This window comes from Diabrotica virgifera, chromosome 8 (assembly GCF_917563875.1).
Source record: "Diabrotica virgifera virgifera chromosome 8, PGI_DIABVI_V3a".
NCBI classification, from domain to species: Eukaryota; Metazoa; Arthropoda; class Insecta; order Coleoptera; family Chrysomelidae; genus Diabrotica; species Diabrotica virgifera.
In genome coordinates, this window is record NC_065450.1 from 190,204,773 (window position 1) to 190,276,861 (window position 72,089).

Consider the following 72,089-nt stretch of genomic DNA (forward strand, 5'->3'; position numbering starts at 1 on the left):
CCAATAAATTTATGTCTTTGAGATGTGGTGCTGGAGAAGAATGCTACGAATACCTTGGATAGCTCATAGGATAAACGTTTCCATTCTAAACCAACTCAATAATAAAAAAAGGCTGTCCACAATATGTCTGCAACGAATTCTGCAATTCTTTGCCCACGTGGCTCGCAGAGGTGACGACAGTTTAGAGAGATTAATTGTTTCTGGAAACGTTCCGGGGAGAAGATCAAGAGGACAATCACCAACTAGATGGTCTGACCAAATAAAACATTCAGCTGGAAACGCATTCTGCGAAGCTCTTAAAGCACCTGAAAATAGAGACCAGTGGAGAAACATTGATAGGAATATTGGAAGAAATCACGATCCTCAGTAATGAGGAAACGACAAGAGCGAGATAAATTATATGGAGAGTGTATAAGGGCTGCAGCTATGAGATGTTCAGTTGGATCAGGACAAGGTTTTGATAAATGTAGCTGCAACAAAAACTGTTCCACAAACAGATGCAAGAGCAAGAAGGCAATAATAATCCGCAGTTCTAAGTGTCTCCAAACACTCCATGGAAAAATAAATAATGTTAATAATTGAGGTATAATTATTACTGCGTTTATAAAAAACACTGATTATTTTTTATACAGTAGGAAAAATGAAAGAATATCCATGAACGAACATATAAAACACGCTGTATTTTCCTGTCACCGTGTCACACAAAAAATTGACCAGCGCAAGTACATGTAATAATTATTGTTACATGTACTTGCACTAGACAATTTTCTTTGTGACACGGTGACAGGAAAATACAGCGTGTTGTATATGTTCGCTCATGGGTATTCTTTCATTTTTCCGACTGTAATCTGATTTTATTACCAATAATTGTCCATTAATTTTAATGACGAATCATTATCTTTTACTAAAAATTATTATTTTCCAAATACAGAATATTTAATTCAGTTTATCTAATTATTTTGATTTTGTAGATATATTATAAATGGCTTTTATAGTTTATCCTGCAGTGCCCGTATTAATATCAGGATAAACTAGTTTGCCTAGTCCAAAATAGTTTATCCTATCGCGTTTAGGACAAACTAGTTTGGCCTAGGCCAAACTAGTTTATCCTGAAATCGAGTTTGGCCGTTAACATATATAATTATATACACACATACATACATGGTCGATGTTTTTCTTATACCAGAAGGTGTCCAGGTGTCTTCTTTAATCGTTATTCTCTGAGAACTTACGCTTTTTCCTGTCCCTAGCTAATTCTTTGTCTTCGTGTCACGATTTTCCTCTATTCTTTAATATTTTCAACACGCTTATATTCCAGGTTTTCTTTGGTCGACCTCTCCTCTTTTTCACTATCTGCCTCGCTTTCCATGTCATTTTAACTTGTCTGTTGTCATTCATTCTAAATAAGTGTCCAGTCCATTTTAATTTCTTTTCATGAATTTTTTCCTTTAATGTTTTTACTTTTAATTCTCTTCTAATATCATTGCTACGTGTTTTTCTTCAGTTCTCCTAGCTCCCACGACTTTTCTTAAATAACTCATTTCCGCGGCTTGCAATTTCTTTCTTGTTTGATGTTCAGTACCCAATTCTCTGCTCCATATCGCCGGTCCGGAAGAAGAATGACGCAACTGCAAATTTTGTCAATTGCTGTTTATTGCGTCATTAACTTCTAAAATACTGTGTACAGATGATACAAAAGCGACGGAACTGTAACTACATAATGTGCTGAGCCACTAAAGGGTAGTTGCGTCGTTATTGAAATACGCATTTTACACCATTTTTTTTTTTACTTTTTTACAATCTATAAATATGTTTGCTAAGAATATTTTTTTCGATAAAATATGTAGTTACATTTTAATTTATTTGTGGAAAATCGTCCAAAAACATGTTTTTTTTTTTGTTAAAAATGAACATACTCACTCGCAAATCACTCGAAACGTATTGAATTAATGAAAAACTCTATACTCGTAGAACAAAAGTTGCTTAGAATTAATCATTTTATACAATTCCGGGCATATTTTGAAGGTAAATTTTTTCACCCCCTAGAAAATATTTTTCACCCCGTATTTTTAAATTTTTGTAAAATAGAGTGGATTTAAAATTGTAAACTTTTTCTTATATAATAATAGAAAATTTCAACTAACTATTCCCAAACTTTCATCATTCCTTTATTTTTTCGGAGGTTTTCCTTTAAAGGTGTGTGTTCTTTGATCTGGCTAATATTCACTGGCAAATAACTCGAAAAATATTAAAAAACGCTATAGAACAAAAGTTGGGTTTAAATAGTCAGTATATGCAAATTTTATGTCAGTGCAAGCGGTCCTTTAAAATGTAGAGAATTTGCAATTTTAAATATTAATACATACTATATTAACAATTAAATTGTGGCTTATTTCCCATGTAGAATAATAAATTAATAATTAAATATAATAAATATTAAAACTAATGCGATATCAGGTCGATATTACAAGATTATTTGACTTTAAGGGAACATACTGAAACTTCTTCGAAACAAAGACTATATCTACGTTTTATATATTAGGAAAAATACCAGCCAGCCAACTGAAAATCTTTTGTTTTCTATATGTAGATAAAAAACAAAAATAGTAATTTCAACTCAAAAAGTTAATTTTAAATATTTTATTAAGTAGTTTTAAATATATTACAATTTAAGATTTACAGCGTAAAGATCATTTACAATTATATCGTTTAAAAATATTTAAATAACCAATAACTAAAAAGGGAAAATGGTTTTCAAATTATCTATAAAGATGTTCTATTTCTTATGGGTTTTAATCTGGTGCTTCATATTAAAACCTGTTAAAAAAATATCATTGAGCACAAGGTGTAATCTCTTTCTTTTTGAATCTCGTTAACTGAATTTATTCATATTTTTTATTTTATTAAACAAGAATATTTGCTTAGTTACTACGACTAATATGTATTTTCTTTATTTCTCGATTTTCAAATTACGTGGTAAAGAGATTGCACTTTTAGGATATAACGTGATTATCCCTTCGTTTGTTTATATTAAACCGGTAATACAGAAAAAATAAAAGGTTATATATTATCCTGAAAATCACTTGTTACACACTTTAACTAAAATAAGTTACTTTTATTGTATTATTTATACATTCACACTTATTTAACAATATTCATGTTTTATTTCAATAAGTTAATATTTTTGCATACAATTTACACATTCATTTGCCACTCCACAAAATATAAATAAATTTTAGTTACAGTGTAACAAAATTAAAACTAGACAAAATATCATACGTATATATCGCTGGAGAGGAACATAAGATTGGGCCAAAGTTAATGCTAATATAATTTTTACAACTTAGACGGAACTCTACTTCGATAGTTCTTTACTAATGTCTTCAACTCTTTTCTTAAAATTTTGCCACTAGGATTTTTGGGTATGGACGGTACAAAAATAATTCCTCCTCTTAGTTTTTTCTGCGCTGACACTTTTTCTAAAAAAATATTTAGGTAAATCACAAGATAATAATAAAACAGAAATTTTAATAACCCTGGATCTAAAGTACCAAAAAAAAGTTGATTAATAGCAAGCTGAAAATTTGTTAATAGCTGAACGGTGTCTCGTCGGACAAACTTTGATGTATGGGAACACTGGAACAGGGGAATTTTTAATTATTGTGGAACAGGTTAAAAATTTGGACCGTTAGACGAAAACGTCCCTTGTATTTTGGCGGACAGAACTTCCAATTGATTTGTTACCCTTTCATTATACTCTCATGCAAAAATCAGACTGGTATTTATTACCAACTGGGCATTTAATAAGTCCGACCCGTAGAACATGTCAAATGACCGGAATTAGGTTGGAAATTATTGGCAGTCCAATTTTTGCATAAAAGTTTAGTGAAAGGTAGCAAATCAATTATAAGTTCTGTCCGACAAAATACATGGGACGTTTTCGTAGTCTGACGTTCTAAATGTTTAACCTGTTCCACAATTAAAACGTCCCCTGTTCCATAGTAGACACCGTTAAGCTATTAACAAATTTTCAGCTTGCTAGTAATCAACTTTTTTTGGTACACGGGATCCAGGTCTATTAGTTTTATAATAACATTAAAATATTAAAACGAAAATTTGTAGGATCCCTCCTATTCTTTTATTTTTCTTTTTGTAGCCACGATAATACACGAAATTTTTCAAATCATATTCAAATATTATATACCTGGCGGTATCTGTTTTGGGTATGATAAATCATATGATGGTATTTTCGGCTTTAATCGGACACTTCAAAAAGTGGGCCAAATTTTTTATTTGAATGGTGGGCTACAACAATGTTGTAAGCGACAGAATTGAGATTATGCAGGAGATGAAAAAATCATATTGACAAGCTATTTATGAACATACGGATACCAACATTGCGGTAAGAAAAACTCAGGGAAGGCAAAATGTTTTAGCCAGATTGAAAGATGCTCGTATTGGTCTTTGGATATACAATAATATTGTATTAAAACCTCACTTTGACCCAATATGTCGCTTACAACGTTGTTGTGGCCCACCATTCATTTGTCAATTTATCAATTTTCTAATTTGTAAAAAAAATTGAAAAATTCATGTTCTTTTCACTGCTACATTTCGGCAGATATATTTTATAACAATTTCCTATTTATGGAGCTATATGTTTGTATTGAATCTATTGCAAATTAAAAAATAATAATTACTCCAAAATGAACAAAAACCATTAAATAAGGGTTAAAGATTACTTCCATAATTTTTGGAAGGTATTTAAAAGCCACACAGAACTTTCAATATTTACGCGGAACATATTATTTTTAGTTTAAAAAAGCACTGCAAAAAATGTCAGCACAATCGATCTAGTAGTATTTACAAAATCATTTTGCAGCCTAAATAAAAAACTTATTAATTTTCAAAATCATGCATAGCCAATAAAAAAGTTGGAACAAAAACATTTTTTACATAATATATAAAAGAAGGACGTTCAAGCTGCTTTCAAATAAAATATAAGCTAATAAAATTCGTTGAATTGGAAAGCCTAATGAATTATTCCCAACTGTGAAATTTTTAAGGTAATAAGCCTGTAGGATGACGTTTGTTTAGCCCATTTTTTTTGTTAGCTTAAAAATTGTACAGCTGGGAAAGAATTCCCTATGCTCTTCTATTCAACAGCCATTAATAATTAAAATTTTATTTGAAAACTTTAATGCCCTTTTTCATGAAAAGCTTTCAAGTGCTTAAAGCTTTTTTGTTGGCTCTGCATAATTTGCAAAATTATTTATTTTTTTTTCAAAAATTTAGGTTACAAAAGTATTCTGCAAAATCTACTCGATCAATTCTACTGAAATCTTGTGAGTATTTTTTTATATCTTAAAGATTTTCTGGGTAAATTTTGAAGACTTAATGTGGCTTTTAAGTAACTGAAAAAGATTATTAAAAGAAAATTGATTTTTTCCATCTTTTTAATTTTTTTTTTAATTTTGCAAAAATAATAATCATTTTTTCATAATTTCCTAATAATAAGTTTAATTTTAAATGTAGTTTTAAGTGTAGTAATATTAGACTTAACTAGCTATTTACAAAAATATCCTTACCTGCTACATAGTCTTGAAGTTCTTTTTCTGATACAATTTGACCTTCTTTCTTTACAACAAATGCTAGTGGTAATTCACCAGCTCTTTCGTCTGGAAGACCTACCACACCAGCTTCAAATACTTTCGGATGATTAACTAGGATAGCTTCCAATTCTGCTGGAGCTACCTGAAATATTAAATTATTGTGGTTAATATTGTTGACTTCGGTATGTCTTCATATTATAGCATTATTTTTAGTTGAAAATACTACAATATTATAATAAAATACCACCCGTGTTGAGCTGCCCCCCCCCCACTTGCAAAAATCAAAAAACAAATAGCCCTGATTTATGAGCTATTTATGAGCTCTCATATTCCGCAAACTAAAAATTTTGAGCTCGTTCCACTGAGCAAGAATTTGATACTTTAGTGGGGGGCTGACTCAGCCCCCCTCCACTTAAAAATAGGAATATTGAATCGGTTTTTGCGGCAGAATTACGAGCTATTTATGAGCTCTTGAAATTATATGGTTTCGATTTTTGAGCTCATCTCCTTCACCCCCAAACAACCCTTTAATTGATTTAACTTAAGAGAAAAATGCTGAGAAAACCTAAAATATATAGTATTGCGGATATAATTCCTATAACCTATATACTCTAAGAATAAACTATTAAATCACGTGCATTTCGATTATTGAGCTACAAACCCTTCGCAAGAAAACCACCCTATCTTCCCGGTTTAAGAGAAAGTTGTAATTAAAATGCATTAAACTAATTATTTGGCGACTACATATTATTGAATTATTTATAAGCTTCCAAACTACGCGCATTTAGATCAGTAAATTTCAATTTATTTTGTATAGTGCAGTCACTGAAGGTAAAAACAATTACTTTCAATTTCGGTGAACCTTCATCGATTTTCACGAAAATTGGTCAGTGGTTAGAGGATACGTCAAGAAACAAAGGTGTCATGGTACCACCTTGCGCCTTTACCCTGAGGGTGGATACCGCCCCTCTCGAGGGTGAAAATTATTTTATTAAAAATAACTGCACAAATCAATAAAAGAACAAATTAAAAGCAAAATTTATTATTTAAAATTAATAAAATAAGTCAATACTTTTTAAGTTATTAAAGATCAAAGATTTTAATTATTCGTGAAGAAAATTCATGTTATAAAGCGGTTTCGTAAATCACTGAAAAACTGTAAGTTTTTACAAAAAAGTTAATAGTAGTTTAATTCGTATAGCTTATATTCTAAGAATTAACTCTTAAATCACGCGCCTTTCGATTATAGAGCTACAACCCCTTCGCAAGAAAACCATCTCATATTCCCGGCTTAAGAGAGAGTTGTACTTAAAATAATTTAAATTAATTATTTGGCGACTACATATCGTTTAATAATTTATGAGCTTGCAAAATATACGCATCTCAATTATTGAATTGCCATTTTCTTTCTATAGTGCAGTCCCTGAAGGTAAAAATCAACTATGGCCTTCGATTTCGGTAAATCTCCATTCATTTTCACGAATTAACAATAACAACTTGGAGTTTTAACCCGGGGTATATGTCACCCCTTCTCGGGGGTGAAAATTACTTTATTAAAAATAACCCCACAAATCGAGAGAGGGACAAATTGTAAGCAAAATTTGTTATATAATGTGATTAAAATAAATCAATATTTTTGAGTTATTAAAGATCAAATATTTTAATTTTTGTGAAAGAAAATGCATGCTTTAAAGCGATTTTTCATAAATAACTCAAAAACTGTAAGTTTTTACAAAAAAGTGATCATTACTAAAATTGAAGCTAATAAAAAATATAATAAATTGATTACTTGAAAAACCCTTTAATGTTAATTTAAAGTAAGTTATTGGTAATTAAATGTATAATTTTTTCTGCGACTTTCCAAATCTAAAGATTCAAGCTTAAATAACGGGAAAGATATGCATTTTATAACACTTAGGTACTAAATACTTGTCAAAGTACTTAGAAATACCTATCAAAAATGAGTAATTTCATTCAATTTTTTTATTCAAATTTTCGTGAAAATGAATGCAGATTTACCGGAATCGAAGGTCTTAGTTATATTTACCTTCAGTGACTGCACTATAGAAAAAAATGGCAATTCAATAATTGAGATGCGTATATTTTAGCGTAAATTATTAAACGATATCTAGTCGACAAATAATTAATTTAAATTATTTTAAGTACAACTTTCTCTTAAGCCGGGAATATGGTATGGTTTTCTTGCGAAGGGGTTGTAGCTCAATAATCGAAAGGCGCGTGATTTAAGAGTTTATTCTTAGAATTTAAGCTATACGAATAAAACTACTAATAACTTTTTTGTAAAAACTTACAGTTTTTCAGTGATTTACGAAAAACCGCTTCAAAACATGCATTTTTTTCACGAATAATTAAAATTTTTGATCTTTAATAAGTATTGACAAGAAGTATTGACTTATTTTAATAACTTTATATAATAAATTTTGCTTATAATTTGTTCTTTTATAGATTTGTGCAGTTATTTTTTTACAAAATAATTTTTCACCCCCAGGGTATCCACCCCCAGTATCCACCCTCAGGGTAAAGGCGCAAGGTGGTACCAAGTCACCTTTGTTTCTTGAGGTATCCTCTAACCACTGACCAATTTTCGTAAAAATCGATGAAGGTTCACCGAAATTGAAGATAATCGTTGATTTTTACTTTCAGTGACTGCACTATATAAAATAAATTGCAATTTACTGATTTAAATGCGCGTAATTTGAAAGCTTATAAATTATTAAATGAATGTAGTCGCCAAATAATTAATTTAATGCATTTTACCTACAACTTTCTCTTAAGCCGGGAAGATAGGGTGGTTTTCTTGCGAAGGGGTTGTAGCTCAATAATCGAAATGCACGTGATTTGATAGTTTATTCTTAGAGTATATACGCTATAGGAATTAAATCGGCAATACGATATATTTTAAGTTTTCTCAGCATTTTTCTCTTAAGGTAAGTCAATTAAAAGGTTGTTTGGGGGTGAAGGGGATGAGCTCAAAAATCGAAGCTATATAATTTCAAGAGCTCATAAATAGCTCGTAATTCTGTCGCAAAAAGCGATTCAATATTCCTATTTTTAAGTAGTGGGGGGGCTGACTCAGCCCCCCACTAAAGTATTAAATTCCTGCTCAGTGGAACGAGCTCAAAATTTTTAGTTTGCGGAATATGAGAGCTCATAAATAGCTCATAAATCAAGACTATTAGTTTTTAATTTTTGCAAGTGGGGGGGGGGGCAGCTCAACACGGGTTAAAATACCGGAAGAATGGAGAACGAGAGAACTAATTCTACTATTCAAAAAATGAGATACAAAGCAGCCAGAAAACTAGAGAGTTATCAACTTGTTAAATACTACCCTAAAACTTACACGTAAAATTTTACAAGACCTAATGAACCAGAGGATAAGTTTAGCAGATGAACAACAGGGTTTTCGTAATGGAAGTTCGTGTATAGATGCAATATTCGTCATCAAGCAAATTACTGAGAGATCACTAGAGTATAATATTATATCTGCATTTATGTCTGAATGACTTGAAGAAAGCATTTGAGAGTTGCAGCCAAAATAAAGACGAATGGATCAACCGAAAAAGGAGGAGATCGAAATGCGGGATGAGGCGGAGGCTGTAGGACCCCTGATATATTCATAATAGTACACGATCATTCTTGGTAACTAATACTGGTTAAGATAATCGTGGCCACCAGACAAAAGTGAACACAAATATTTGTCAAATATCGATAAAAATAAATAACGTGATATGAATCTAATTAAAAACATGTTAAGATCTTTCGGCATGTTAATAACCAGTGGCGTAGCTACATAGGTGACACCCGGGGCGGTAATCGATGGTGTCATCCCAAATCCTAAAAATAAAATTGTTAAAATCAACGAAAATCCAATTAACGTATGTTTTGAATAATAAAATAATTATAGCTTAGGGCGTAGTCGCAAAATTACTCGCCAATGTGTTTAGAATGCATTCTTTTTTTTCGAATCCTAAGAAAACTAATAAGTACATATTTTTGGAAAATTTAAACGCTGAATGAGAAATTAAAAAAAGTGAAAAAAGAGAGAAAATTTATGTGATTTTTAGTTTCAAATATCTCATTCAAAAGAAACTTTTTGGTTATTCTAAGGGACTTACGGCCCTCGGTAATCATGTTATCTTTCATTCTACATGTAAATTTTTTAAAAATGCTTCTTAGTTTTCTCAGGATACGAAAAAAATGAATGCATTTAAAACATATTGCCGCAAAATGTTGCATCTACAGGTCTAATGCTTGATTAATTTTAGCTTACTAAAACTTCTCTGATATGAAGCAACCGATACATAAATGGTCGTAAACAATTTTAATGAGACCATCAAGTTTGGGAGGGATTCCATTAACCCTCCGTTACTCGCACACGGTGTGGGAGACCGGGCCTGTAAATAAATTCCTGTAACTCTGCTTGTAGTGGGGATTTTGAATGGCTACTTGGTATACTTCTTCAGTGGTCAATCAACTGTGGGTAAAGTCAGTTCGCAGTGTAAAAAATAGTACTGTCCTTTTGTTATTACGCAACACGGTCCCGTACACCGTGTGCGAGTATTTGTGCACCAATTTTTGTGTTTGGATCACACATCGATATTTTTAATTAGTAAGGTAATTTAAGATCTTTTCCTTATTTTCAATGTTTATAGATTAGTTTATTTATATTTATATATATATATATAAATATAAATATATAACTTACCCAGAACCATCAGAATGAGGTTTAGGGAGATATGTGGTTTACCAACAGAACAAGTACCAGTCGTAACACCAGGAACTTCAGATCGCTGTGCTGTTTGTGATTGTAAGAAAAATAGAAAAACAAAGTTTTACTGCCAAATATGCTCAAAATATCTGTGTTTGGAACGCCATTGTTCCAATGAATGTGACACCATTGTGTATTTCATGTTTTAAAAACGTTAATTAATTTTTATAACTTTTTTTGTTACTACAATTACTCTTTATTTTTAATTTTTTTGTGTATTGAATTAAGATCTAAAGTTCTTAGTAAACAAATTTAACCATATTCAATTTTTTTTCACTTCTAATGTTTTTGTATATACATATAAATGGATAACAATGAAAATTATTAAATTTTTGATTAAAGTAATATAATGTGAACACAAACGCATATCTACAAAATTATATGATCATGTATTCATTAAATAATTTAATCGTACACAATTTTGCAAAAAAAAATAATTTTAAAACACTGCTGACCCATATTTTTGGACCCGGTCTCCTGCACCGTGCGCGAGTATCCGATCACAAAAAGTTGGCGCGAGTAACGAAAGGTTAAATCCCATTCCACAATGAACTTCTACAATGAAAAGTCTACAGCAAACTATTTAGAGGCTGTAATATTGGCCACTTATAAATGTCTTCTGAGCCTTGGTATTTCTAGCAGGAGGTCTGCTTCTGATACCTCCTCATGGTAAAAGTCACAGAATGTTGAAACAGCTAATTTCAGCGGTTCACTGTTCGCGGAAAGCAAAGTGTGTGTCTGCACAACCTTGAATAATGAAGCCACATCACGAACGGAGTTTGGTCAAAACATTTTTTAACATATTCTTTTGAAATTTGGCTCGAAGTCTGAGTCTTGTATCGGTAACTCACCATACATTCGTTTTTGACGCCGAATTCGTCTTTCTGTGGAAATGTCATAGTCCTCACATTTTTTCATTGCAAAAAAATCAGAATAATAATACCTCGCGACACAACAAAGCACAAGTAAAGCAGGAATCAACAATTGTTGCAGTTACGTAGTCACATATATAACTGCAAAAATACGATCATATTATTATTATATCTTGATGTCTTGATATTCAAATGTCATGACTTGTCGATACCCATAAAAATCAGGTTATTACGATGTTATATGTTTCCTATACTCTTGTACGGAGTTGAGTAATGGACTCTCACAGACGCCACCTGCAAGAAAATTGAGGCGTTTGAAATGTGGCTTTATCGTCGAATTCTGAAAATATCTTATACCGACCACATTACTAATCAGGGTGTTTTGCTGAGAATGCAAAAAGAAAAAGGGCTATTAATCGCAATAAAAACAGCCAAAATCAAATACCTCGGTCATATCATGAGGAACAGTGAAAGATAGATAAGGACAGAAAGATATGGACTGCAACTAATCTTGCAAGGAAAAGTGGAAGGAAAGCGAGAACCAGGAAGGCGAAGGATTTCCTGGCTGAAAAATCTACGTACGTGGTTCAACACAACAACCACAAATCTTTTTAGAGCAGCAGTGTGCAAACTACAGATTGCCACGATGGTCGCCAATATCCGAAACGGATAGGCACTACAAGAAAAAGAAGATATCTTGATCATATCGGTTACCGATAAAGATCATGACTAGTCGTTCAAGAGATAGAACATGTTACGTCCTGTCGCCTCCGAAAGACGGTAAGGAAGCACACGGCACCGATTTTTGAGTATTTTCCAATTTAAGCGAGTGGATGTCACTAGTTGATTCGCAAATCGACGGCGCCAATTTTTGTCAATACCTAAGTTGTGATTTTTCCGACAAACAACTCACAAAATAATATCTAATTCTATTTTGATGATAAAGTGAGTAAAGTTACAAATTAACAATTGATTCTTTTGTGATCGGCTCTCTCGGGTGTCACCCCCGAAAGGATGACACCCGGGGCGGATCGCCCCCTCCGCCCCACCCTAGCTACACCACTGTTAATAACATAACTATAACGGGCGAGATTCTTAGAGATAAGGTAAGAAATAGATAAATGAGAAAAATAAGCTCACTCGACAGTATCGTAATACAGAAAAGATAAAGATTTCAATTCCTGTGTAAATATATAAAAAGAATGGATATAAAGACATGAAATTTTTTTAATCTTGTTTGTATTTAAAATGCATATAGTCGAGGAAATGAAGCTGAAAAAATGGTAAAACCTCGCAACTTTTTCGTCCAGCATCGATTTGTACAAAAATTTGGGATTAGGGTCATTACACCCTCTAGTTAATTTTCTATATTAAGTTGTTGTACGCTTTTGATTTTTTAAAGGTGAAAACTACCCCTAATTGTAAAAAATTAGAAAATAACATCTTAAACTTTAATATTGTCAACATTTGGTTCTTATTAGTTACATAATGATTGCTTTATGCTTTAAGATACTATCATAATATTTCAACCCTTAAAACCACCCTTGTTGGAGCTATATATAAAAAATTTACTTATCCTAAAATAATAGTTTCGGCTTGCATCGATTTACATAAAAATTTGGGATTAGGATCATCTCATCCTATACTTCATATTCTATATCATGCTTAAGGGCGTTGATTATTTTTAGGCGTGTAAACTACCCCTTATTGTGAAAAATTATATAAAAACATTGTAAACTTTAATATTATGGGTAAAATTTGGTTTTGATTGGTTAAATAATGATTGTTTTATAGATTAGGATATAATATCATAATATTTCAACCCTTAAAAACCACCCCTAATAACATTACAGTTTTTATAAGTAGATATTTTATTAGATCTATACAGAAAAAAAGTAGAATTAAAGAATTAAAAAAACATTTATTTAGACAAAAATACGAATTTGCAAATATGTACGAATACAAATACAAATAGTTTTTTAGTCATCTTCCAGTATACGAACCGGTTCTGTGGTATTATACATAAATTGAAAATATCCATAAGCGGACTATCCGAATTTTCCGAATTTTTCAAACTGGTTTTATAAACATAGCTCCTTCACTTTTGGCGATAAAAAGATTTTTCAAAAATAACTTTGTAGTATTTTTGAAGAGTTATAAGACTGTGTAAACTAAATTCCGTAAGATCCCTTAGTTTTTAATTAGGGTGGGTTTAAAGAGCTCGAATAAGGGGGTGTTAGCTTGTAAATAGAGGTTTTAAACAGCTATATATCGCTAACTGTTCACTGTAATGAAAATCTATGCACAAGAAAATTTATGTTTATAAAAAAGTTACAATTTAGTAGTTCATCATTTCTTTCGTATCTCCAGTATTTTCGGAGATATTTTGAAGTAAAAGGTGAAAAATGGGAAATTCCAAAAAATTAATTTTTTTTAAACTCCAATTTTTCTAAAATTAGGCCTTTCAAATAGGTAAAACTTTTTGGTTGTATTGATAATACAAATATAAAAGGAATTACAGAAAGGTGAAGACCAATTTTTAATTAGGAGGGTAGTTAGGGGGTGGTTTTCACTAAGTTTTTCATAGAAAAAAGTAGGTACCGAACTTTTTTTGATCATAAGTCGCTTAATTTTCAGGCTAGAAACTTTTTGTTATTATTTTTTGAAAGGCCTGACTGTATACTTAAAAAAAATTATTTAAATTTTCCTCGAAAAATGCAAAGTTTTTCCGTTATTTTACTTTGAATATTTCAAATTAAACATTTGACGAAAAAAGCTAACTTTTAACATGCCGTATCTAGGTTTGTGTTGGTCTTAAAGATATTACAGTAACAGAATTTAGTTTGTGTTACTAAAAGATACAATTTTGATATCTAAAGTTTTTTTGATTAAATACATATTTTTCGAGGTATTCTCAATAAACCCTCTAAAAATGTCGATTTTTTCATCGAAAACCTGTTACATTCAAACGCGAATAACTCGAAAAATATAAGTTTTACGAAGAAAATGTAAAAAACATTTTTTTCTTAGAATTACCTTTTACATCGATTTCCATGGTTAAAATGTAATAAAAAATTCCCGCCCCCGAGATGGTGTGGCAACCACCCCCAAGGTTTTAGCGTACAGCGGCATGATATAGAAAATGATCCTTGGACTATTCCCTACCTTCGGTGAAAATTTCAAGTAAATCCATGATGGACGAAAAAATTGCGAGCCAAAATGCTTCATTTCCTCGACTAATAAGTAAATTTACCTGATATCCATTATATTTTATTAACTCCTTCAATCTGTCTACCACATAAAAATACTCTTCCTCATCATAATACCCAAGATCACCGGTTCTTAGCCAACCATCCTCCGTGAAAGAGTTTCTGGTGGCCTCGGGATTTCTGTAGTAACCTTTCATGACTGTCGGTCCTTTATAGCAAAGTTCTCCTACCTCATGGGGACCCAGCCATTTACCTGTTTCGGGATCTCTAACGATGCATTTCATGTATGTGATCACTTTTCCACAGGATCCCGGCCTATAGATGTCCTTGTTCATGATCGTTAGTGCTAAGGTTCCTTCAGTGCATCCATAAGCTTGATGAATTGCTTTAAGGTTTAACCTAAGATAAAAAAAGATTCAAAATCAAAATTGGACCTACACCACTGTGTGGTGACAGGGTTTTAAAAATATGTATATATAGGAAAAGCAAAACAATAAGGAATGCACGTAAGGCTCCTTTGTTGCCTTATTCTAAATCAGAAAAAATATATAGGGAATAATCAGATTTTTTTGATATGCCATTCCTATTACTGTGAGCATTTCATTGGCTAGAATTAGTGAGTTTATATGACGTCATTATTATGTTTGGTGAGATTGTAAATGGTAACTGAGTCTGTCATAATATTGGCTGTTAAATATAGTGTCAAATTATTGTTTTCAAATTACATTTTATTTATTTAGTTTATATTTTAACGACCGTTTTTTTAACCAAATTCACTTCCCCTTCCCTATCCTTGATTGGTAAATTAGGCTCGAATAGTTTTGTTTTATGGCATGTTTAGTTGTTTAGTTCAGCGTTAATTTTAAGAAATGTTGCTGGCTAGATGGTCACAGCTCCCAAAGGCTATAAAAGAAGAAGAAAAAAAATAAGCAAACAAAAACCTTACATAATCTTCTATCCGCTCTGATCTCGTAGGCGATAATTAAAAATTCGCCAGCGTCAGATAAACGTTTGAAAATATACTAGAACGATTTCAACGGACTGGACACTTAGATTATGATAAATATTATCGAACAAAAACTATTGTAAATGAAGATAACAGAAATTAAATGTATTCCTTAGTGTCACTGAGAATCTGCATATTAGTACAACCATTCTTACAATCTAAGTATCTAGTCTGTTGAAACCGTTTTAGTATACTTTTAAAAGTTTCTCTTCTTGGTTGTCGTCTATCGGGGAATTTTTGATTATAAATTTTTATTGCAAGTAGATTATTTTTGTTATACTCTCCTAGCACAAAGCCATTTTAATCAGTTCCCCATGAGAAAAATTAATATTAGTAATGGTAACAAATCAACTGTAACTATATAAATATTATAATGTCAAATGTTTAGGCAAAGTTTGTGCCATAGCCAACTAGGGAGAATTTTGTTGGTTTGATTAATATTACTACGAAGGTATTTGATTATCTCATCTAATATTAATAAATTATGGATCAGGCTAAATTATTATGTATTTAAAAAAAATTATTTTTGTTTGGATATTTTCACAGCTACCTAATAAAATTTCACGTAATTTTTGTTGCAATTAATGTTTGGCTTATGGAATCACGAATAACTTACAAATTAAAGCACTTAGGTATAGGGAATGCTTAAGAAAAAAAAAGTACCATAAAATATTATTTTACTACAATACTAAAATACAGGGTGTTCCATTTAAGAAAACTCAGAAAATACTCATTCCGAGTTTCGACCCACCCTGTATACTAAAATTAAACATTTCGCTATACTGTTAATATTTAAAAAATCTTTTGAATATAAATAGAAAATTTAATGTCAAATCACTACAATTCTACACGGTGTAGATTTTGCTTCGAAATGATCAAAAAAAGGCAATTATCTTTTAAACTATTAATACTACAAAACTTTATATTTTAAGAAAGTAAAGATTGAGGAGATTCCAAAAATGTAAAAATATATAGGGTGTTCTATTTAACAGAACATAATTTTGTGTCACCCTGTCAATACGGACGCCCCGGTATATTTAAAAATATCTTTAAATTATGGTACTATTTGTGCCGCAACTTTTACCTGAATAACTTTTTTTCGTATCTCTTACACCAAACGGGTAATTGTACTTTGTCACACTAATGACCCACCCTGTAGCTAAATGAAGTAAAAACAATATTATAGTCCCAAATCTATTAAAATACATGTATTTAATATCACTCTTTCATTTAATTTCTCACTCTTCTTTTATTTTTTTAATTAAAAATTTTTACTTGTCCGAGAATCAAAATTTCATTTTATTAAAATATTATTTTTAAAATATTATTCATTTACGACTTTTAATTTAAAGAGACTGAATTAAATCTTAATTAAGATAGTTTTCCTTACCTCTGTTTAAGTTTAACTTCTGTCTTTCCACTCAAAGGAGCTCCCGCTGAGAATATTTCTGCGACAGAGGATAAGTCGTATTTGCTTACTTTGGGACTTTTTGCCAAGAAAATCGCTAAGGGTGGAGCCAGCCTTACAACTGATACTTTGTAGTCCTGAAGTGCTTTCAGAAACGAGTCTTCCTCAAATTTGTCCATCATAATTGTGAGATGTCTGTTAAAGAATGACGTGAGGCCGAAAAATAATCCGTATGAGTGAAAGAAGGGCATTAGTCCGAGCACTATGGAATGATGTGATAAATAATCTGGATACCTGAAAATTATATGGATTAATAATTTGTTAAACTTGTTAATAGATTAAGAGCGTAGGCGCAAAATTTCGTGAGTAAATATAAGAAGGATGCACAAAAATATTTTTTTATTTAGCTTAAATGCCTCCCTAACTAAGTCCATTGGCATGGTACAGTTGATTTCGCAATCAGATTATAGTGTAGTGTAGTGTGTGTGTTGATTAAATGGCTTTGTACTTAGTAAAGTCGACTTCAGTGTCTTTACAAAGAGACGCTAATTGTATCCGAACATCTTCTGGTCCCTCAGGTGAGTACCGATCCCAAAAGGATAGAAATTATTTGTATTTATTAATTTTTAATAAAAAAAAATTACCTACTCTTGTAGAGGGATCATAGACTTTATCATAGGCTTCAAGTAGGATCCAAAAGTAGTATTTGTTACCACTGAACCACAGAGTGGATAAGATAAAATTGCTATACGACCAACTAATAGTATAGCAATAATTTTTAGAAAAACAATTTTTCCTGCAAAATCCAAAGTCATACATTTTACTAGAAGATATCACACTCTCCCTCCTCTACTTCACCCAAATTGATCTCCCCTTCAAGTGGTTGATAAACATAAATTATTAGGAATAAAATTCGACAAAGACTTACATGGAGAGATCAGCTACAAAACACAAGATACTGCCTAAATAGAACCAACATCTTAAAAACTCTAACTCATCACCAATGGGATACAGAAGTGGAAGTTGTCTAAAGAATTTACAGAACCTTGATCCGCTCTAGGTTGGATTACGGAAGCATCCTCTACATATCAGCGTCCGACACTCGGCTTAAAAGCCTGAATACAATTCACAATACTTCTTTACTCATTAGCCTTAGATCCTTTAAATTAAGTCCTTCTAAAAGTCTTTATATCGAATCTTCAGAATCCCCACTTTTATAAGACGGTAACGTTTAATACTGTCTTACTTCTCTAGAGTATCTGCGCTAATCCGAAAAATCCAGTAATTAAATTAATTAATATTCCCCACCATTTTCTTGATAATAATCACCCTCGCTCACATTCTTTCTCACTAATTTAAAAAACTTGGCTAACAGGTACAGAAATAACACTCACAACTCCTGTTACTACGTCCAGTATTTCCCCGTGGACCAAAAAGTCACCTACTGCCGTTACCAGCTTAAATCGATTTAAAAAAGAAGAAACGCCCAGTACTATATTGGTAAAAATTTCAGTGACCCACACATACACAGCACTATGACAAAATTCTTTACACAGATGCTTCCAAAGAAGAACAGGCCGTCGGTTGTACCGCCAGCATCTCAAATACAACAGTTGCATTATATCGAATTTTTCCCGGATGCAGTATAAACACAGCTGAACTGTACCAAATACTTAAGGCATTACAGTCGCCCATTGCTAATGAGAAATAATTAGCTACATGCACCGATTCTCTCGCTGCGATTGGTTCAATCAAAAATATAAAGGTACTCCATACATCCCATTGTACAACGCATCCGCAGTATCTGCCAAGAGCATTCAAAAATGGTATTTCAATAACCATCATCTGGATCCCATCGCATGTTGGTAATAATAAAAATTACAACGCTGGGAAATCTGGACAACATACAAATTTACCAAGATCTAGAGGCTAGTGTCAAGATCAACGTATTAAACACAATGGAACATGTAAAATAGAAAACTACGCACAATCCAACCAACTGTTACCTCCATCACCATGCCCAAAATCAGCAGAAAAGACAGCATTATTATCAGAAGGCTCGGAAGAGGTTACACTCGTCTTACTCATGTATATCTGATATCCTCTGGAAATTGTCCTCGCTGTGAACATTGTGATGTTCCCTTAAGAGCCCAGGACATATTACTAGAATGTGTCCACTACAGAGCTCAAAGAGGCTACTAAAACTTTCAACACAATTTAAGTGACCTACTCGGTTCTACAAACATGTACATACAGTGCCATCATTTGTTTTCTAAAAGACTGTCACCTTTATTACTTAGTGTAATTATTATAAGATATAGCTTGTATCCTAGTTTGTATACAAACAAATTGTAATTGTATGTAAACATGTTGTAAAAATTTTGTACCAGTGTCAATGGCCAATAGTTGCCAAGATGCTTTAACTAAATTTCTTTATAATATGTAATTATAATAGAAATCTTCTACTTATTATATCTTCTTACCTAGACTGTAATAATCGTGTAACTACATTAAAGTGTGTTAACATTACTCCTTTAGGAAGGCCAGTAGTACCAGAAGAACATAACACAAAGGCTACGTTTTCCTTTGGGTCACCATCGAATGGAATAAACTTTTGGGGAGAGACTATCCTTCCTTGAAGAAGTCGATTTATAAATGATTTCATAGTTTCAGTTCCTTCGATTTCTTCTTCACTGTCTATAACGATAATTTTCTCGATAAATTTCATCTCCCGTTGCAGCGTTAAGTACCTAAAAGAAAAATATTTGTATATTCCTAGTAAACGTCAGTTATGGAAAAAGTTCTTGTGGTGACCATTCAAGGCACAAACCATGTCAAGGATAGCAATTCCATGCTATAATTTCTACATGTATCTACTAAAATGGAGATTATCTTAGATAATTTAAACTTCAAAAATTTAGTTAAAACAAAATTTTAATTTATAAGTTTTTTTCTTTGAAACAAAATAAAAATATGAAACAAAATATAAATATAAATATAAATATAAATATAAATATAAATATAAATATAAATATAAATATAAATATAAATATAAATATAAATATAAATATAAATATAAATATAAATATAAATATAAATATAAATATAAATATAAATGTAAATATAAATATAAATATAAATATAAATATAAATATAAATATAAATATAAATATAAATATAAATATAAATATAAATATAAATATAAATATAAATATAAATATAAATATAAATATAAATATAAATATAAATATAAATTTAAATGTAAATATAAATATAAATATAAATATAAATGTAAATATAAATATAAATATAAATATAGATATAGATATAAATATAAATATAAATATAAATATAAATATAAATATAAATATAAATATAAATATAAATATAAATATAAATATAAATATAAATATAAATATAAATATAAATATAAATATAAATATAAATATAAATATAAATATAAATACAAATATAAATATAAATATAAATATAAATATAAATATAAATATAAATATAAATATAAATATAAATATAAATATAAATATAAATATAAATATAAATATAAATATAAATATAAATATAAATATAAATATAAATATAAATATAAATATAAATATAAATATAAATATAAATATAAATATAAATATAAATATAAATATAAATATAAATATAAATATAAATATAAATATAAATATAAATATAAATATAAATATAAATATAAATATAAATATAAATATAAATATAAATATAATATAAATATAAATATAAATATAAATATAAATATAAATATAAATATAAATATAAATATAAATATAAATATAAATATAAATATAAATATAAATATAAATATAAATATAAATATAAATATAAATATAAATATAAATATAAATATAAATATAAATATAAATATAAATATAATAAGAACGGGGGTCGCTCCAGTAAAATCAAACATCGTAATTCTTCTTAGTAGCTCAGCAGTTTGATTGTCTGCTAATGTTTACTATATGTCCAAGGTATATATAGCTCTCAACAACTTCAATTTTGACGTCTTCTACCTATAAAAGATGGCTCGGAACTAAAGTAGTCATCATTTTTGTCTTTTGGTAATTAATATTTAGACCTACTTTATGTGCTGCATCGCTGAGTCGTTCAACATTATTATTGGCAGTTTTTAGGTCATCTGAAATCAGAACCATATCATCTGCGAATCGTAGATGGGCATCTCACCATCGATATTTATTCCTTTATTTTCCCATTACAGTGACTTCAAAGCATGTTTAAGTACAGTAATGAACAACTTAGGCGACATAGTATCTCCCTGTCGAATACCTCTCGTATCATATTGGTAGGACCGTGCAGATTTATAGTTGTTGTAAACAGGTGTAGTGAGCTTAATTTGTAATATATTTCGTTGGATTTCAGTATTGGATTGTTAGAACAAACATAATATTTAATTAGTCAAGAGATGTTACTGAGATAAATTTCTATAAACAAATTGATTACCTTTGTGTTACACGTTTTGAACAGAAAGCCAATATTGGTTTGGTTATGTTTAACGTGTGCTTCAGTTCTTGGTCTGTGTAGTTTACATTAAGTGGTGCCATGATTGTGCCTGCAAAAATAGAAGCCATGATGGGTACAAAGAACTCGAGATTATTCTCGCTTCCTATACAGATAGCTGTGTTTGAGGTACAACCATAGACTCTCAATGCTTCGGCAAGTTGACATGACTCCTCCAGTAGCTTTTGGCTTGTGAGATCTCTACCGGTGTGCGAATCAATCTACAAATAATAACATCAGTTAATGACAACATAATATATAACCTATAACATAACATATAACATCAATAAAGGAAAAACATTACCACGGAATCTAGGAGGAATAGGACTTATGGATATAGGTGAGCAATTAGATAAACACATTGCTAATTTAAGAACTTATTTTCAGATGCAAGCTGAAACATCTACCCTACATCGCGCTATTTGCCCAGTAGATGACACAACACCGATCAAACTGAGGGAACCAGAAATGCGCATAAACCACCTCACTAAAGACGAAAAAATGCGCACCTGGATAGATAAACCTCTGCACGGGCGACATCCCAATGAGGTCAGCCAAGACTATATCGACAATACAGCGTCGAACTATTGGTTGACATCAGGAAAGATGTTCCCTGAAACGGAGGGTTCATTACTGGCCATTCAGGATCAGGTTATACCAACCAAAAATTACGTGAAATATATCATCAAAGGCCCTCAGGTCCAAAACGACAAATGCCGATATGGATGCAGAACCCAAGAAACCATCCAACATCTTACAGGGGGCTGCCAGGCATTTGCTGCAACTGAATACAAGGAACGGCATGACGCAGTGGAAAAAATCCTTCATCAGGAGATAGCTATAAAGCTGGGAATTCTCCAAACGGACCATCTCCCATATTATCAATACGTCCCAATTCCGAAAAACCTCCTCGAAAGCATAAAAAGGCTGGGTCTAAATGGACATCTTTACAAGACCATGCAGAAAGCTGTACTACTCGCAACGGCCAGATGTGTACGAAAATTTTTTTGAGATACATCTGCATACCAAGTCACCTAGGGCTCTATAACACGGAAAGAGTCCCACCAGAGCTCAATCCTTTTGATACCGTAGGTATCTGGAATGAGTCAGTTTTCCCCTTAGAGGGAGTTTAAGCCGTATGGCTAAATCTGATAATAAATATCAATAAGTAGACAACAGTTTGTGTGTTACTCATGTTAACTTTTAAGAGGTTTAAGTTTGTAATTTTTTTTAGAAATCACGATGTTCGTAATGGCATTAAGGCAAGGACTTCTATTTGTATCTATTTAATCTCGCAGCAGCATACTGTTTGGAGACAGAGATTAATATATTAGCTGGCCCTTATTATCCCCTGCAGAAAGATAAATAACATAATTGACAACATGCTGACAAACACAACTTTCCAGGTAATAATTGAAAAGAAGACAAGTAGACAGATGAAACTTAACAATGGGCTTCCACAGCATTCTATTCTTTCCCCTTTACTTTTCATCCTCTGTATTACTGACATGCCTGAAACCGAGTCTCGGAAGTTTGGATATGTTGACGACTGGACCCTTGCAACAAGCCACCAATCTTTAGAAACTAAAATAATCACTCTCACGAATGACCTATCCATCCTCAGCGAATACCTTAAAAAATGGAGATTACAACCAAGTAGTTTTTCCAAGTACCATTTCTTGTAGTTTTTTTGCTTATTTTAAGAATTTTATTAGCGTTACTTTCTTATATTGTTCTGGTTTACTGTAATTGTTATACCTAGGTAGTTCTTGATAAGTGAAATGAAAAATATGCGTTGACTCTTTATTTTTTCATAAAAATGGCGCCTCATATGACAGTGATGTACCATTTTTTTTTAATCAAGGCCTTTACCCCTATGCACGTTAAGTATGAACATAAATTTATTAGTTGTATGTCAAAAGATCTGCGCAATATCTACCTCTTAAATCTCACCAAATTTTATTTGCATATCTCAACCGCTTTCAGAGCAATAAATAAATCGTTAATTTTGAAAGAAAATTTTCAACATCTTTTATCTTGGAAAAAAGCTTTTGCTGACATACATTTATAGAACAAACTTTCATTATCTTTTTATGTAGAATCCGGACAATATTCGCAAATATTTTTGGAGGTAACATAAGAGGAATTTGAAATGAGTTATTATTAATTTAATTGTAAAACGGAATGTAATGTTTAGAATCAATGATTATAACGTAAGTACAGTTAAAGATTTTCGATTGTGACGATTAATTTCTCCACTTTAAAATTTTCCAAACAATGGTTAAAAATCACAAAGATCAAAGGAATAAACTACAAACAGACAGAACGAAACCAAAAGTCGATCAATACGATATCGAGGGTCTAGAGAGAACAGTAGATTTACAAAAAGTATTGCGTTTGTTACTATCAAATGAGTATCCAAATGCTCCAGAAAACAGAAAATATCTACAAACATTCATTTAGGGAGGGACTGGCCCTGGCAAGGTATGGTGAAGTTGTACTGATATTGTACTCCTAGTTTTTAATAAAAACAAGTGGTTTTATTAAATAGTTTTTAAAATTAAAGTGTGTATCTGCTAGATACTACTACGTAAGTCATCTATACGTAATTATTATTTTATTATTGTAAAAAGAATACGTCAAATAAGAAATATACACCACCGTACAATCATTTTGTGAGGTTAGCTAGCATGCCGTTGGTCTGTCACTTACCAGAGTCGGAGTGAAGCTTTCGCCACCGCAGCTTAAAATGACTTCACACAATGTAAACATACCTTCCGATCTAACCAGTGCAGTAAATCAACGTTCGACTATCACAAACAGTTAGGCATCAGCCGCTTCACATTCTTTTCCGAGTAAGACCCAAGCAATTGTATTTAGTTGTATCGATAATGCTAAACTGCAGGAATGTTTAATTCCGTTGCGCACAATCATCAACCCAAAAAATATTATTTTTTCATCTAGATTATCTCATAATAGCATCTGCATGTATTTGGCAAACAAAACCGTAGTAGATAATTTCATGACACAACATGGCTCTATAGAAGTACTCGGCTAAGTTATAACAGCACGAAGACTTGTCTCTCCAGCAAGAAACTAGTCTTGTCTGGTGTCTACCCGTCAATTCCTCATCGAGTATTAGTTGAAGAATTACAGAATATCGGTTTAAAGCTTATTTCCCCAATAACATTTCTGAAAATTAGCTCGACTCTTCCCGAATATAGTCACATATTGAACTGTCGGAGGCAAGTTTATGTAAGCCCTATAACATCATCAATTCCAGATTCTATTATAATAAATTTCGATCAAATACCTTACCGCATATTTTAGTCACAAGCTACACTCACCTGGTTTATTTGCAAAAATACAGGACATATATCATCCCAATGCAATAACAGTTCAGTAACGGAATCAACTCATATTTATTCAAACAATGAAGTACCAAATCAAACAGCTGCAAGAAGTATATTACACAAGGTACCAAACATTCAACAGTCATCAAGTTATCCATTATCAAATCCGACCATATCACCTACAGCTACAAATCTCCATGACCAAGAAACTACTAATACTCCTACTCATACCAATATTTTCAATCAACCTCATTCAGCGGCAATACCGTTTTCACAAACTTCGGAAGCAATATTCTCCAGTCTATTAGCACCTCTTCCATTAGATACAACTGCAGAAAACTCTAATAAAACTGATACATCACCACAATTTTCTGAAACAACCATTTCAACCAATCTTACAAACAAAACTTCAAGCTTCTGTCACTATGAACAATGAGTCTGCTCCAGTACTTCCAAATGTAATAAAGCCACAGCATCTAAGTGAAAACTCTAATAGCACTTGCGAAAATGCAATTTCTTCCATAAACCTTAGTATTAGTGAGATCGATACGCCTCCTTCAGACTCAGCAATTTCATCACAAAATCTGTTTGCAAAACCCAAATCCTCTAAACCAAAAAAGAAACCGCGCTCATCTAAAGTTCCATCTACACGGGAAATTGTTCAAAATTTTATTGATAATCATACCCCACCATTCGTTTTAAATTACCACCAATTATCCTTACTGATTGATAATGTCCAAGGCTCACCCGACACTATTATTGGCGTCGTTAAAGAATTTACAACTGATATGGCTGGTTTACTCCATCTTTTACAAAGCAGCAATCAATATGCAAATGATAGATCTACAAAAACCAAGTTTACAAAACTTTAATAGAAACTATACATTCATTTAGGAAAAGAGAGTTCTGACTTAGACAGTGACTCTTCTGTAGACAATTGTTCAGTATCATTTAATCCCGAATCTGATAACAGCATTCAACTCGATACTTCAATGGAACATTGATGCATTTTTCCATCGTCTCCCTATGCTACAGCTTCTTTTATCTGAATATTCTCCAGGTATTATTTGTCTACAGGAGACAAACTTAAAGACCAATCAGTTGTACAATTCAAAACATTTCACTTGTTTCCGCAAAGACCGTACAGATACAAGTCGTGCAAGCCGTGGTGTAGCAATAGCAATCGTTCCTTCAGAAAACAGTCTTCTTCTCCGTTTAACCTCAGCATGTAGCACATATTCAGCTGAACTCTACGCCGTAGACCGTGCTGTGAAACTTCTTAACACAAAAGCCCTGATTATAACAGATTCCTTTAGCTCTCTAAACTCATTAAAACATATTTTTCCGAAACATCCTTTTAAATAGTTGCTAAAATACCAGCTGTCCCAAGCTAATGAACATGGAAGAAGCGTCCAATTTGTATGGGTGCCCTCACACGTCGGAATAACAGGAAATAAAGAAGCTGACAGGACTGCACGAGAGGCAATTTTAAGTGATTTTTCGGAGCCGATAGACAAGTGTGTTTCTAGTGACTTAAGAGCTTATTTTAAAAATAAAGTGTTGTGTTTGTGGCGAAATGAGTGATCTCAAAATAATTCTAAGGTGAAAAAAATCAAAAATAATGTGACTCAGTGGATTTCATCGTCGTGCAATAGACGGGAACAAATTGCGGTTGCGCGTTTACGTCTAGGACATACCAGGTTAACGCACTCTTACCTTTTCACAAAGAATAATCCACCTATATGTGATCAGTGTAACGTCCGATTAACAGTCGAACACTTTTTAATAAGTTGTAGTAAATATTATGACCAAGAAACACAGTGCTACAATATTCCAAACGCTCTACCAGAGGCACTAGGTCAAAACTGTTCCTATGGCAATATAGTTAATTATCTAAGATCCATAAACATTTTGTACAATCTTTAGTTGTTTAATTTTGTTATTTATATTTTGTTCCGTCGCTAATAACCTTTTTGTGGATTCGACTTCTTTTTCTAATAAAAAAAATTCATTTAAGGATATTCGTCAATCAGCAAAAAAAACCAATAGAAAATACTTCTTAACGAGTACCTATGTTGTAAATTGTTTAAGCAAATTACTTTTATAGAAAAGACTTATACTTACTCTAGGCTATTAATAATGTTCAAAGCCAGTAGAGCGGCCGGATGCCTAAACGACACAATTTGGAACACCTAAGATTGGAAACAAAGGCCCAAATATATAAGTCAATTATTAGGCCAGTTATGACTTACACGGCCGAAACAATACTAGATACAAGCAAAACACGAAGACATCTGGAGGCCAACGAAATGAAGATGTTAAGAAGGATTGCCGGAAAAGGACTACAGACAGGACAGGGTAAGAAGTGAGAAAATCAGAAGCATAAAATGTGGGGTAGACAATATAAATATCTGGGTAAAGAACAGAAAAGAAGAGTGGAGTGAGCACATAAGCAGGATGTCTGAATCAAGGATAGTAAGAATAGCAGGGACAGGTCACCGTTAGGCAGGAGAAGTATAGGACGCCCAAGAAAAAGATCGAATGAAAACTTAGGGGCAGAATGAAAAACACCGTTGAAGAAAAAAAGGCAGTACTGCCTATATAAAACAAAAAGATGAAGAACAATAATATTCAAAATAAGAGAGCTACAAGGAACTACAACGTTAACGGGGTTTTATTGTTTTATATAATATGGTCAATCGACCTCTAAGTATGAAAAAACCGCGGAGTGATACCATTTAAAGGGTGTTTTTTTGAGAAAGGGGTGAATTAGCCCCTGGGCACAGGGTTCACTAGGGTGAGTTCTATGCAATTTTGGTACAAACACATCTACAGAAAAACTCTACGTGGTCCCTCTCACACACCGAATGTTAGTAACGGAAGGTTAAATGTATAAAATTTTGAAAAACCATAACTTGCTTAAAAGTAGTCATAAAGCTTTATACAATAGATATCATTTTAATTATAATTGACTTCTCTTCCTTCCAAATATATTATTGCATATACCTAGAAATGCGTAGAAAAAATTTACAGAACAATGTTTGCGAAATAATGGGAAAATGGCCCAAAAATACAGTGAGCAGCGAATTTTGAAAAATCTTATTTCGGAAACTATAAATCCCAGAGACTTCTACCAACGACATTTTAAATAGAAAAGATGAATTTTTTTTTCTGACAAGCAATGCCTATACCTATATACCCGTGAAAAAGAGTTATGGGACAAAACACAGAATTGCTTTCTTTCGTGTTTTGTTTTTGCTTTTTTTTTTAATATATTTTTGAAAAAAAATATATTTTACTTTAGAATGTGATATTTTGATAATATATTTAATCCGGAATAATTTCTGTTGATGTGTTTGTACCAAAAGTGCATAGAACTCACCCTAATGCATCCTGTGCCTAGGGACTAATTCACCCCTTTCTCAAAAACTTACTCCTTTAAATGGTAGCACTCCGCGATTTTTTTACATTTAGAGGTCCATTAACCATATGAAACAATATAACCCTGTTGAAGTTGTAGTTGCTTTCTGAAGTACATATAGTCCGTTCTTTAACGGTAAAATACTGCAAAACCTGTAAATTTTAGAGAACTGCTTGGATTGACATGAAATTTGGCATACATGTAGCTAACAAGTCAAAGAAAAAAGTGATATTGTGCCGAGATGTGCTTTTGCCCCGGGGGTGCTTTTCATCCCCTGTTGGGGGTGAAAAAATATTCGTCCAAAGTAAGTCCGAAAATTGATAAACACACTAATTTTAAGTAACTTTTGTTCTATAGAGTTTTTTCACTAAGTCAATACTTTTCGAGTTATTTGCCAGTGAATATGTTCATTTTTTCAACAAAATAACCACCCTTTTAGACGGTTTTTGCAAATAACTCAAATAGTACGTACTTTGTCGAAAAAATATTCCTAGCAAAAATATAGCCTGTCAAAATTTAAAAAAATGGTGTATATATCACGTTTCTATATCTAGTAGAAGCAGAGTTATAGCTAATTAAATATAGGTTCATATTCGTCAAATTCCACATGGAATACTTTAACGTTAAATAACCAAAAATGAAGCACATTTCGGGGAAAACTTATTACAACTTATTTAAATTTTTTAAAAAAAGCTTCATTTTTGTTTTATAAAAAAATTTCTAGCATCAAAAGTAAACAAGTTACGCTCAAAATAAAGTTAGTCCCTTTTTTTTATAAAAAAAAAAATCGGGAAAATCACCCCCTAATTAGTATCTCAAATGAACTTAATCGTTACGACTTCACAAGTTTCTTGACCCGTGTATGTATTGTTTATATTATGATCTGTAAGTTTCATCAGTTCAAAGTCCTTATTTTTGGAAGGGCTGTAGTTAAAAGGGGTTGAACGAGTCACTCATCACGAATGTATGCAAATTTAGAAACACCAAATCTCAGTCAATTTTTGTCTAACATAAAAGCAAAAAAATACATGATATTCAGAAAAGCAATGCTGACTTTTTTTGTTTTTCGAGATTTTTGGCATCTCTAACAATTTTTAAGTTATTTTGAAAAAAAGCATATTTTTCAAAATTGAAATTTAAAAAAATTATATTTCAAAACCAAATTTTTTTTACAGATCATATAAACACAACATAAGTAAAATAATTTGTGGAGCGGTAACGATTAATTTCATTTAAGTTGCTAATTAGGGGGTGGTCTTCCCGATTTTTTTTTTGCCAAAACAAAAGCGACCAACTTTATGTTGAGCGTAACTTGCTTAAATTTAATGCTAGAAACTTTTTATAAAAACAGAAATAAAGCTTTTTTTAAACACTTTAAAGAAGTTGTAATGGGTTTTCTTTTAAAATTGCTTAATTTTTTGGATATTTCACTTCGAATTATTCTATTTGAAATTTGGTGAATATGAATATATTTTTCATTGGCTATAACTCTGGTTTTACAAGATCTAGAGACCTAACGCGTAAACCATTTTTTTTACTTTTTTGCAGGCTATAGTGTTTTTCGACAAAATACTTACTTTTTGAGTTATTTGCGAAAAACCGTCTAAAAATGTAGTTATTTTGTTGGAAAATGAACATATTCACTCGCAAATAACTCGAAAAGTGTTGACTTGGCGAAAAAGCTCTATAGAACAAAAGTTACTTAAAATTAGTCAGTTTATCCATTTTCGGACTTATTTTAGACTTATATTTTTTTACCCCCAAAAGGGGGTGAAAGTCACCCCCAGGACAAAATCACACATCGGCACAATATCACTTTTTTCTTTGACATGTAAGCTATGCGTATGCCAAATTGCATGTCAATCCAAGCGGTTCTTTAAAATTTAGAGCAAAACCCGTGAAATAATGGACTAAAATAAATAGCCTACATTGCTAACCAATTCTATTTCAATAATGTTTATTAATATTTGTAAAACTATTCAGTAGACATCCCAATTGACTGTTTTTTTAAATATGTAAACAATTTGAAAAAATGTTTGTATTGTAGTAGACAGCTTCGACAATTCGTTTATTTATAAATTTTACGATTAAGGTGTTTTAAGGGGCTATCCTAGTGTAAAAGTACGAAATTCATATACTTTTTTTGGGAATTTCTAAAATAAAAAGTACTGTACCAATAGTTTTGAAAATTTATACGAGCATTTATTATAAAAAGATGTACATGTAGAACAATTCTCATAAAAAATATTGAAAATAAAAGGAGTTATGCGCCATCTACCGACAACATGAAAATAAAAACATGGCCCCACTGCCGCAGTGATTGGGACTAATAAAGATCCTGAAACATAAAATTTCAAAGTAGGATTTTTAAAAAATATAAAAATTTGGAAAAACAACGAAGTGTTGAAATAAATTTTAAAAATGAGCTAAAGCATTTTCAGTTTCAAAAACCGCCAAATTGACGTTTCTTTTATCCGATCAAAAAACCCCTAGTTAATAGTGTAGAAAATAATTTATATTTCAGTAGTAACTTTGAAATTTTATGTTTCGGAATCTCTATTAGTCCAATCACTGCAGCAGTGGAGCTAGGTTTTTATTTTCACGGTGCCAGTAGATAGCGTATAAATCGTTTAATTTTCAATATTTTTTTATGAAAATGATTTTACATGTACTTCTTTTTATAGTAAATGCTCGTGAAAATTTTAAAAACAATTGGTACAGTAATTTTTATTTTAGAAATTCCCAAAAAGTATATGAATTTCGTACTTTTACACTAGGATAGCCCCTTAAGGTTAACACCCAAAAATGAACTTTGATTTTTCACACAAAATATTATTACCAAATGTTTTATACTTATCTGTCATTATGTAAATGGTTCATTAAGTAATGTTCAGGGTGATGTTCAGTACATTAACATATCTGACTTCCTGATAACCTCACAATCTTAAACAGAAACGCCAAGTCCGCCGTTAATCAACCAAGAATTGATAAAAGGTGATAAAATTCAATGTTGTGGAAACTACCCCAAAAATAGATTAGATTGTTAGTAAAGTATCTTAACAGAAACATTATGTATACATATACACATATACAAACATGTTACATGTTATGTACAGTAGGATGCAAAAGTAGGGAATGAATTAATTATTTCAGAAACAGACGACTTTAAAAAAAAATATTGAAATACATAAATCTTAATTTTTGAATGATCATCAATTCTCACCACGTATTGGACATTTCGTCATCAGTATTGATGTAAACTCAAAGACATTTTTAAAAGCGATATACCAATTTCTTTAAAACGTAAAACATTTGACCAATGTGTGTTGCCTGTAATGACTTATGGTGCCGAAACCTTGACATTGACAGCTACAACTTCTAAAATGTTGCAAATAGCCCAGGGGAAAATGGAAAGGTCAATGCTCTTTATATCGCTTCGTGACCGAGTTAGAAATGTAGACTTAAGACGAAGAACAGGAGTTACCGATGTAATTTCCCGAATTGCCACCCTGAAATGGAACTGGGCCGGACACGTCGCCCGAATCAGTGATGGGAGATGAACGAAGAGGTTACTTGAGTGGAGGCCGAGATTACACAAAAGAAGTAGAGGAAGACCACCTACTCGTTGGACTGACGATCTCAAGAACATGTCTAGGAATTGGATGTAAAATGTTCAAAATAGAGCACAATGGACAAAAATGAGGGAGGCCTATGTCCAGCAGCATTTTACTTCCTGGTGTTCCGGGAAGATAGCCGGGTAACTCGGCTATCTGACAACTTTGGGTCCTGACTTTCGTTTTAGACCCAGACGTGGTCTGGGTCTGAAGTAAAGCATACGTAATGTATCAAAAATCAAAATATTATTTTCGTGATTTAATATATCTCTTTTTAACCTCTTATATTAAAAATTTGCAGATTAAAGTAATTACTTACTTACTTACTTAGTCCTAAGCCTTTCTACCTTTAGGTGTAAGGCTGGTGGAGTTGAGTTTGGCATTGTAGTCTCCATGCTTTCCGATCTTGCGCTAGGTTTCTTGCACTTTCCAATGTCAATCCCTTCTTCTCGACTTCTTTCCTGATTTCATCTACCCACATAACTCTTGGTCTCCCTCTTTTGTTTTTCCCCTGCACTCTCGTTTCGAACACTCGTTTTGTTAGCCTCTCGTTCGACATTCTACACACGTGCCCGAACCATCTAAGTTGTCCTTCTACTATTTTTTCATTGATTGGTTCTAGTTTTAGGTTTTGTCTAATTGTTTCGTTTCGTATTTTGTCTGTCCTTTTTCTGTTTGCTATTTTCCTCAGGAACCTCATTTCCATAGCATTGACTCTGGATTTTTGTCTCCCCGTCAATGTCCATGTCTCGCTGCTATACATGATTGTTGGTCTAACTACTGATTTAACGACTGCCGTTTTTACTTTTTCCGGTATCCCTTTTTTCCCAAAAAATGTTGTTTTCATAGTGTTAAATAAGCTTCCTGTTCGTCCCATTCTCTCGTTTATTTCCATGTCTTGTTTACCATTTGATTCGATTATTACTCCTAGGTATTTAAAATATTCCACTTGCTCTAGTTGTTTCCCGTCTAATTCTATTGCGTGTGTCTTCCTCGTATTTGAAATTATCATTGTTTTTGTTTTCTCTGTATTAATTTTCATATTTATGTTTGATAGTTCTTCTTCTAGGATTTCAAGATTGTTCTGTAAGTCTTCTCTGTTTTCTGCTATCAATACCATGTCGTCTGCAAATAGTAGCTCCGATAGTTGAGTCTGTTTCATTTGCCAGTATCCTAATGTTAGTTTTCTCATTCTTCTCTTGGCTTTCTTTATCGCTTCATCCAGTACCACTGAGAATAGCAGTGGACTCAGCACGCATCCCTGTTTGACGCCTTGACTTGTAGAAAATTCTCTGGATTCCTCGTTATTGGTTCTTACTGTATTTGTATTATTTTTGTACATATCCTTTATTACTTCTATTATGTGTCTGTCGACTCCCCTTTCTGTTAGTGTCTTCCAAACGTCCTTTCTTCGGATTCTGTCAAACGCCTTTTCCAGGTCAATGAAGCACATATGTATCTCTCTATTTTTCTTGATTACCTTCTCACTTACTTGTCTTAATGTGAATATTAGGTCTTGCGTGCTTCTGTCCTTCCTGAATCCACACTGTGTGTCTTCCATAGTTGTTTCTATTTGTGTTTTTATTCTTGTCTCTAGTATTCTTGCTAATACCTTCCCAGGGATACTTGATATGGTGATACCTCGGTAATTATTACAGTTTCTCTTGTCTCCCTTTTTGTGTATTGGTAATATAATGTCTTTCTTCCAGTCCTTTGGTAATTCTGCTCTATTTATGATATCATTCATTAGTTCTTTCATGCTATCCATTCCCTCTGTCCCCATGAATTTTATCATTTCCGGGGTGATATGATCCTTGCCTGGTGCTTTGCCCAGTTTTACTCTTTCTATTGCTTTCTCTAATTCCTCTCTTGTTATGGATTCCACTTGTTGTTCTTCATTCCTTTCTTGTATCTCCCCTATGTTGTCCTTGTCTACATGAGTTAGCTCTTTGAAATGTTCTCTCCATCTTTCCATTATTTGTTTTTCTTCTGTTAGTACGTTTCCATTCTTGTCTTTTATATTCGGCATCGTGTGCTCTTTCTTTTGTCTGAGTTGTTTTAATGCGCCGTAGAAGAGTTTTTGGTTTTCCCTATAATTTTTTGTCATTTTTTGTCCAAATATCTCCCATGACCTTTCCTTTCCTGCTTTCACCGCTATTTTAACCTCTTTCCTTTTTTCTTTATATGCTTCGTAATCTTCCGGGTGTTTTGTGCTTAGGTATCTTTTCCATTTGTCTTTTTTGTTCTTTATTTTCTCTCGTATTTCTTCCGTCCACCATTCTGTTCTCCTCATGTTAGTGTTTGCTATTTTTGCTTTCCCGCAAGTTTCCTCAGCTGCTTTGATTATGCTGGTTTTTAGATATTCCCATTTTTTTTCTATATTTGTATTTTTTGCCCTACCTTTCAAAGTATTATCTAATTTTTCTTGGAATATCTTCTTATATATTTCCTCTTTTAATTTGTAACTTTTTATTTTTTCATTTACTACCTTTCTTCTCTTTTCTTCTTTTTCCTCTGTTGTTCTCATTCTCATTATTACTAGATGGTGGTCACTGCCAATCTCCGAGCCTCTTTTCACTTTCGTATCCTGTACTCTTTTCCATTTGTTGCTGCTTACCAAAAAGTAATCTATGATTGATTTTTCGTTTCTGCTGTCTTGTACTCTCGTGTATTTGTGTACTTCTTTATGTTTAAATTTTGTATTTGTTATAACTAGTTTATTCTCCATACATATTTCTATTATTCTTTCCCCATTTCTGTTTAGCATTTCTTCTCCTTCTTTTCCCATGCACTCCTCTATTCCGCTGTTGTTGTTTCCGACTCTACCATTTAGATCTCCCATTACAATTATGTTTTCTTCCCCATTATCAATTTGCATTTGGAGCTCCTCGAAAAATTTATCTTTCTCTTCCTTTCTTGCATCTTCATTTACTCCGTAGGCTGTTATTATTGTCCATATTTCTTCGTCCATCAGTTTAATTTTCACCGATAATATTCTCTGGTTAACATATGTTTCTTCTATAACGTGTTGTAGTCTATTCGGTGCAATTATTATCCCGACTCCTTCTTTTGCTCTCTCTTTTGTATCCGCTCCTACCCAAAGTAACCAATATCCTTTGTGTATTTTCTTAAGACCTTTTCCTTTCATCTTCGTTTCTGTTATTCCTAGTATTTCTATTTTTTGTCTTATCATATCTTCTACCAGTTCTTCCTCTTTTCCATTGATGCTTCTCACATTCCATGTTCCCATTTTTATCTCTCCTTTTTTCTGCAATCTAGCTTTCCCCTTTTTCCTATTTTCATCCTTGTTTACCTTTGCATCATCTTTTTCCCTATCGCTTTTCCCATTCATTGCCTTGGTTGTCATTGTTGTGGGTCCGGTCTCATTATTTTCTTTTAGTTTTTTGAAGTCCCTTCCCCGATATTTCTGTGAGTTAGTATAAGTTTCTCTTTATTATGGTCCCATTTCCACTCCTTTCCATTAATCTCCAGTTTCATATATCCTATCTTCGTAGTATTACCTTTGTCTTTTTCTTCTTTTGCCATTTTCCTAATTTTTGCTTGTATTTCCCTTTCCTTTCTTGTTAAATCTGATTCTATATACACCTTTTGTCCCTGTAGATTTTTCAGTTTTCCTTTGTTTTTTAGTACACTCATCTTATCCGTTAGGTTTTCCATTTCTGCTACAAAGATTTGGTCGCCGATCTTCACCGCTCCTCTCAGTCTGACCTCTAATTTCAGATTTCTTCTTATGAAGTGTTCTACTGACTCCTTTACAGGCTTTCCGTCGGTAGCATCTAGTGTTAGGCCTTTTAATACTATATTATTTCTCCGTCTATCTTTTTCCAATTGTTCTATTCTATTGTTTGCCATTTTTAAACCTTCTTCCAATTTTTCGTTTTTTTCTTTCAGCTCCTTAATATATTCCATCGTTTCTTTTTGGTCTTTCCGTATGGTTCTTATTTCTGCCATCATTTCATCATTTTTCCACATAACTTCCCGCATCATTTTTATCATCTCTTCATTTGTGTCGTTGCTTTTATTCGGTGTTCGTCTCGTCAGGTTACTCTTTTCAAAATATAATTTATCTTCTTTATATTTTTTCTTCTTAGATTCTTCGTCGCCACTATCAGATAGTTCTTCATTCTTTCTATAGGTTTCCTTTCGGATTGTTCCTGTTCCGCCACTGGCCATTTTAAATTAAATGTTAACCTCAGCACTAATATAAATATTATTATTATACACTTAGAAGTTTATTTTTATTTCGCACAAGAACGCTTTTTAAGTTTAACGATTATGGATAACGATAGGTCTTTTAAAAAACCGGTGTTTTTATTGTGATAGGTTTCGAATTCGAAATTACCTTATCGCCAATACACCTGCCACACGACCTCTCGCCTCGCTTGCCAAACTCGAACTCCAAAGTAATTACTTATACACTCAAAATAAAATCTCGACCTTGGTCTTAATTTCACAATATCACACTTCGTGAAAAATTAATATAATTTGTAGTAGTGATATAACTAAATTAAAATTTAAACAAATTTAGTTATTATTCTAAACTCTGACATAGTCTTTACGCTGTTGGATTGACTGTTTACAAATACTTATTATTCCATTTAGATTTAGTAAGTAAACAATAAACAATATCATTACAATGACTAAACAAATTATAAAATGTTATGGTTGTGAGATATGGATGTTAAAACGGTAATGCCAAAAAAATTGAAAGCATTCCAATTGTAGTGGCATTGCCGGATCCTAAAAATATCGTCGGTTTCCCACAATTCCTGAAGATGTTAATTCCTTAAAATGAAGAATTCAAAACGACGGCTCATAAACATCACAAAGAAGAGAATAACAGAGTATTTGGTCTAGATAATTATAGGATCCAAATACCATATATTTCTTCACCTTGTCCTACACGGAAAAGTGAAGGGAAAGAGATAGACTGGTCGATATACTCTTTCATCACAACAGAAAAAATATTTCGCTTAGCAGCCGACAGACAACGGTTTGCATCTAAACATTCCGTATATTATGTACATATTTGGCACCTAATGCAGTAAACAGAGGTTGAACCTGGCAAAATGGACACAAGATCGGTTTTATTTTTTTTCTGGTATAGCAAGGAGTGCTTATTATGAAACTAATTTTTCTTAAAAAATTTCGCCCCAGAACCCTCTTTTTCATCCCTCTAAACGGGGTAATTTGTGGTTTTTGCGAAACGTAGCCCTTCCTGCACATTTCGCAAAAAATTTTCTTAATAATAAAGTGAAGAAGACTATATTTCCTATTATTTATTTCCTGACAGCATGTCTATCACCCACGCTTTAGCGGGGGTGGCGCCCCAAAGGTTGGCAAGTTTTTAAAAAAGATGCTATTAAAAAAATATTTTTCCCTAACTGTAATGGAAATGAAGAAGAAATCCTGCGGCAATTAATCACAAATAAGTGGCTGATTTTTTGGCATAGGTTTTGTTTAATTTTTTAATTACAGGGTGTTACATTTTAAAAAACCCCTTTTTATAGCATCTGAACCGCTTATGCTAGAGTAAAATAAACTTTCAGCAATTATCCCTGAACTGGTGTTATTTACAAATTTGTATAATACACCCCCATTTTTCCCCGGAACCACCCCAAAAAAGGAGATTTATTAATAAAGAAAATGAGTATCTTGGAATCATTCACACACCATGCCCTTTATTAAAATGCTTTATATATCATTTTGTGCACGTTCATATTACCCATGTATGGACACCAAAAGCGATTTCTTGATGCAACCCCTGTAGCCAAAAAAAATAAAATGGAGGGTTGAAAAAAAATATTTTTTTGCTTTTTGGCCCATATGGGCGTATGCTCTATCAATAGGGATTTTCATAAATATGGTTATTGCAACATCCCTGCAGAAACTACCCCTATCCTTGAAAATAAACTGCAGAAACTATTCTTATCCCTTGGCGAGCATGTTTTTACGATTTTCTCATTACCTATGCATTTTATTGGTTTTAAAGCAATAAATAAATCGTCAATGTGTAAGAAAAATTTCAACACCTTCTATCTCAGAAACGGAGCATTTGTGGACATGGGTTTATAAAGCAAACTGTCATTATTTTTTCATGTAGAATTACCCCTTGAAGTTTGCCATACTTATTTAAAAACACCCTGTATTGATGACAAACATGGCCAATTGTTAAAACTTGTTTACGGTCCAACATAAGCGAATGGATCAAACAACCGAATGTTAAAAAAACATGAGGCTATGGTTGGGCGTTAATTTTAGTATTTTATACATGCTGGAATATTCCACAGGGTGATGCGAAGTTTGAGAAAAAAGCACAGTTTCATTGGTACACCCGGTATACAATGAAAATCTACCTGTTTAGCAACAATATTATTGCAGCGATATTGCTAAAGAATAAGGCTATAACATATTAAAAAATCAGTTAAATCGGACAGCAGGTTTAGGAAATTCGAGACATCAAAAATTACCCATTTTGAAGGTGTCCGGTTAATATTGCACCCCAGTGTACAATAACAAGTTTGTAAAATAAATCTCCTTTTAACAGACTCTAATAAAAAGTTACCTTTTTTGGTTCACGAATATTTAACATTCCGTATATGCGTTTGGCACCTCGCCGCCAATTGGTTGAAATATGGCGGCGTGCAGCAAAGAACCAATAGAAAACTCCTAGGTGCCAAATACATAGTATACGGAATATTTAGGTGTCAACGGTTTCAGGAAGTTGTGAACATGATGATGACCAATGTCTGAATACAGACACTTTTAAAATACAGTAATTTTTCCATCCATCCATTTATCATAAGTGTGTACAAAACATATATCAATAATTTTCAAAAGAAAAAAAGTAAAGTTCAAGAACTAAATTTATTAAAGATTGAGAGTGATGTCTGTGAAAAACAAATAAATAAAACGATTACATCAATAATTCTAAAAACATAAAAGACGCCTGAAATAAAAGTCAGAGCAGGCGAAAAAAATTTACAAAAAATGATAGAATCGCATCAGATATTGTATTACTAATTAAAAAAAACGAAATATCCATATTTAACTAAATAAAAATATAAACAAATAAATTAAAAACAAACAGAAAACCAAGAAGCTTAAGAATGTTGGATACAAAAATATTGTAAACAATACAAGAATAAATAGAACAAAAAAAAATGCGACAAAAATAACCTGTAAAATACTGAAAGAAATTACAGGTAATACACAAAAGCAAATACCACTAATCAACAAAAATTCAAATGGAGAACTGCAGATATCAGAAGATAAAGCAAATGAAGGGTACAGGGGAAAAACAATAAATGTCACTTGTTCATGAATTTTGGCTTTTCTCGCCATGTGGTAGCAAAAATGAATAATATCGATTAGACCAGGGGTCACCAATTATATTCCCTGAGGGTCCGTTTCGCAAACCTATGACACTTGCGGGGTCCGGATAGAATCCTACCTGTGTCTGGTCGTTCTGATTCGGTTTATTTGCGGATTTATGTTAAAAAGTATCCTCTTTAAATAAATCAGAAGGGTGCGGGCGAAATTTTTGGACAGAAATTGTTTAACAAATTTTTTTTGACAAATTCAAAACATCATCTTTATGCCCCCGAAAATATGTTTTTAGCATTTTTGGGGTCATCTTAAACAAAAAAGATCTTGTCATTTTTTTCAAAAGTTGATAAATTTCGAGGTTTAGCGATTTAAAATCTGAAAAATGCGAAAATGAGCATTTTGGAAGCTTAAAAGTCCATGTGTAAATTATTAATTTTGAGGTCTTTAAGTACCTAAATTAAAGTTTAAAAATTCAGTTTAGAGATTCTGATGAGTAATCGGGGCTTATTTAAATTTAGACCATGGTTTTTAATTGTTAATTATGCGTATCGTCCACTTGACCCTTCGACGCGGCGGCACGTTGCACTATATGGTGCGTATCGCTCTATATTACTTAATGATGGCTCTATATATTGGCGTATTTAATTAGCACATTGGCAATAGTTAACTGAATAAATAAATAAATTATTTAACAAAAACTATGTAAATCATATAAAATTTTAATAAATTTTCGTTTAGTACGTATAAATTATAATTTCGAATACATACGTATAATATGTACGTTAGAGTGGGCCGAAAAAAATAAAATTATTTTTTTCAAGTGGTAATACCGCGGAAAAGTTACGAATGTATGAGACTAAAAAGAGGTAAGAATTTAAAAAATATCGGTTTATATCTTCCATTCGCGCATGAGCCATAAAGTTTGCCGAAATTGGTAAAGAACTGATTTTTTGCGATAATTTTTAACAGATTAAATTTAGCGTGGATACGTTTGTAATAGCTCATTTTCTCATTCTTAATAACCATACTAACTAAATTTAACCGTATTATTAAAATCTCTTAACATTTTCCGTTCGCGCATAAGCCGTAAAGATAGCCAAAATGTAAAATATTTGCATATTTCATACACGTTAAATCTTTCGTATTAAAAATTTTTCCGGACTTAGTAGTTCAAAACGTGCCGTATTGCACGACATTGATTAATACCTGATTCCAATGTCTTAAAAGTTATAGATAAAAACAAAATCAGAAGGGAAAAACACAACGTTAGGTCTGAACTGAGCAGCATAGCATAGAATATTTCGATTGAAGGCCTATACTTTGATGGAAGGACGACACTTTAAAGATAGAAGTAGCTCATTCCAAACGATTTCGCAGAATGAAGAAAGAAGAGCACATCTCATTAATTCAAGAATCTAGTTCAGAATATATCGGACATGTGACTCCAACCTCCGGAAGTTCTGAACATATTGTCACATGTATTGTTTTTTATCTGTCTATTCGTGATATTCCTCTTGATAGACTAATTGTTATTGGATGTAATGGCACTGCTGCAAATACCGGTTTGAAAAGTGGCGTAATTCGTCGCATCGAAGTACATTTAGGGAAACCGTTACAATGGGCAATTTTCCTCCTTCATTTCAATGAGCTCCCATTTAGGCATTTGTTCCAGCACCTAGATGGTAAATCAACGGGACCAAAATCCCTTAAAGGACCGATTGGAGAAAAGCTTATTGACTGTGAAAAACGTCCAGTAGTTGCATTCAATAGTATTGAGTGCCAGATACCTACAATCGACAGAAGTCAACTAAGCAAAGATCAGCAATATCTGCTTGATATTTCAATTGCAGTACATTCAGGGATCTGTAAAGAAGACTTGCCTATACGAGATATTGATCCTTTGTCGCATTCTAGGTGGTTGACAACAGCAAACCGAACCCTTAGGTTACATTTAAGTGAAGAGAATCCAACTTCTGATCTCAAAGAAATCGTTCAATTTATATTGAAATTATACATGCTCATGTGGTTTTGTATAAAAAATAGTAACAGCTTTACAGATGGACCAAAACTTGTACACCAATCAATACAAACTACAAGGTACCTGCCTGAAGAACTGCGTAATGTTGTTGACCCTGTTATTGAGCGTAATGATTTTTTCGCCCATCCAGAACATTTGATGTTGGCGGCCATGACACAAGATGACAGGAAACATATAAGAGAGCTTGGACTTCGCAGAATTCTGAAAGCTAGACAGCTAGATAAAACAAGATCTAACAGAATATTCAAACCGCCAAAACTAAATTTTGAATTTCGAGACTTATTTTCTCCTCCATTATTAAAAGATATAAATGATGATAAAATAACATTAATTATTCAGAGTGATTCAGCCCCTAACTGGGATGTAATATTAAAGTCATTTCCCGTTCATACACAGGCAGTAGAACAATGTGTAAAACTCGTAACAGAAGCTGCTGGAAAAGCTGGCGGAGCTGAGAATCACGGCGGCTTCATAAGAACAACATTGTTATCAAGGTCTGCAATGCCGGACTTTACACAAGTGCCTTCTACTATGTAATAGCAAAAAGGTGTTAAAATAATACAAGATGGACTGAACGAACAATGGACTGGTGGACATTGGACCATATTGTCGAATTGAAAACTTGCATCTCGTAAATAAATTGGTTTTTTCTATATTCACAAACAATATTTTTAAACAATAGCCTACTAAAGTTCTGAAAATGATGTGTTTCAAGTGTGTTTATTTTAAGTGTTCTCAATACAAGTTCAAAAAAAATGAATATGTGAGTATTATTTTCATTCAACTAAACTCTTAATTACGAAAAATTAAACGTGTATGAAATATGCAATTTTGTCACATTTTAGCTATTTTTATGCCTTATGCGCGAACGGAAAATGTTAGTATGGTTATTAAGAATGAAAAAATGATCGAGAAAACGTATCCACGCTAAATTTAATCTGTTAAAAATTATCGCAAAAAATCAGTTTTTTACCAATTTCGGAAATCTTTATGGCTCATGCGCGAATGGAAGATATAAACCGATATTTTTTAAATTCTTACCCCTTTTTAGTCTCATACATTCGCAACTTTTCCGCCGTATTACGACTTGAAAAAAATAATTTTAGTATTTTCGGCCCACCCTAATGTACGTATATAGCGACACGCTTCATTTATTATTTTTTTAATTGCTTAATTTAAATATTAACTTTTCTCAAAACGAAAGAATACGTCTCATGTTAAATTCATATGTGTTTTCGTCTCTAAAATACAAAACCAGATCGTATAAAATTAATGGGTTTTTCAGGGAAAAAACACAAATTGCCAGATTGGCCACGCTCTTTATGTCAATTTCTTAAAAACTACAGAAAAGTTATCAGCTTTTAAAACGCCAGATTTAGTAATTTAACGCCTTTTCTGGCCATATGGTAGAACCGCATACATGATGACATAATAGTGTTGTGGTTTCAGTCAGTATCGACACAGCGGGCACGCAGCGCAGTCACACCCTCGCTAAAATAACAAACCCCTACGAGATATAAACGAAGCACGTTTGTTTACCCAAAATAAATAAATATATTACTGTTCGTTGTTTTACACTTACTTTAATTTCATAATTATTTCCGTAAACCACGGTTTCCATTGATTAACAATTAAAAAATAATGATATATATTGAAATAAGTCCCGATTATTCATTAGAATCTTGAAGTTGGATGTACAAGCTTCAATTTAGACACTTGTCAACTTGAACAATAATAATTTACACATAAGTTTTCAAGCCTCGAAAATGATTTTTCGATTTTAAATCGCTTATAATTCGAAAATTATCAACATTTGAGAAAAATAACAAGAGACCTATATAGTTTAAAATTACCAAAAAAACCTAACAATACATTTTTAAGAGCAAAGCGGTAATTATGAATTTATTTAAAAAAATTGTTTCCTCTGTAAAAAAATGTACAACCTCTCTGAAGTTTGGAATGCGTTTAGTTCAACTGATTCTCATTAGGGAGTTGAGATATTCACTTGTTAGCTGAGATGTGTACCGATTTTAAATAAAGTTTATTATTGGAAAAGTTACTTCGTACACCTAAGTTGAGCCAAACATAGTACATAGTACTATGGCCGTGTCATAGTCAGGACCAAACATTTTCAAAATTATTGCAAAATACTATAATCTAAATTTAATCACGGTTCGCACAAAACTAACCTACGGTCCGGATACGGACCGCGGTCCGCCAATTGGTGACCCCTGGACTAGACTATCGATTCAGAACAATATCCGGAAAGATCAGTATATAAAAATTTTCCAAGAATTTGTATACAGGCGAAGGATCAGGATTGTCCGCACGCGACTGAACAAAAATATGGAATGATACCAGTTTTTGTGTGCATTATTAAATTAAAAGTTAATAATAGATTATCATACAGAAGTAAAAACTTCGTTTGTACAATGGTATAAAAAGTTTATTAAAAAACTATTAAGAAGTCATGAAAATGGATCGCAAAACGTTTTCGATCTAGATCAGATCACCTTCAGTGCGTTCTGCTTAGTAGATGAAACTAGCAACCTTATGAAATTGGTAACATCGAGAAATATGATTTACATGTTAATAATATGACAATTGTAGCCACTCCAAGTCGATGTTAAAAGATTATATTTATTAAAAGTGTAATTTCAAACGACACAGTGTCCATTGAACTGGCAGGGATCACACTTTCTTATCAAAATGGGAACCATGTTGCCCTTTGAGCATTCTTAACAAATATAATCTTTTAACATCTACTTGGAGTCGCTACAATTTTATTACATTATTACCATAATGTAAATCATATTTCTCGATGTTACCAATTTTATATACAGGGTGAGTCATGAGGAACTGTATATACTCCTACCTCGTATAGAGGCTCCTATGGGGAATAACAAATGACCATTAAAAAGTGTCTGCTCCCATTGTTTAATAATATACAGGGCGACTTTCGCATTTTTTATTTTTTGTATTCGTCATAATTTTTGAACGGTCAGATCGATGTGTCTCTTATTTTGGCCAATCGTTACACTATTACCACCTAATCAACTAATTTATTCAAACTAAAAAAAAATCAGGTCCGGCTTTAAAAAAATTAGTTCGTTTGGCTCTTAGAAAAAATTTCACCCTGTATACGCTTTCTGAAAACTCTAATATGAATTTTACAAATTAGACAAACAGGCAATTAAAACGGCATATTTATTTTTTTCCGCACACGAATACTCAATTTTTTATAAAAAAATCAAATTTCACTATGAATGAAAAGTTTCGTAAAGTGAACCATAGATTTAAAAAAAATAACTTTTATCACAAAAATTAATTTTTTTTGCACAAATAAGTAATTTATGTTACCATCCAATTAACTGATTTATTTAAACTAGAGAAAAATCAGGTCCGGATTAAAAAAATTAGTTCGTTTTGGTCTTAAAAAAAATTTCACCCTGTATACGCTTTTTGAAAACTCTAATATGAATTTTACAAATAAGACAAATAGGCAATTAAAATGGCATATTTATTTTTTTCCCCACACGATAACTTAATTTGTTATTAAAAAATCAAATTTGTCAAAATCGGAATTTTAACCTAAAAATGAAAAAAAAAATGAACTCACGGTTTAACTCGCTACAACTCTGTTACATTTTAATATTTTTTTCTGAAATTTTTACAGCACATACATCTTACCATTGTGAAGACTATGAAAATTGTTGTAGACTTTCAGGCTTCTTCTTGTAAAAGTTGCAAACTTGTAAATCGCAAGAATTAGGTGGAAAAATTTAAAATTTATCAATTTGATCACGTCTATGTTAAACTATAGAGTCCAAAAGAAGTGTTATGGGAAGTTTTAGATCTAGACGTATTATAGAAAAAAAAAAAATGGTAAAACTTTTAATTGTAAGAAAAACGTTGTTTTTGTAAATTAATTTTTGTAAAAAAAGGTAATTTTTTTAAATCTATGCAAAAACTTTGCCAAACTTTTTATGCATAGTCAAATTTGATTTTTTAATAAAAAAATAAGTAATCGTGTGGGGAAAAAATAAATATCCCATTTTAATTGCCTATTTGTCTTATTTGTAAAATTCATATTAGAGTTTTCAAAAAACGTATACAAGGTGAAATTTTTTCTAAGACCCAAACAAACAAATTTTTTAAATCCGGGCCTGATTTTTTTCTAGTTTGAAAGTTTGAATAAATCAGTTGATTAGGTGATAACATAAATTAAATATTTGTTCAAAAAAATTCATTTTTGTAATAAAAGTTATTTTTTTTAATCTATGGTTCACTTTACCAAACTTTTAATTATTCATATAGGTCTGGATCCCGCGTATGAAAAAAAAGTTGATTAATAGCAAGCTGAAAATTTGTTAATAGCTTAAGGGTGTCTAGTCGAATAAACTTTGATATATGGGAACACTGAAACAGGGGCAGTTTTAATTGTGGAACAGGTTAAAAATTTGGAACGGTCACAGCACGAAAACGGCACATTTATTTTGTCCGACAGAACAGACTTAAACTCTCCGAACAGAGATTTAACTCTCATGAAAAAATCAGACTGCTATTTATTACCTGTCATAATTCCTGTCATTTGACATATTCTTCATGTTCCACTCATTAAAACGCCCATTTGGTGATAAATAGCAGTCTGATTTTTGCATGAGAGTTTAATCTCTGTTCGAAGAGTTTAAGTCTGTTCTGTCGGACAAAATAAATGTGCCGTTTTCGTGCTGTGACCGTTCCAAATTTTTAACCGGTTCCACAATTAAAACTGCCCCTGTTCCAGTGTTCACAGATATCAAAGTTTATTCGACTAGACACCCTTAAGCTATTAACAAATTTTCAGCTTGCTATTAATCAACTTTTTTTTCATACGCGGGATCCAGACCTAATAGTCAAATTTGATTTTTTTTATAAAAAAATAAGCAATCGTGTGCGGAAAAAAATAAATATGTTGTTTTAATTGCCTATTTGTTTAATTTGTAAAATTCATATTATAGTTTTCAAAAAGCTTATACAGGGTGAAATTTTTTCTAAGACCCAAACGAACTAACTTTTTTAAAGCCGGGCCTGATTTTTTTCTAGTTTGAATAAATCAGTTGATTAGGTGGCAATAGTGTAACGATTGACCAAAATAAGAGACACATCGATCTGACCGTTCAAAAATTATGACGAATACAAATTTCTGTCAAAATGCGAAACTCGCCCTGTATATTATTAAACAATGGGAGCAGACACTTTTTAATGGTCATTTTATAAGCTTGCTAGTTTCATCTACTAAGCAGAACGCACTGAAGATGATCTGATCTAGATCGACAACGTTTTGCAATACATTTGGATGACTTTTTAATAGTTTTTTTAATAAACTTTTATACCATTGTACAAACGAATTTTTCACTTCGGTATGATTTTTTAATTATGGTATACAGCCTGCTACTGTGATTTTCCCATTTATTTTATTAATATAGATTATTATTATATTAAGATTATAGAATACGAATTGATCGAATTCTACTAAGAATCTCCTAAGTAGTTTTTAGATATCATAAGAATTAAACCTTTATTGGTGTTTATCTCAATACAACATATGTATAAAATGTGACATTCCTTGTTTTTCCCCTGTACTCTTCAAATACAATATGATTATTTCATTCATAGGAGATTCTGACCAATAGAAAACTACAGAATTCTAAATTAAATCGATAATTTTTGATAATTTCCCGTCGTCAAGTATATTACGTCAGATGCCCTTCGTTGCTACGAAAAAATACATTCAGTGACATTAATGACAATTAATGTTTTAAAAATTATAAAAGTGATGACTTTCAACCGTCAAATTAATATTTATAACAACTGTTTGTTTAATTGTAATAATTTGTACTTACATAAATAAATTACAATAAAATTTTGGTTTTGAACAGTTTTATTCATGAAATAATCGCAACAAATTGCACTCGATATCTAAAATTAATATAGAATTTTAGAGCTCTTGTGCAATTACTACTGACAATTAACTAGTTTTGATGGGAAATAAGCCACAATTTTACTAAAAAAATTATTTTATTACGTTTTGACGCCCAAATCGGGTTAAAATATTAATGAATTAAACAAAAATGTTGTTGCTTAGTAAAAGAAATTCTTCTTATAACTTATTTCATCCGACTCATTTATATCGGCAATTCAGACATATATTATACATTTTAAAGTAGATGACTTTAAAATGATATTGCCAATATTTATGAGTTGAGTTCCTGGGACGACTTTATTGAATTATAGTTCATTCGATTATATGAAATCAACTCCAACTCAAGAATATCCGTCACAAAAAAATCATAACATGTGATCTGTCTTTAAAAAGAATGGTGACAGTAAAATTCTAAAGTAAGACCTAATAATTTACGATGTCGGGATAGTATCACGAGGTTTTTTCCAGGTGTTCCCTCGTGATTAACTATGGAATCTCTAGCGTGAGAATTTTACTGTCACCATTGCATGTGTTTGTCATTTTAAAGACAGATCACATTTTATGAATTTTTTGTGATGGATATTCTTGAGTTTCAATAAAGTCGTGCCAGGAAAGCAACTCATAAATATTGGCAATATCATTTTAAATTCTTCTACTTTAAAATGTATAATGTATGTTTGAATTGCCGATATAAATGAGTCAGATTAAATAAATTATTAGAAGAATTTTTTTACTAAGCAACAACATTTTTGTTTAATTCATTAATATTTTTTGTATTTTGACAACGACACCCGATTTGGGCATTGAAACGTTAATAAAATCATTTTTTTAGTAAAATTGTGGCTTATTTCCCATGAAAACTAGTTAATTGCAAAAATGCCACAAGAAAATATCTTCAGAACAACATTAGGATGTGACAGTCAAATACTAGATGAATGGTTAAAATCTATCTTTTAGCACTTTCACAAAAATAAATTCTAAATCCTGCGATAAATACCGACTAATGAGCCTTATTAACAACACAATAAAAATGCTACTGAACGTTCTACAACAAATTACGTATAAAAATTTTAAAGAGAAATTTGACCACGTACATTTTGGATATAGATGTAGAATAGCCACAAGAGAAGCAATATTTTCAATGATGGGGCGGATAAAAAAGTAGCAGGAAATATAATAAACGTGTGTTGATATATTTCATAGATTTCCAAAAAGCGTTCGACGTAGTCTAATTAAGATAAACCTAGAACTTAATTAGTCTAGTCAAAAATGTATTCTCCAATCAATCAGCGGTAGCAAGGATATAAGGCAGAGAGATAAAGCAGGTAGGAATTCAAAGAGAAGTGAGACAGGGCTGTGTAGTTTACCCACGAAACTATTGTTTAATGTATAATCGCAATTAATATTTCAGGTAGCAGTAAGGCAACCAACTGAGGGTGTAAGAATTAAAGTCACCATCATTAATAACATAAGATTTGCAGATAATACCGCAATTATAGCATCGCAATTATTAAGGATAGATCAATAACTGATATAGTTTTCATTATAAGACAGTTACAGACAATAAACAAACAAACGCTCGCATAATATTCATTGATCTTGAGAAAGTATACGGTGGAGTTCGTCGAAAGATTCTATAGTGGGCGCCCAATGAGGAAAAAGTCCACTGGTGAATTTATAAAGATTGTGAGAGACATGTATGAGGGAGTATCAACTAGTGTTAGAATAGGTGTGGGAGAGACTGATAAATTTCATGAGAAAGTAGGACTGCACAAAAGATTGATCGTTAGTGCCTTTTTATTCTCATTAGTTTTGGATCAGAAAACAGCAAAACTACAGAGTAATATTCCCTAGTGGTTAATGTATGCTGATGTGATGATGTATTGCTAGTAGCAAATAGTGAAAGCAAATTAAAAGACAAAAAAATAGAGTATTTGAAATTTTCATTTAAAGATGGATGGTGAGATGATGGTGGAAAGTAATAGTTTTAAATACCTAGTATCGGTATTTAAGCGTCATGTAGACATGCATGCAGTAGAAATTAATGTTGGATGTGATTAATGTGACAGTAAAATTCCAATGAAGCTGACGAGAAAATTCTATAAAACAGCTTTAGGACCGGCTATGATACGGAACTAAATGTTAGTCAAATAAAATGAAAGAAACAGCCACAATAAGAGCACATCCTGGAGATGAACCAACGAAAGAGTTCCAGTTTCTGCTAGATGTTAGACTAGAATGTATACTTTCACCTAGGTATATGATTTAACCTATATTCAGAGGAAATATTTAGTAAAAACTTGGTAAATTGCTAACATGAGATACTCCTAAATGGAGAACGCCATCCGATATGCAGACGATACCGTTATTTTTGAATACAGTTTGAACAGTTTTTAGCCACTAATTAACAAAGTAAATGAAGTAAGTGAAAGATTTGGACTACAAGTAAACATATCGTCAGGAATATATACTTGGTACACAAGTAAATACAGCTCAACTGAACTCTTTCGGGCTGTAGTGCCAAAAGTTAGAATAGCAATGAAGATTGCCAACCTTCGTCGCGGAGATGGCACGTAAAACACGGAAGACACAAGTAAAAACTAAATTTGTGGCTATCAACAAAAATAAAATTAGAGATGTCCAACTGCTAATCAATAATAGACCAGTGGACCAAGTAAAACATTATACCTATTTGGAACAATGGAACTAAACGAACAATGGGATCACTCGCAAGACAATCTATTTAAAAGCCACACACAACCTTGATCTGTAAACACAGAAGTAAATATACCACAAAGAAGTAAAAATACTCTGCTACGCAGTCGACGCAATACTGATAGCCCAAGATGAAGATAGTCTGCAAAGATTAGTCCACTGATTTAACATAAGAGCAAAAGAATTCAATATGACAATTTCATCTCAGAAAACAAAAACAATAGTAATCAGTAAAGAAACAGGTAGATGCAAAATAGAAATTGATGGTATCAATATTGAACAAGTAATGGAAGTAAAAAACCCTAGAATTACATTGTCAAGTTACGGAGACCTGGACAAAGAAGTGAGAAATCAAGTACAAAAACCAAATAGATTGGCAGGATGCCTTATTAACACTATATAGCAAAACCGACATATTAACACTAAGATGAATTCAAGAATTTACAAAGCCACTGTAAGATCAATAATGACGTATACATCAGAAACAAGACCCTACACAGCCACAACACAAAGACTACTGGAAACGGCAGAGATGAGAATACTGAGAATAATTACAGGAAATACACTGAGAGATCGAAAGAAGAGCGAAGATTTAGAAGACAATGTAACGTACAGTGTATAAACGAATGGACACTAAATAGAAAAAAAGAATGGAACAACCACATAACCAGAATGAGGGAGACACGTGTGGTCAAAATAGCACGAGATAAATCACCAATCGGTAGAAGAAGTATCGGCCGACCTCGCAAAAGATGAAGAGGTATCAATTCGCCAATGAACAAGCAGTATTGCTTATACAGAGGAAGAAGAAGAAGAAGAAGATAAAAGCATAACACCTTTACGACAAATGCGTTAGCGGCTAGGAAGAATAATTCTGTAAGAATAATAGTAAGATAGAGGTATCAATCCGCCAATGAACTAGCAGAATTGCTTAAAAAGAGGAAGAAGAAGAAGAAGAAGAAGAAGAAGAAGAAGAAGAAGAAGAAGAAGAACCTTGATCTGGAGAATAAAATAACATGTTATATCATCTCAATATTATATTAGGGATTTGAATCCTGAACACTCACTGAAGCGATAGAGAAAAAACTCGAAGCCTTCCAGATATGGCTATGCAGATGAATCCTAAGGATATCATGGAGGGACAAGATAAACAACGTGACCGTACTACGAAGAATGGATCTAGAAAGATAGGTGATGTATACTGCCGTGCTAAGCCCAAAGGCGGGATCTGATTTTTTATCGAAAATAAAATTTTTGTATTTTTAGGTAGAATAGGGTATTTAGTATATATTTATAAAGTCTTTGGAGTTGTAGAAGCATTATATTTTAAATAAAATTGCAATTTTGTTAGCGGTATCTACACTTTTCAGTTACAATACTAAGCAATTTGGCGGCAAATGTTAAATACTATGGCGTTTTGACGGTATCTGCTACAGTTGCCGTCCATATACCTTAGCATATTGCACTTACCGCTAATCTACTTTCAAGAATTCTAGGCCTACATTTAGAAACCGCCAAATCGCCTTAGTATTACAAAGTAAATTCGGCCTAACTTTAAAAGGTTAAATTATTGTGTTAGTTAAAAGAGTTGTGTTAGTAAAAGAAATAATTAGCGAGGATGGTAAGAACTTTTCGAGATTATTATATCTATTGAAATATATTTTCATTTTTGTTTATACTATTTCAAGAATTAACCATTTATGTTGTCCTAAACAATGTGAATCTGCGCCAAGTGGATGATTTATATGTATGTTTAAACCCTTTGTTAGGTTGCAACAACTAAATCAATGCAACCCATTGATTGCATTTTTTTTTTGTTTCAATACAAGCTATTATCATTGTTTAACTAGACAATGTCTAATAGTAGTCTAGTTATACAATGCTATTATAGATACGGGATTGTAGATTTGGGATATCTTTACCTTATCTTTTGAGAATCTTTTACATAAGTTTTATACAAAAATGCTGGTTTTATTCCTTTATAAATTTTCTAAGAATGCGTCAGGTACCTGTGATCCAAAAATTTGTTTGCAAGAAACAAAATAAAAATAGCTGAGAAGAGAAAGTCAAAACTATGGTTTAAAATCACATTTACAGTTGAAGAATTCTTTAAAACGCAGATGTTTAAACAGCTATAACAATCTGAACGGATTCTGGTTTTTCGTTGTATAAGTACAGTTCTGCCCAAATTATTAGACGCACTATAAAAGATTTTATAAAAAAATGATAATTATGAGGTAATACCAATGTAATACTAAATAGGTTTTGTGTATGTACCGGACACAAGGTATGGTGTTCGATTGTCTATTAAATTGTCTATATTGTATCATATAGAACATTAATATTAATGAACCAATATGTATTTATTGACTCTTGAAAGAAAACAGATATAAACAAAATAACAAAATAATAACATTTAATAGTACTTTAATTCTTTCAATTTAATAAACTGGAATACACAGAAAACCTTTCTATTTCATATCAATCACAACTGTAAACCACATACCGCTAATAGGCTTAGTTTTATAGTAAGTTTTAATAAAACGTTTTAGCGGTATCTACCTCTTTTTATATAAAACTTTGTTTTAAAATATAATTAACGGTTCCCTTAATAAACTGGGGCATATATCCATGCATAAAAACTATTAGCTAGTCCATAAATCCCTAACGGGCCAAAATTTTAGCATTCAATTTTGAAATCGATTTTGCCACCATTTTCTCAAATGTTAGTTACCGCCTTTGGGCCTAGCACGGCAGTATACGATTAACAGGAGAAAGTTAGAATATCTCGGACACATAATGAGAAACGGCACTAAATACAGATTAATGAAGGTAATCCTTCAAGGCAAAGTGTTCGGAAGGAGCGGAATTGGAACAAGAAGAATATCATGGTTAAAGAACCTGACGAAATGTTTGTCCACAACAACAACTGACCTATTTAAAGAATCATTTAATAAAATAATTATATCCAGAATGGTGGCCAATATTCGAAAGGAATTGGCACCAAAAAAAAGAAGAAAATGAAAGAGGAACAACAAATGCATGTGGCAGAAATGAGAATGCTTAGATGGACAAGGGAAGTAAAAAAATTAAAAAAATGAGCATATTTAGGGTGAGTCTAGAGGTGGTACCACTTGATGCAATAAGAAGAGAGCATGGGTTAAAATGATTGGTCATATTCATCGTCGGGACATTAATCTCCTAACAGAACCAGTTGCTGATCTGCGCGTTCCGGGAAGCAGTAGAAGAGGAAGACCAAAGAAAACCCGGGGATAGGCTTAGGCAGAACATGTCGGTAAAAGGAAAGTCAACCACGCATATGGAAAGAGGTAAAGATAATATGGTGAAAATATTAAACAGTATGTGATTGTAATCTTTTATGTAAAATATATCCATTTAGTGAAAAAATAAGTATTATCATATTTTGTAGGAGAGATTAAAATTAATTTTCCCAAAGTATTTAGTAAAATGGAAATGTACGAGCCTCCGTAAAAAACTAACTTATGATAATGGCAAAAAGGCATCCCATATTGAGAAGATGATGAAAATTAGAAAAAGTTGAATAAGCATGTTTGAGGAAACTTCAGGAAAAGCAGTATTTAGCAGAGAATAATAATAAGTTTCTATGAAAAATATAAATGATAAAAATACTATAAAATATGTGTACCTATATCGTAATGATTTATTTTATTATTTTTCGATTTTTTTTGAACACATAACTCTAATTATAATTAAATATTACATACCATAATTTTGTGTCCATACGGATTTTCCAACAAAACTCTCAAAAAAGCTTGCCCCAAAGTCTCATTTTTGAGAGCTTCGTGAGGCTGCGGACCGCTTATTTCGAAACTAGCATTATCTTTTACCATTTTCAAAATCAAGTTCACTGCTGCAGTCAATGTCAACTTAACCGTACCAAAGCTCGGAGTGATATAAACTTATCGGGTTTTGATGTTTTGGGTACCGATTAAAATAGAAACTAATAAGGTCAAATTTAATTTGTTCGGGTAATGAATATCGCGTTTTATTTTCTTTACGGTATATTTAAGGGGGGATCAAGAATTTTTTAAGCGCATTTCTGAGAGGTTTAATTGTGATGGGAACTAATTACTTTTGTAAAAATGTTTTTATACTTAATTTAAACTGTGTTGACGTAAAACTACGGTGTGGATTTAAATATTATATAAATTAATGCAGGTGAACGATTCTTGTGTTTTTTTGTACATTATATAACATAATGTGTGTATTATTCTATCTATTACGTTTAGGGGAGTCAAGAGAAATTTTGCTTACGGAAAAAATCAAACAAGATTAAAATTTTTTCAAAAAGTTCTACTCCAGATGTGGGTGTCTCATTCTTTATGAAACAGATGAAATGTGAAATTAGTTGTTTTTTAAATACCTACGAATATATAAATCTTAGAAAAAAACTAACTTCACCTTTGAAAAATTCAGAAAATTTGACACAAAAAAAAATTATATAATCATTTTTGTAAAAATAAATATATAGCTTCTATAATTTTTTATTTATAACGCGAAACTCACCCTTCTATTCTCACTGGCGCACTGAATAATAACGTTCGGCGAAGGGCGAAGCACACGGTAAGTTATTTTAATATAATTCGGTAATTCATTAATCAAATTAAATTTTACAAATTGGAAATGAAAGAATAACAATAAAGCTATGTTATATGTAGTTACAATAAAAATAAATAAAATGAGCATAAGTACGGTGTCGGCGGAAAGTGAGACTTACATGAATTTTGTTTAAAAATGATTTAAAAATATGTAAATAATACAATTTTACCTATTATACTCTCAAATTTGCCCAACTTGCCCTACAAACATGTTGCTAAAGGATGTTTCGTTCAAGAAAAATCTCAAAGATTTAATTCAAATGATACAACGTCTCAAAATGTGAAAACTTCAAAATTAAAACTTGAAAAAAAAAACTTGGAAAACTTGAAAAAAAAAATGTGAAAGTTTGAACAGATATATTACAATTTTATAGATGCTTTTTTAAAGCTTAAGATATAATATTTAAAATGTACTAAAGTATTTTATTTTGGAAATGAAATAAACAACTTCTTTTTGAGGAAATTAAAAAAGATAAAAAAGGTAATACACACACCGAAAAAATCTGTTAAAAGAATGTTTGCACAGTCATCAAAACTTTTTTCTGTACAACTTACCTAAAATACGTTTAATTACAAGGTTAACTAATTACACTTTTTTAAAAAAGAACTTTTTTATAATAAAACGTTTTATTATTTATAGGAGAGAAGATAAAATAATTTGAAGATATAAAATGCTTAAAATTCCAAAAATTATACTATTATAAAAAAGTACTTTTTATAATAACACGGTTTTGTTACATACAGGACACATGTTTCGAAAGAATAAAATATGAATTTTTAGTAGGTGTATTAACTGTTAAAATTATAATTCCAAAAATTACACTAGTATAAAAAAGTACTTTTTATAATACCACGGTTGTTTAAAATGGTATATATAATATTTAATATAATAATTAACTTAAAAAAAAAACGAATTTTAAGTATATCAACTTTTAATTGGACCGCGTTATGTAATAGCGGATTAAGCGCCAAAATGTAGTTTTGAGATAAATCGGTTTAAAGATTTTAAATTTGTTTTTGGTACTATTTCTAAAATATAATACTGACATGTTTCATATTTAATATATTAATGCAAATGTAAATAGACTTTTACATGTGTTTAAAATTTTTTAAAAATAATTTATATTTTAAAAGTTATTCGATCAAATGTCGCTTAATTCGTTAATGATTTTTTAAGATATGCATGAGTTAAGATCCGAATACCGGATTAAGAGACATATTTGGCGCTTAATCTGATGTTACCTTACAAAGGATGTCTGTTAATTCGATATCTTTAACGTTAGTAAATATGTTATGTTTTGTAATAAAGAATTAACCGACTATTCGTGGCGCTTGATTCGTTATTACACTTACAAAGATGCGGATTTTTGTTTATGACAATGGATTATGTACCATTATTGGCGTTTAGTTCGATATTACAAATCCTAGTGTGGGATTTTTTTTAAGAAAATAAAAAATGTCGCTTAATACAGGCATTTAAAAACAGCTTTTTTTTAATTTTTTTTACAAAAAACATATTTTTATACATAGATTTGCACCCTAGCTGCAAGATGGCACTATTATCTCGATTTTGGACTTTTGGCGGTTAATCCGTTATTACATAAAGCGGTCCAATTATTTATATTAAAAAAATTAAATAAAGATACGCAACAGGCGTGTTCGAACTAGGGAACTCTCGGTCTGCAGTCTAATGTCACTGACCCACCATCAATTTGTAGATATCGATTTATTAATGTACTTCAAAATATCATTGCATTGGCCACATTTTAAAAATAGTTTGAAATAAAAAAAAATCGATTTATCCATTCCGGATGATTGATTAGTGGGGAAAAGCTCCGTAGATCCGTTATAGTAATACCTAGCAATAAAAGTTAATAACAAAAATTGTAGCCAACTTTGATTACAGATTGATAATCAGTAATCGTAATTTGTCAGTTTTAGACAATTCAGTCATGGCTCTCCTAAAATTTGGAAAGATTAAACCCGTAATTAACAATTTGCTCTGAAAAATAAAAATATCTCAAAAACTGATAAATTTAGACATAGGGAATGTTATATATAAACTAAAGTACGGTAATAGTACTTTTCGATAGTGATATAAAATACAGGGTGTTTCATTTAAAATTACTAAGAAAATAATGTAGTTGCGTTTTGACTCACCCTCTATTCAATATAAAGAAAATCAGAAATATCAATCATTTATGAAAATTTTGACAATAAGTAAAAAAATATGGCATCAATAAACCATTGCCATTGTGCTTATTTTTATTTATTCAGGGAGTTGAACTTGTTACGATTTTCATATAAAATTTATTATAACTTTTTAAATACCCTGTATAACATACCAAACGTAATGGAAAAGTTAAGAAGATTTCAAATATAAAATAAAATATAGGGTGTTCCATTTAAAAAAACAAAAGTTTGATCTGCCACTATGTTATCGAATACCCTGTAAAATTCTAACTAATTTTGTAATGTGAAGCTCAAAGTTGGCTACAATTTTTGTTATTAACTTTTATCGCTATCTATTACTATAACGGATCTACGGAGCTTTACCTTACTAACCAATCATCCTGTATAATAGCAGTTAAATATTGCATTGTTAGCTAGTTCAAAGCTATTCTGAAAATTTCAGGTACCTACGTAGCCTATAACTATTTTTAAAATGGATTACAAAATTTGCGAAGTCCGTGACACCGACCAAGCCAACTATATAAAAACGTTTTAAAAATAATAAATGATTAATTTTCTTTGAGCTATTATACAGTGTCTCTGCGTAGTTTAGAACCGATTGATAACTTTTTTATTATCAGTTTTACGAAAATAAGTTCCTTTATAAAATAAATACTCTGTATCGTATAGAATCTAAGATGCAACTATCAGATATTAAATTTTATTAATTTTATCCGAGGTATCCCAAGTAGCAGAATAAAAACATTTTAGTTTTATTTAAGGTTTATAAAAGTTTTACGGTGGTAAATAAGGAGATAATGATTTTAAAGTTACCTTGTAGATATACTGCAAGAACTTTAAAACTGTTAAGCATTTGTCACTAGTTTTAAAGTATCTAATAAGAGTATCAAATAAGATTAATTAATCTTAACAGATAATTTGTCTTATTGTAGTTTTTAAATGGTATATTGCCGGTCTACTTTAAAACTAATCAGTTTTATAAAGAACTTCCTGACTATTTGGTTTTATTAGATTTTAGTTTGTGATCTTTTAGTTCCATAGCAGTTTTAGAGATTCTCCTAATAATATGACTAATAAAACCTATTATTAAAACTACTTGATCTCAAGACTATTATGTCAGTAAATCATATGCTTTAATAAAACTATTTTGTTAGTTTTCTTTAAAGTTGCTTTCTTAAAAGCAATTATAAGCTATATTAAAACTAAACGCTCTTAACTGAATCTATTTAGCTTTTGTAAAGACTAATCTATGCTTCTTGTTAGAAACAATAAAACTAAACTTATCCCCTCTTGTTGGATGTCCAAAATGGTCGCCCATTTGTTTCAGAGCGAAACAGTGGTGTAGTGTGTCGTATAAAGTGGAAGTACAGTTAGTATGGAAGAAATATGTCGCAAGTACATAAAATATAAACGAACTGGTCATTGCGGCTTATTATTCAAAGAATACAACACACACAGCACTACGACGCCTCGATTTTAAGGTTAGATTCACATTAAAACAAAGTGGCATTATTGACATCACCATTAAAACTAAACGGTTTTAATTCCAAGGCAACCTTGCTTTTATGTGGCATATTATGCTCTTGGAAAGGTATAAAATAAAACCATTTGATCTTAACAATTCTCTGTAAATAGACTAAATAGTTTTATTTGGTTTTCGGCCATATTGCTTTCTGGAGATGCTGAAAGCCATGATAGATTACAATATAAGGCTTCCATAAAAATTATAAATAACCGACTTAAAGACATAAATTATTAATATTTTTCGGAATTAAATTGTTTTATTATTATTATTTTTTAATTGCCCAAAATGAGAAATTTTAGGGCGTGTGAGCTGGTACCCCGTCAAAATAGCCCCGTCAAAAAAGCTCCGATAAAATAGCCCCGACATAATATCCCTCACAAAAAATAGCTCCGACAAAATAGCCTGCAGACAAAATAGCGGCGGAATAATAGCCCCGAAAAAAAGCTCACTTCAGAATTCATCATGAAATAATTCCTTAAAAATACATTTTTTCGGAAATGGTAATTATCCTCTATTCAGATGTTTATCTTAACAACATTAAATAAAAATTGTCTTTCAGAGAACTCGAGTCCTGTCTTTCCTGCTTCTTGGAAGTTTGAACATTTAAGTTAGCGAAAATCAATGTTAATTTATGATATAAACATTTTTTCTGTTTTCGGGCAACAGTAAAATGCATTTTAAATTAAATAAATTAAATTCATTCTTCCTTTTTGTCAAATAATTTAAATAAAAAAAAAAGTTTTTGGACACCTTGTATAAATAATTATGTAATTTTTTATAAGAGGCCGTTTTAGCAGGGGGCTATTTTAGCCGGGGCTGTTTTGACCGGGGCTATTTTGTGTGCGATCTATTTTGTCGGGGCTATTTTGTTTGCGGGCTATTTTGTCGAGGCTATTTTGTGTTCGGGCTATTTTGACGGGGCTTTTTTGACGGGGCTGTTTTGACCGGGCTATTTTGACGGGTCAAGGTGTGAGCTATTTAGACTTATTTTTGTTAACATTATCAATAACGTTAGGTGCGCAAGTGTGTTTCTACCGTGACAGTCCGAAATAACACAAGTAGATACATTTTATTATTTTATGGTTAAAAATACGTATCTACCCATCATAACACAAGTAAAAATTTGTTTGCCTATATGGAGTATATGGGTTTAAGTTTAAAGAATCATTTAATATGGTAAATTGTCTTTAAAAGTCTCCATTTAAGAAACCTTTTAAAGTGTTAAAACTGCCTGCACTTAAAGTGTCTTTTAACATGGTTTTAAAAGCACCTTCACAGCAGCTTTAAATACAGTTGCTTAAGAAAACAAAGTTTTAAGAAGGTTTTTATCATTTGTTTTATTGGCATCTTTGAGTGTGGGCCTTTTATGCTGAAAGAGGTTTTATTGCAACCTTAAGGTTTACATAAAAACCAATTTGTTTTAATTTTAGTTTTATTCTACAGTTTTAAAGCATCCTTAGAAGACTTAAGAAACCCGTTCAGTGCTACTTGGGATGTCAAAGAATATGAATTTCGCTCAATAATAAACGTGTCAAAACTAAACTAAACTTTCTCGTCAAAAGAAACGAGGACTTATATCTCGGGACAGCAATTTAGGGTCCTGATCACAAGCGTTTACAGCCGATGTCAGGCTTTAAAATACTCGTAATATGAAATTTTCATTTGCATTTTTACGTACAATATGTTTATTGCGTTTTTAGAAGTGTCTCGAGTGTAGAATTATCTTTCCAGCAAAATTGCTAAAAGACCGTAAATTGCTCTCCCGAGATGCAAGTTCACTTTGAGGTCGGTAATCTCAAAGATAATTTGAGATATCGAAATGCAGTTCTCAGATTTGGCTTCAGGAGACAAAACTACTTGGAACTCCATCAACAGATCGGCTCTAAGTATTGCAGGAGCGACAACGCACGAACGAACAGAATTTTTAAACGAATTTATTAAAGAAAACACAATTTTTAACATCTTAGTAAAACTGCTATAATTGATATGTTAATTTAAAAAATTAAAATTAAATATTTTGAAAATCAACATGGATTACATTAATGATCAAAACGTTTTCGGCCTTATCAGCTCATCTTCTAACCTTTTGCGAAATAGCACCAGAACCAAACAGTGGTTGGATTTACAGTACAAGTTACATTTTAAAGTTTGTAAAATTAGTACATTAAAAGCCGATAAAACTAATAGCTTATCGGGAGCACAAGATCCGTACTCTTGAACTGGTACCCCGTCAAAATAGCCCCGTCAAAAAAGCTCCGACAAAATAGCCTGCAGACAAACTAGCCGCGGAATAATAGCCCGCCGACAAAATAGCCCCGACAAAATAACCCCGACCAAATAGCCCCGTCAGAAAAGCTCCCTTCAGAATGCATCATGAAATAATCCCTTAAAAATACATTTTTTCCGAAATGGTAATTATCCTCTATTCACATCTTAACTAAATCTTAACCACATTAAATAAAAATGGTCTTTTCAGAAAACTCGAGTCCTGTCTTCTCTGCCTCTTGGAAGTTTGAACATTTAATTTAAGCGAAAATCAATGTTTATTTGTGCTATAAATATTTTTTCTGTTTTCGGGCAACAGTAAAATGCATTTTAAATTAAATATATTACATACATTCTTCTTTTTTGTCAAATAATTTAAATTAAATAAAGTTTTTTGGCACCTCGTATAAATTATGTAATTGTTTATATTACTAAATAGAGAATTAAATAACCATTCAAATGAGCTAGCACACGACCCCTATTCTCATTTAAAAAAATCATCGATTACGTCATCACGCCCAGATGGACGTCACTAGTATGATATATACAGGGTGTCCCAAAAGTAGTGGAACGGTCGAATATTTCGCGAACTAAACATCGGATCGAAAAACTGAAAAATACGTGTTCAATCATTTTCAAAAATCTATCCAATGGCACCAAACACTAACCCCCACTACACCCTCTGGAGGTGGGGTGGAGGGTAACTTTAAAATCTCAAATGGAAACCCCTAGTTTTTCTTGCAGATTTGGATTCGTTACGTAAAAGTAAGCAACTTTTATTCAAGACATTTTATCGAACTGTGGATAGATGGCGCTATAATTGAGAAAAACAATTTATCCTGATACCATAGGTAAATTATAGAAACGGTCTAATATCTCGAGAAATACACTTCCAAATGAGAAACCAAAAGAAAGATTTTTAATACTTTTCGAAAACCTATCGAATAACACTAAACATGACCCTCCAACCCACCCCCTGGAGATGGGGTGGGGGTAACTTTAAAATCTTAAATAGCAACCCCCACTTTTTATTACAGATTCGGATTCGTCATGAAAAATTAAGCAACATTTATTCGAAACATTTTTTAGAATTATTGATAGATGGCGCTTTAATTGGAAAAACACGATTTATTAGCGCCATCTATCAGCAATTTTAAAAAATGTTTCGAATAAATGTTGCTTTATTTTTCATGACGAATTCGAATCTGCAATAAAAAGTGGGGGTTGCTATTTAAGATTTTAAATTTACCCCCACCCCGTCTCCAGGGGGTGGGTTGGAGGGTCATTTTTGGGGTTTATCACTAGGTTTTCAAAAAATATTAAAAACCTGTTTTTTGGTTTCTCATTTGGAAGTGTATTTCTCGAGATATTAGACCGTTTCTATAATTTACCTATGGTATCAGGATAAATCGTTTTTCCCAATTATAGCGCCATCTAGCCACAGTTCAAAAAAATGTCTTGAATAAAAGTTGCTTACTTTTACGTAACAAATCCAAATCTGCAACAAAAACTAGGGCTTTCCATTTGAGATTTTAAAGTTACCCCCCACCCCACCTTCAGGGGTGTAGTGGGGGTTGGTGTTTGGTGTCATTGGGTAGATTTTTGAAAATGATTGAACACGTATTTTTCAGTTTTTCGATCCGATGTTTAGTTCGCGAAATATTCGACCGTTCCACTACTTTTGGGACACCCTATATAACAGAATATCGTAATTTAAAAATAAAAATCGATCTATTTCAGGATTTTTCCCTAACTTAGCGGGTTTACGAAATAACGAAATTATTCCTTCCATTTGCACCATACTGTACGTCTGAATGGCCGATATTAATGAGTCAGATAAAATTAAATTATTAGAAGATATTTTTTACTGAGCAACAACATCTTTGTTTAATTTATTAATATATTATATTTTTTATTATAATTATAATTATAATTATAATATATTATAATTATTATAATTTATTAATATACTATATTTTGACAACGACGTCCGAAGTGGAAGTCGAAACGTTAATAAAATAATTTTTTTTAAGTAAATTGTGGCTTATTTCCCAATTAGAATAGTAATTTAAAATAAATGGTACTGCGTTAAAAGGTAAAACTTTTTATTGGATGTGTTTTCTAAGAGGCTGTTTTAGCCGGGGCTATTTTAGCCGGGGCTGTTTTGACCGGGGCTATTTTGTGTGCAATCTATTTTGTCGGGGCTATTTTGTTTGCGGGTTATTTTGTCGAGGCTATTTTGTGCCCGGGCTATTTTGACGGGGCTTTTTTGACGGGGCTGTTTTGACCGGGCTATTTTGACGGGTCACGCTTGAACTACATGAATATTACTTGAATTACATGAATATCTTGGCCTGCCTAATAAGAAACTAACTTATAAAGTCAAAGGCTAAATTTTCAATCTAAGAACATATAAAATAATACTAAAAATATTACTCTACATCCCACCAGATTGAAAACAATGGGAACCTTCCCTGGTTACACCTCCGAGGCTTCTAAAATTTGCAAGCAATAACGGATGCTGAAGCTAAAGAAGATTTTAGGGAAGAGGGTATTTTACAATTTGTAATTCACGTCCCATCTTCTCACTACGGTTCCAACGAGAATGGTTCCCTTCGTACTCCAATAAGAACAAAGAAACACAAATAAAAAATAAATAACCATTATTTTCAATTTCGTTGCAACACAAATCTACAGCCGCAAGTCTATTTGATTTACACGTTTACTCTGATTGGAGTACAAAGAGAAACATTCTCGTTGGAACTTGACGGCGCTGAGCAGATGGAATGAGTGAATTATAAATTGTAAAATTCACTCATCTTCTTTAGTCTCAGCATCTGTTATGGCTTGCAAATTTTAGAAGTCTCGGAGGTGTAACCAGAGAAGTTTCCCATTGTTTTCAATCTGGTGGGACGTAGAGTAATATTTTTAGTGTTGTTTTATGTGCAATTAGATTGAAAACGGAAACGGAATAACGGAAATGAAGATGAAAGGAAAAGGTCTTAAGAAAATACACAAAGGATATTGGTTACTTTGGGTAGGAGCGGATACAAAAGAGAGAGCAAAAGAAGGAGTCGGGATAATAATTGCATCGAATAGACTACAACACGTTATAGAAGAAACATATGTTATCCAGAGAATATTATCGGTGAAAATGAAACTGATGGACGAAGAAATATGGACAATAATAACAGCCTACGGAGTAAATGAAGATGCAAGAAAGGAAGAGAAAGATAAATTTTTCGAGGAACTCCAAATGCAAATTGATAATGTGGAAGAAAACATAATTGTAATGGGAGATCTAAACGGTAGAGTCGGAAACAACAACAGCGGAATAGAGGAGTGCATGGGAAAATAAGGAGAAGAAATACTAAACAGAAACGGTAAAAGAATAATAGAAGTATGTATGGAGAACAAACTAGTTATAACAAATACAAAATTTAAACATAAAGAAGTACACAAATACACGAGAGTGCAAGACAGCAGAAACGAAAAATCACTCTTAGATTACTTTTTGGTAAGCAGCAACAAATGGAAAAGAGTACAGGATACGAAAGTGAAAAGAGGCTCAGAGATTGCCATCTAGTAATAATGAGAATTAGAACAACAGAAGAAAAAGAAGAAAAGAGAAAAAGGTAGTAAACGAAAAAATGAAAAGTTACAAATTAAAAGAGGAAAGATATAAGAAGAAATTCCAAGAAAAATTAGATAATACTCTGAAAGGTAGGGCAAAAAATACAAATATAGAAGAAAAATGGGAATATCTAAAAACCAGCATAATTAAAGCAGCTGAGGAAACTTGTGGGAAAACAAAAATAGCAAATACTAACATGAGGAGAACGGAAGGGTGGACGGAACAAATACGAGAGAAAATAAAAAACAAAAAAGAAAAATGGAAGAGATACCTAAGTACAAAACACCCGGAAGATTACGAGGCATATAAAGAAAAAAGGAAAGAGGTTAAAATAGCGGTGAAAGCAGGAAAGGAAATGTCATGGGAGAGATTTGGACAAAAAATGACAAAAAATTATAGGAAAAACCAAAAACTCTTCTACGGCGCATTAAAACAACTCAGACAAAAGAAAGAGCACACGATGCTGAATATAAAAGATAAGAATGGAAACGTACTAACAGAAGAAAAACAAATAATGGAATAATGGAGAGAACATTTCAAAGAGCTAACTCATGCAGACACGGACAACATAGGGGAGATACAAGAAAGGAATGAAGAACAACAAGTGGAATCCATAACAAGAGAGGAAGTAGAGAAAGCAATAGAAAGAGTAAAATTGGGCAAAGCACCAGCCAAGGATCATATTACCCCGGAAATGATAAAATTTATGTGGACAGAGGGAATGGATAGCATGAAAGAACTAATGAATGATATCATAAATAGAGCAGAATTACCAAAGGACTGGAAGAAAGACATTATATTACCAATACACAAAAAAGGAGACAAGAGAGTCTATTATAATTACCGAGGTATCACCATATCAAGTATCCCTGGGAAGGTATTCGCAAGAATAATAGAGACAAGAATAAAAACCCAAATAGAAACAACTATGGAAGACACACAGTGTGGATTCAGAAAGGACAGAAGCACGCAAGACCTTAATATTCACATTAAGACAAGTAAGTGAGAAGGTAATCAAGAAGAATAGAGAGATACATATGTGCTTCATTGACCTGGAAAAGGCGTTTGACAGAATCCGAAGAAAGGACGTATGGAAGACACTAAAAGAAAGGGGAGTCGACAGACACAAAATAGAAGTAATAAAGAATATGTACAAAAATAATACAAATACAATAAGAACCAATAACGAGGAATCCAGAGAATTTACTACAAGTCAAGGCGCCAAACAGGGATGCGTGCTGAGTCCACTGCTATTCTCAGTGGTACTGGATGAAGCGATAAAGAGAGCCAAGAGAAGAATGAGAAAATTAACATTAGGATACTGGCAAATGAAACGGACTCAACTATCGGAACTACTATTCGCAGGCGACATGGTATTGATAGCAGAAAACAGAGAGGACCTACAGAACAATCTTGAAATCCTAGAATAAGAACTATCAAACATAAATATGAAAATTAATACAGAGAAAACAAAAACAATGATAATTTCAAATACGAAGAAGACACACGCAATAGAATTAGACGGGAAACAACTAGGGCAAGTGGAACATTTTAAATACCTAGGAGTAATAATCGAAGCAAATGGTAAACAAGATATGGAAATAAACGAGAGAATGGGACGAACAGGAAGCTTATTTAACGCTATGAAAACAACATTTTTGGGGAAAAAAGAGATACCGGAGAAAGTAAAAACGGCAGTCGTTCAATTAGTAGTTAGACCAACAATCATGTATAGCAGCGAGACATGGACATTGACGAGGAGACAAAAATCCGGAGTCAATGCTATGGAAATAGGTTCCTGAGGAAAATAGCAAACAGAAAGAGGACAGACAAAATACGAAACGAAACAATTAGACAAAACCTAAAACTGGAATCAATCAATGAAAAAATAGTGAAGGGACAACTTAGATGGTTCGGGCACGTGTGTAGAATGTCGAACGAGAGGCTGACAAAACGAGTATTCGAAACGAGAGTGCAGGGGAAAAACAAAAGAGGAAGACCAAGAGTTATGTGGGTAGATGAAATCAGGAAAGAAGTCGAGAAGAAGGGATTGACATTGGAAAGTGCAAGAAACCTAACGCAAGATCGGAAAGCATGGAGACTACAATGCCAAACTCAACTCCACCAGCCTTACAGCCTAAAGGTAGAAAGGCTTAGGACTAAGTAAGTAAGTAAGTAGATTGAAAACTTAGTCTTTTGCTAGCAGTTGCTGCTAGGGCATCCCTGTAATTTCGTTCGTTGCGATCCGTAACTGCACGCCGGACTTTGTCCTGTTTGGGTCAAAGAGAGCAGCATATGTGCCTCCTGATGAGCGACTAATAAGTTTCGAAACCAGTAGATGTGCTTGCTGCACTCTCTGATTGAACTAGAATATAATGCGGCTGTAGTTTCGTGTTGCAACGAAATTGAAAATGGTTATTCATTTTAATAATATCGCGTTTTATTTTTTTAACGGCATCTTTAAGGGGGAATTGAGAATTTTTGTAAGCGTATTTCTGACACGTTTAATTGCGATGGGAACTAATTACTATTGTAAAAATATTTGTATACTTAATTTAAACTGTGTTGACGTAACCTAACCTACGGTGTGGATTTATATATGTAGATTTGTGCAGGTGAACAATTTTTTTTTTTTTTTGTAGATTATGTATAATGTGTGTATTATTCTATCTATTACATTCTGTCCAAAAAAAGAGAGTTTACTTGTTTAGCGCTAACTCATTACTATAGTAGATGTATGATCCGATATGAGGTCGATCTGCACCGATCTGTTTAATGGATAAAAATTATTGAATATGTAATTTTGTTCTGACTGCAATTAATTAATATTTCAAAAATGACTTTTTATAAATTAAAAAAAAAATCGATCTGGGCAGATACCATTCTAATCAATAAAGTCTTTCTTAAATTTTGTCTTAAGTTGATTTGAATTTTGTCAGCATGTCGTTATAATTTACTTTTATATAAGCAGGGACTTTTGACTATTTCCAGTTTTTGCTAGTTTATCTACATATCCATTTTCCTTAAAGCCGCTATGTCCTAGGATCGAAGATGTTGTTGGATTCCACTATTATTTTTCTGGTTAATAATGTGACTTGTTCTGTTTAGCAGTAGTTCAATTTTTTCAATTTACCTGTTGCACTCATAGAATAGGAAATACCTTGTGAAGTTTTTCTGGGATACACTAACGCCTTTCTTTACTGCACTAATTTCAGCATTACATTACAATATTTTGTTTAGATTGTAGTTTTGAATAATAGTAGTAGTTTGAATTTGGTATATACTCCAAACCCCACATGACATGTTAGTCTACGATACGATATAAGATCGATTTGCACCTATCTGTTTAATGGATTAAAAATTTTAAAATATGTAATTTAGTATGTTAACAAATATAAAAAACAAGGGGGCCCGATCTAATTTTGTTCTTACTATAATAGTCCATTGAGTCACGGTTTTTGATTAACATGAAATTTAGCATACACATAGATAACATGTGAAAGAAGAAAAGTGATATTGTGCCAAAGTAAGTCTGGACATGAATAAACAGACTAATTCTAAGCAAATTTTTTATACAGGTTTTTCACTAAGTCAATACTTTTTGAGGTATTTGCGAGTGAATGTGTTTATTTTTCAACAAAAAACCCATGTTTTTAATCGGTTTTTCACAAATAGCTCAGAAAATAAGTATTTTATCAAAAAACATTGTTAGTAAAAAATATAGAAATAGCATATAAACAAGTGAAAAAATGGTGTATTTTTTTAATTATTAATTAATTTTATTATATGTATTGATGTGATCTTGATTATTGATATGAGATAATATTCTTATTTGTCATTTAATTTAATCAATGCATTAATAATAATTTAATTAATTAACCAGATCACATATCAATATGTTTTCAATCTCAGGGCGAATTAGAAAATTAATTACTTACTTACGTGGCTTCTCAGTATTTCTCAATGGTTCCTAATCGGGATAGGAAAGAAAAGAGTAAAATAATACACACATATGGGTTACAATTATAATCAAAATATTGTGTATTTTATTTAAATGGCAATCACTGCTTAATATTTGCTAGATCTTATTATTCTTAAACATAACATTTACAAATGGGAATCTTATTTCCTTTTGGTTTCCAATTGAAAGTTTTTATTAACATTTAACTATTAGGATTTATTAGCAACAATTCTATTTAAGTTTGATGAAGCTTTTCTGATATTATTGTTTATGTTCTTCAATTTATAATGTGGTATTTAATACGAAAAACCCATGCATTCATGTCCAAACAAATGAGACTGACCTTTTTCTGGTGAACTGAGAATGTCTTCACACAAGACCCGCTTCCTGCTATCCTTGGCTGCGATCAAACCTCGTCCTGGCTTTCAGTAATGTTCTCCTTTGAAAACTAGCTCGTATAGCTCTCGTTCTTGCTTCTGTCGTGATGCTGTGTTCTACCTTTTTCGAAACTCCAATCAGCTACCGGGACACTCTTGGCTCAAGGAGGTTCTTTACTCTCAACCTGGCCTACCTCTCGTTCCACGATAAATACTCCACACTCACGGGACTACACCGGCTTTCTCACTCTCCGTACACTACCGTCTACTACTGGACTTCACTTCTCGACAGCTCAAAACATTCTGCTCTCTATTTGTCATTCATTCCCCTACTTTCTAAATATCCCTTCCAGATTCACAAATCAACCTTCCACCACCAACTCTCATTCGCAGTCTTCCTCAAAACCAATTTTTAATCTTTCTAAATATGCTTAATGGATTTCAAAGAAAATATTAATTCCCATTCTAAAATTACTTTCTACTATTTACAAAATTTAATGACCTATTCTCTATTTCCACTAAGTCTTATTTAGCATCGGCTAATGATCGAACCTTCCGCGAACAACGATAATGACCTATTATCGATTTCACTTGAGTTTTATTTAGCATAGGCTAATGATCAAACCTTCCGCGAACAACGATAATGGTACGCGCCATTCACTTTGTTTTTTCTAAGCGCATTGTCCCGAGTTCCGTAAGCTTTTTCTAATCACTTCTTAAAATTAAATATAACAATTTGTTGTATACAGGTTGTTCTAAATTTATATGCCCGTGGTTGAGAAAATTGAAAATATTTTATATTAAATTGAATTCTGTTTATAATTATCAAAATTTAATTTTCATATCAAATAGAAATATAACAGTATGTAGTCAAAACAAAATTGGATCAAACACCCTTTTTTTATAACTTTTAACATACTAAATTATATACCAAATAATTTTTATCCATTAAACAGATCGGTGCAGATCGACCTTATATCGGATCCTCTACTATTGTTTTCACCCAATTTTGAAAAAAAAGTGAAAACGTTGAATTATGCACGTCCGTCTGTCCGTCCGTCTGTCTGTCGGTGATCACAACTTCTCCGTCAATATACCAGCTAGAATGACAAATGAGGTGTCAAATGAAAGCTTATAATTTAAGGATGGTAATAAAGGTAAGATATTTGACCTAGGCCATCTGCTCGTCGGTCCGTCCGACCGCGAATATAACTCCTCCGTCATTATACCAGGTATAATGACAAATGAGGTGTCAAATGAAAGCTTATAATCCAAGGATGGTACTAATGGTGAGAAATTTGATCTAGTATGTCTGTCCGTCTGTCCGTCCGACCGAGAATATAGCTTCTCCGTCATTTTACCAGGTAGAATGACAAATGAGGTGTCAAATGAAAGCTTATAATCCAAGGATGGTACTAAATGTGAGAAATTTGACCTAGGTTGTCTGTCTGTCTGTTTGTCCGACTGCGAATATCAGGTAGAATAACAATTGAGTTGTCGAATGAAAGCTTATAATCCAAGGTGGTACTAAATTTGCGAAATTTCCGGACTTCCGGTTTTATAAATGCGACCAAAGGTACTGTTTTAAAGTCACCGGAATAGTACACGTGATATATTGTTCGAGGCTACTTCGCAAGAAGAGAACAAATATATACTTCCGGTTTCATGACTTTCTGTTCATCTGTCTTTCCGTCCGCGAACACAACTCCTCCATTATTAAGAAAGATAGAATGACAAATGAGGTGTCGAATGAAAGCTTATAACCCAAGGATGGTCAAAATGTGACTGCATATTGTAGAGTCTCTTCGTCTCTTTATTCGTCGTCTCCTTGCCGTATAAATTGTAAAAGGCAGATACTAAGGATGTTACCAGAAAGTGGTTCCAAGGGAATTTTCAGATTTATTGTTTCAATGTGTGGCTTCTCCTTTCTCTTTAATTTTTTTTCTGTTTGAGCTAAAAAAAGTCTGAAATTATAAAATTTATCCAAAATATGCAAAAATGCACTTAATATGCATTTTGCATATTTCCCCAGCTCTAATTATAAGGCTTCAGTTAAGTATGATTTTTACTTAAAGAAATCAACCGCTATTTGAAGGAAGTTCGTTTTATCTAATAATATAATACTGAAAAACTTTTGGTTTCGATACTTTCGCAAAATTTATTATATATGTATATTAATCTCACTACATCTGTTTCGGGATAGTGCCTTTTTCAAGTGATTTATTTTCCTACGTGTCTGCATTTTAAAGTCTCTAACTGAATAGGTTGAGGAGTGATGAGCTGTCAATCTCGAGTTGGTCATTGAGAATTATGTCTGTATTTTTCAATTTATTAGTTTCCATAGATTCTAATAAAGATAGCTTAAGGCCTTTATTTTGAATATGAAGAATTTGAAACCGTTCAATAAAAGAATTATTACCATCTAGAAGGTGAAGTGCTTATGTAGAATCTGTTTTTCTATTGTTGAAAGCCCTTTTGTGTTCTGCTATCCGTTTGTAAAAGGTTGTGCCAGTTTGACCGATGTAAGTTTTCAGACAGTCACCACAAGTTAGTAGCTGGTGGTATTCCTATCTTTTTTATGTATCTAGCTATTTTTGTTCATATTTTGCCTATATATGTAATAGAGAAGTGGTGGATTATGGTGGTGGATAGACTAATTTCAGAGCTTTCTTATGGAGTAGTTTGTTAATTGTTTGCTCATTGTAGCCATTGTTTACTGTTATTTGCTCAATGATGTTCACTTCTGCTTAACGAAGTAGTTTTTTGACATGAGAATTTCTGTCAATCTGTGTATAATGCTTTGTACGATTTTTCTTTGCTTATCCCACATACTAATTTACGTATACCAATATAGATGTATTCTAATAATTTCATTAATTTGTGATTAATATGCAGTAAAACCTGTCAGTAACGGCCACTAAAAATGAACGAACTATTGGCCGATACAGAAAGGTGGCCGGTATTGCCAGTTTGTGTAGTCCACAAATACATAAAAGATAATTGGAACTTTGTTTATTTTATTATTAAAAGCAAATATAATTCTATATATGAACGGACTCTACTAATACTACGAAAAAAAGGGGATGTTAAGCTTTGTTGAAGAATTTTTCAATTCACTGTTATTTTTTTATAATGTCCTTTGATAATTTGAGTTTTTACAACACCGTGCTTATAAATAGTGACAAACATTTCCTCTTTTATGATATTTTATGACCACCACACCGACCCTTAGGGGTAATTATTTAATCCCTTTTTAGGTAGGTACAATAAATATTATAAAATATATACAGTCGAACCCGCTTATTAGAATACCTGTTAAAGGAATATCCCGGTTTAAGGAATAGAAATTTGAGGACCCGAAAGGTTTCTAATAGCCACCAATGACCGGTTATTAGAATATTCCGGTTATAGGAATACTTACGCTTGGCACGAAGGCTATTCCAATAAGCGGGTTCGACGAATTTCTATCAACAAGTTGACAAAAATATTTGGCCTACATTAACAGGTAAATTTCTATAAAATGTGCTTTAAAAATATGTGATTATTTGGCCGCGTCCGTATTATAAAGGTGGCCGTAAATAC

General features: G+C 32.1%; 1 protein-coding gene across 1 annotated transcript; it reads right to left on the reverse strand.

Moving 5' to 3' along the window:
• Positions 1-2,625: 2,625 nt before the first annotated feature.
• On the reverse strand, positions 2,626-53,940 carry LOC114339308 (luciferin 4-monooxygenase). Its single transcript, XM_050659244.1, has 7 exons — positions 53,659-53,940; positions 21,400-21,677; positions 19,380-19,646; positions 16,879-17,190; positions 14,527-14,881; positions 5,589-5,754; positions 2,626-3,479 (listed from the first exon to the last, which is right to left on the reverse strand). Exons 1-7 carry the CDS (start codon positions 53,782-53,784, stop codon positions 3,337-3,339), a joined length of 1,647 nt encoding a protein of 548 aa, XP_050515201.1. The 5' UTR covers positions 53,785-53,940; the 3' UTR covers positions 2,626-3,336.
• Positions 53,941-72,089: the final 18,149 nt, after the last annotated feature.

Bases quoted from the DNA above. Each gene is read 5' to 3' on its own strand.
- LOC114339308 (XM_050659244.1), bottom strand. From the start codon at position 53,784: ATGGTAAAAGATAATGCTAGTTTCGAAATAAGCGGTCCGCAGCCTCAC. The intron at 17,191-19,379 runs GTAAGAAGATAT...TATAATTTTCAG, and splicing joins ACACGATTATTACAGTCTAG to GTATCCAGATTATTTATCAC. The intron at 3,480-5,588 runs GTAAGGATATTT...ATATTTTTTTAG, and splicing joins ACTTCAAGACTATGTAGCAG to AAAAAGTGTCAGCGCAGAAA.